This window comes from Salarias fasciatus, chromosome 3, assembly GCF_902148845.1.
Source record: "Salarias fasciatus chromosome 3, fSalaFa1.1, whole genome shotgun sequence".
Lineage (NCBI taxonomy): Eukaryota > Metazoa > Chordata > Actinopteri > Blenniiformes > Blenniidae > Salarias > Salarias fasciatus.
In genome coordinates, this window is record NC_043747.1 from 19,765,077 (window position 1) to 19,818,193 (window position 53,117).

Consider the following 53,117-nt stretch of genomic DNA (forward strand, 5'->3'; position numbering starts at 1 on the left):
ACTCTCTCCTCACATACATACCTCCAGTCGCCCACACATATACACCCACACATGCAGACATACATACATACTTACAGATACACACCCACACACACATACATACATGCTCACAGAAACATAAACACACATACATACACACTTACACATACACAGTCATACACATACACATACATATCCAGATACACACCCACACACTCACATACACATACATACATACATACTCACATATACACACCCACACACATATACACATGTACGTACACACACACACACCTTCCCCAACCCCCTAACCCCCACAGCCCACCACCACCACCCCCCTATCTACCCCCCATCCACCCCACCCCCCCGTCCGCCACCCCCCCACCCCCCTCTCCCCGACCACCACAACCACCCACCCTGATGCCCTGGATTCCGGGCACCCCGGCCACCCAGACATGAACAGGCACCCACCGACCCAGGCCCCTCGGAGCCCCTGCCCCACCGCCGCCAGACAGCCCCAACAACCGGCGCCCCCCTCCCCACCCCCCAATCCAAACCAAACATGAAGACAGCCCCCAGCGAAGTTGTGAGATAAGTCAGCCTCCCATTTTAAGGTCGGAAGGAAGATTTTATCTTCTACCTTTGATAATATTTTATATATCTTTGATAGCAACTTTGGGGAACTGAGGTTTAAGAATTCTTCGACCCCGAGAGGTAGCTGTCCCCGCAATTGATTAAAGGTATACTTTTTACCTATGATAGATTTAAGTTGATGATATTCTAAAAATGCTGTGCTGCTGATTCCATATTGTGAGGTGAGAGTATTGAATGATAGAAAGTTGCCGTTTTCAATGATATGTTCAAGCTGGCTGATTCCTTTATTTCTCCACTGAGTGAAGTTTATCATCTTTTTGTTTTGCAGGATGTCTGGGTTGTTCCAGATGGGTGTGAGTTTACACGGGATCAGAGAAGATTTGGTTAGCTTTAGAAAGTCTCACCAAGCCATTATAGAGGAACTGATGTTAATACTTTTAAAACACCGATGGGATTTGATGGTGGGACTGATGAATGGCAGGTCAGAGATGACTAGATCCTCACATAATGCTTGCTCTACATCCAGCCATGGCTCATCTCAATTGTTAGGTTTAAGCCATTTGGAGATATATTGCAGCTTGCTGGCTATGAAGTAATTACTGAAGTTGGAAGTGAATGTACGGATTATAACATGTCCACCAAAGTGTTTTGGGGTTGTTGGATTTTGTATTTCATGAGTTTGACGGGGGGAACCAAAAATACCATTCACTTCCATTGTGTCCGTCCCGAAAACCTTCCCCGACTCACCTCTGGATAAACAACAGCTCGCCCTCACAAAAAAAGTAAGTATGCTGTTCGAAATGACTAAGGAATTGCGCTAAATGGGCCAATTTGCCAAAATGTTGAAGTATCCCTGTAAACATGTCAAATCTCACATGCAGAGGCAAATATGATCAGTCTGCAGTCAGTTCCAACCAGCTCATGTCAATCTACAGGAAAGTTACACTTTAATACCAACTTTAGAACTCTTATAAAGCAAAGCTCAACATGTTCCAGACATCTCAAATAAAATGAAAATCAATTAAACTAAAACTAATCCTCAGAATCTGAGCAGCATCTGTTTGTTTGCTTTCCTTTATTATCTTGGATGGTCAAGAAGTGTTGATATGACTTTTTGTAAAACACCAAAACCCACACAAGACAATCTATGAAGACATCTCTGTTTAATACAATTATTCAAATATTTCTTGATACTTAATGGGTGAACTGGAAGCCCGACAATGTCTTATTGTCAGTTACAATATGTTATACTGTATTTTATAATCTCATTGTCTGAATATCAATCTAACAAACAAGAAAAACCAACAAACATCACTTACGTAAAACTGACACTGTGAAGGCTTCACTCCATGTGGTTGAAGAATAAAAGTCGTCTCTGTGTCTGGCCATACATTCATACTCTCCATTGAGGGACTCAGAAGCAGTGAATTGGAGCAACTGTTCATTCTCTGGAAGTGATCGTGAATTTCTCCTCCAGTAATACCACCAGTCAGTCTTCTCTCCTCCCTGGACCTCACATGTCAGAGTGATCTTCTCACCCTGGAATATCTGAAACCAGCTGGGTTGTCGTGTTATGACAGGCTTGTTGGTGACTGTTTCCACCAGATATGAGGAAACAAAGACAAACACACACATTAGTTTCATCAGGATTTCTGTGACGATCAAGGAAACACATTTGTTTGGAACAAAAATACTGAACTCACAAGTTGTCCTAATGATGACTTCATTACTCATGTCAGAGAGATAACCTGATGTTTCTCTCACTCCTCTGCACCGGTAAATTCCTCCTTTAGATACCTGGATGACTCCATTGTCCCCAATGTTCGTTTCAACTCGTGTCTCCGAGCTGGTTGATGATGTTCTTCTGTAAAACTCATATTTCCATCCATCAGAGTCTCTCACAGAGCAGGAAAGACTCACTGAGCCTCCGACTGAGATGGTTGTGTTGCCTGATGTCAGTGTAGCTCTGGGTTTCTCTGTGGATGGAAAAACAACACACGCCTTTAATGAACTCTCTGAAAACTTTGTGTTTATTAACCTGAGCAGCATCTATTTATTTTCTTTGCTTTAATATCTTGGATGGTGAAGAAGTTTTGATAAGACTTTTCTAAAACACCAAAACTAAACAAGACATTCTATTAAGACAGCTAAATCTCTGTATGATAGAAAAATTCAAATATTTATTTCATCTTCATGGGTGGACTGGCAGCCAAATAATGTCTTAATGCTTTCTTCCTCCTCCCTTCAGAACATGTAAAACAAGAACAGCTACAAACTTTGTCTTCATGTCTTTTTTTTTTTTAGCTTTTCCTTCTTTGATGTATTTTTTAATGTATTTTTACATACCGAAATACAGCACTAAACCAATCAAAAAACTGGTGTCAATTGATTAAAAAAACTAATTGATCACTAATCTGACAGTAATTAATCGCTATTAATCGAATACTTTGTGAACTTTTCATCAACACACGAATTCACTAATTTAATGCACAAATAATGTTTTATTCTGAATCTTTTAACTTAACTGTATTTTAATTTTGAACAATTTCACATTGGAAAACACTCACAGATGTGGGAATTGAACCATCCAACATTTATAAGTAGAGATGCTGAAGAGAAGTTCAGTCTGTCTATTATGATCAAAAACAGCTGTTAAATTGGTTGAAATAAACACATTAAACTGAAAGCAACAAAAGTGTCGCACCAATAAATTCATATTATGTAGAAAAATAATGTACTATATTTCACTGAAATGTTAATATTTGAAGTTTTAACAACATTCCAATATGCTGAGACATAAATAACTCCTCCTCCTTCACATTCATCCAGCTGCTGAGCTTCACCAGTCTCTCCACACTGTGGGAGCAGAGAGCTGCTGTCTTTTTCTGAATGTGTCCTCACTGTGAAAACTGTCTTTCACCGGGTTAATTGATGGAGATACTGACAGATATTTATGTGCAATAAATTAATGTTGTGGGTTTAACTTTTCTTTCTGATCACCACTGTAATGTTCATTCATCCAGATCAACTCTGGATTCTGATGTGAAGAGGTCCAGAGTGGATTCTCCATCATCCTCTGTGTCTGAGGAGACATGTTGTGTTTTCTCCAGCAGCCTCATTTTCACTGCTCTTTCGTTGTTGATCAGTCCAAAACAGACAGCCACGGTAGGATATTTGAAACATTTTCAAGCTTCAAATGAACAATCTAACAATCAAAATTCATCTGTGCTGCACAGGGGAGGAAAAAACAACGTCCCTCTGACAATAAAATGGAAAAAAAAAAAAAAAAGTACTTATTGGATCAAAGATTTAGAACAGTTTCAAGTTTTCTCTCCTGTTTTGTTTCATTGAGCAAATTGCTAACCCTAATCCTAGTTCTGCAATCGATCATGTGATGGCCCTAAATTAAAGCTGGGGTTGGCGATCTTGGAAAACTAGCATGTAGCACGAATGTAGCATCTCCCCAAGGCTCCGCCCAGCTCCCACCCCATTGGAGGAGCTCCCGTTGGGAGCGGAGACGCGGAGATGATCGCGGCGAGCACAGCGCTTCCGCGTCCAGTGCGTTCCTGGTGTAACCTGTCCTCAGCGCTTTGTTTCTTCGTTTGTCTTTATTTGCACTACGTCAAGTTATGTCGCACTCAACGGTAAGTAAAACCCCAAACATTCTTCTCCGCCATTCTGCAACGACGCTCCGTCCTTCTACACGCACTGAACCAGGGTCAGTGCATGCCACTGACATGTACGCGCAGGGGCAGGTCAAACGGCGAAGGGATTTGATTGGTTTAAAAAAAGGTGTCCCGTCAAGACGATTGGTTGCTGTTTTTCCTGTTTTACTCCTGCTGTAGATAGCGGATAATTTCCAAACTGCTTTAAGAACACGCTATGAATTGCTTCCCATCGGGTCATAAAGATCTTTTTAACCAGTATTTAAAAAAAATGTATCTCATTCAAATCGCCAACCCTAGCTTTAATTACGAAATCAAAATTAACTCCTTGGAAAATTACAGCCCCACCAGTTACATAAAGTTGTATTTTGTTCGCTCATTGTCTGAATATCAATATAACAAATGCAAGAAAAATTAACAAACATCACTTACGTAACACTGACACTGTGAAGGCTTCACTCCATGTGGTTGAAGAATATGATTCATCTCTGCGCGTGGCCATACAGTTATACTCATAGCGGTACATAAAAGCAGTGACTTGTAAAATCTTTTCACTCTTCTGTTGAAATAATCGTGAATTTCTCCTCCAGTAATACCACCAGTCAGTCTTCTCTCCTCCCTGGACCTCACATGTCAGATTGAACTTCTCACCCTGGAATATCTTAGACCAGCTGGGTTGTCGTGTTATGACAAGCTTGTTGGTTACTGTTTCCACCAGATATGAGGAAACAAAGACAAACACACACATTAGTTTCATCAGGATTTATATGATGATGAAGAAAACACATTTGTTTAGAACAAAAATACTGAACTCACAAGTTGTCCTAATGATGACTTCATTACTCATGTCAGAGAGATAACCTGATGTTTCTCTCTCTCCTCTGCACCGGTAAATTCCTCCTTTAGATACCTGGATGACTCCATTGTCTCCAACGTTCGTTTCAACTCGTGTCTCTGAGCCGGTTGATGTTCTTCTGTAAAACTCATATTTCCATCCATCAGAGTCTCTCACAGAGCAGGAAAGACTCACTTGAGCCTCCGACTGAGATGGTTTTGTTGCCTGATGTCAGTGTAGCCCTGGGTTTCTCTGTGGATGGAAAAACAACACACACCTTTAATTAACTCCGTAAACTTTGTGTTTCTTTGTTTTATGTTGATATAATTCTCAAAAAAAAAAAAAACTACGATTTATTGTGAGTTCAGTTAACAGAGGCATACAGGACACAGTGATGAGTTTTCTCTTCACTTCATGAAACCAAATTGTGATTTACTATTTTTACTAAGGTGTAATCTAATTACTTTTTCCAGTGTTTCAACGCCATTACTAACAATAACATGAGGCGCATTTCGCTTTCTATAATTCACCGCTTTCAGTTTGGTTGTTCCTCACCGGAGTCCAGCAGAGCTGGAGGAACATGAAGTTTGTGAACAGGAACAAGGAACCGTATTGTTGCAAAGTAGGGATGTTCCGATCAGGTTTTTTTGCCACCGAGTCCGAGCCCTATCATTTTGAGTATCTGCCGATTCCGAGTCCTGATCTGATTCTTTTCTAAGATAGTAAAATATGTACATTATCTAGAAAAAAAAAACTAAAAAACTTATGAAAAGTTCAACTTTATTATTTTCTTAACGTCAATTCAAAACAACACTTAGAACAGTGCATTTCTGTGACTAAAAATAACAATCAGAAAATAAATACATTGTCTCTGTAATTACATCTTTCTGTAGCACGGAAAACCTAAATACATCTCATTTAACCCATTAAAGCCGGGCACGCATTACCGCTGAAGCATGCTTCAGTGTGCAGCCGTGGCCAGAAACGTTCAATACAAAGTTAGGAGGCAGTGCAGCAACACGATCTGTATCCGGAAACAGGATCAGTTATGCATATGCGCAAATTTGATGCATTTCATTGTGCAAGAAACAGGTGATTAGCGCAAAGAACAAGAAAAAAGACCCGGCGTCAATGGTAGAACTGTGCAAAAGCTTTTCTGGGTTTAATGATAGAATCGGGCAACAACCCCATGACTGTAAATGCGCCCCGGCTTCAATTCTTTCAGACAGAGTCGCGTCATAAGTCATGTGACCGCCCATAGCAACCGTCCGCCATTTAGCTCAAGGGGGAAAACAACAGCCTCACGCAGTTCATTGTGCCTTGTGCCTTGTGGTTTTAGGTGTCATTGTAATGTAATTTTACATTTGTTCAGTGCGTGGAAGGTGTTGTCGGCTGTAGATGGCCTACACATACTACGACGAGCTTTTTGGGGATAGTTTGGCCCGATATAGGACAAAATTGGACATCGTGGGTGTAAAAGGTTCCCCTTCAGACTCCCTGCTGACGAGTATGACGGTATGTGGGAATTTTTTTAGTAATTCATCTGTGAAGCGGCACTGTCTGAACAGCCCTGTCTGTCTGCTCCGCTCCGTTTGTGTGTGTATAATTACCTTGTGCAACAAAGTAGTATCATAGTATTGCGTACAAAGCGCCGGTCAATTTACGTTCACGTGTAATTGTACTATAAAAAAACAGTGAACACCGGACATTTTCCTGAATTTATAAAACCCGCCGGACGCCCTGGACAGGACGTAAAAAGTGGACATGTCCGGGAAAAAGAGGATGCTTGGTCACCGTCTCTATACAGCCCAGGTTAGAGGAGGAGACAGTGCAGGAGGAAGAGGAGGACAGGGTGGAAAAGACAAAAAACACTGAAAAGATATCAGGAGTAATAAATACATACCTGAAATAAAATGAGCTGAGCGCACATATGTGTAATGAGATCTTGGGTGCCATAAGTTGTTGTGGAGAGGGGTCAGACCATTTTCTGAATTCGATGTCGACACAGTCGGCGCCTTTCTGGTTCTGCACACTCACTCGGTATCATATAAAATGATAGAGTAGGATTTTTCCCTGTTATTGTTGGTGCAGCCGACCACACAACGACTTTTAACCATCTTAGAACTTCCCTCGTATTGTACGTCTTTACTCTGTCTAAGCGAGCGGAGACAGTGGCTTTCCCCTTTGCACTGGTTGCTATGGGCGACGGACCCGGATGTTGGCCAAATGCCCGGATGTCCGTCTGTATGAATGGGGTAAAAAGGAAATTAAAGAAAAAATAAACATATGTATCCAACCGAGTCCAAATCGGGAGGAAACTTCCGATCCTGAGCGAGTCCGTAATCACGTGATCGCGGCCGATTTCCGATCACTTGATCGGATCGGGACATCCCTAGTGCAAAGTGTGTCACCTGACATCACAGAGATACAGCCAAAGAGAGCCCTGCTTATTCAAAGACAGCTTTAAATGGAAGTACAGACATCTGTTACCAATCATCAATGTCAATAGATATGGAAGCGTTATCTGCAGGTACAAGTGAAATTTGATTAGCGTCTTGTCTCATTTCATCACACAGCAACATTTGAATAATTTAAATTAATGTAGCATTTCCTATTTGGAATTTATTCTGTCAAGTGTCCATTTATTTCATAAATCAATATTTAGTTTTATGAGAAATAAATGGTTTTGCATCTTAAAGTTCCATTAAAAGTTATTATTTTACATATTTACACATTTTCTTTAAGCAACGCAATAGTTACTTGCCTAGTTATTAGTTAATCTCAGTTACGTTTTTGAGGAAGTTTTTACAACCAATTACTTTTGAAGAGTAACTTCTCCAACACTGGGTTTAACACAGACTCGGTGACAATATTTGCTCAAAACAATGAATTAAAATCAATCTCGGATCTTAAAAGAAATATACCATTGGCTAAATATATTTGGGAGTTGAAAAGGGAAAAAAAAAAAAACGTATGTGTTGCTGCTTATATTCAAGGTCCAGAACTAAAAATATGTAAACATGTGTAAAAGAGTTTTAACACCTAAAACAATCAGACACTCTTTCAGTCAAGAGTCTTGTTGGTTTATTCTTTAATTTTCGAGCCACTTGTCCTTTTCAGGGTCAGGGGGTCTGGAGCCAATCCCAGATTCATGTAGACAAGAGCAGGGTCCACCCTGGACAGTTCATCAGTCTGTCACAGGGCCAACACACACACACACACACACACACACACACACACACACACACACACACAGACAACCATGCACTCTCACATTCACACCAAGGGGTAGGTTAGGGTCACCAATTAATCTCACATGCATGTTTTTGACCACAGTACCCAGAGGGAACCAACACACATTCAGGGAGAACATGCAAATTCCACACAGAAAGACCCCAAGCCCCAGTTGACATTTGAACCCGGGGCCAATTTGCTGTGAGGTAAGAGCACTAATCACTGCCCCACCCACAGTCCAACATGCATGTCAGGTTAATTGGTCACCCTATTGCCCCTTGGTTTGAATGTGAGTGTAATGGTTGTATGTCCATCTGTGTGGTACGTCGCTTTGAACAAAAGCCTCTGCTAAATGAAATTGTAAATTGTAAAAGGATCACCTGCTGCAGTAAAAGAGACAGCTTGACTTTGCTCTGTTTCAGATGACCGCTCGTGACGACCAACACAATCATATTCACCACCATCATTTGAGGAAGTTATTTGGAATCTGTAGGAATTAGTTGTTTGGTAACCAGGAGAGTATTGTTGATGATCTTTGTAGAAACTGTATTCCCAGCCTGCATCTGCTCCTTCAATGTCACATGTCAGAGTAGCAAACTCTCCAATGAAAAGAGTCGACCAGCCAGGGTCAATCTTCAATACAGCACCTAGAAACAAACGGAAAACACAGCACACAGGCAGCGCTGGAGTCCTCATACAAAACCCACACATGCACAGGGACAACATGCAAACTCCACATGGAAAGGCTCCCTGGACTGGACAGTTTTCACTCTGAGGTGGAGCACCAGCCAACATGCATCCAGTCAAAACACACTGACTCCTGTAGAAGGAGCTGATACAACAATTACATTTTTAAACATTCTTCTTTTTCAGTCGTTCATGTAAGAACGACAATGAAATAAGTATCAATAGTAGCAAAAGTGCTAAAGAAGAGGAGAGTGTGAATGAATCACCTGCAGCACAGCCTCTGCAGAGCAGGACACAAAACACTGAAATAAAGATGAAACATGAAGACATTAGAGCTTCAGTGACTTTGACTGGTTGGTGTGTAACATTAACTTGAATCCAATAATGAGAAAATCCAACAAGTGAAATAAACTCAGCTCTTCTCACTAAAACCCGACTGCTGGTCTGTGTGAACTGAAGAGAAGAAGTGTGTGAAATACTCACAGAAAAACCACAGATCAGAGAATAACTTGCTTCCCATTCTGACATGCAGCCTTTATCACAGGAAGTCTTTGTGTGAAGAAGAAAAGATCAGCATTAGAGACAAAAGAAGAACGGTCTGTAAACAGAAGAGACACTTCATAGAAATGCTGCACTTTAACCTCCTTAAGTTCTTTTTGCTCTTTTTGCTTTGCAATCTGAAACCAAAGGGAGATAACAAAATGAAAATTAAAAATGTGCCACAGGATTAAGCATGATACATCATTGTAAAGGACGCCATTAGCGTGTATTGATGTCGGACACAAAGAAACAGTGCAAAGCGTGCTTGTGGACACGATTTAAAAGATTAATTTACGTGGCTCGTAGCACCGAGGTTCGACTGTCAGTCGAATCCTCCTCTCCAGTACCCTGGAATAGACTTTCCCAAGGAGGCTGAGGAGTGTGATCCCCCTATAGTTGGAGCACACCCTCCGGTCCCCCTTTTTAAACAGGGGAACCACCACCCTGGTCTGCCAATCCAGAAGCACCGTCCCCGACCGCCACACGATGTTGCAGAGATGTGTAACCAAGACAGTCCCTGCACATCCAGAGACTTAAGGTACTCAGGGCGAATCTCGTCCACCCCCTGTGCCTTGCCACCGAGGAGCTTACCAACCACCTCGGTGACTTCAGCTTGGGTGATGGACGAGTCCACCTCTGAGACCTCAGCCTCTGCTTCTTCCACAGAAGATGTGGCGACGGGATTGAGGAGGTCCTCGAAGTATTCCTTCCACCATCCAACAATATTCCCAGTTGAAGTCACCAGCTCTCCGCCTCCACTGTAAACAGTGTTAGTGGAGACCTGCTTTCCCCTCCTGAGGCGCCGGACGCTTTGCCAGAATTTCTTTGAGGCCGACCGATAGTACTCCTCCATGGTCTCCCCGAACTCCTCCCAGACGTGAGTTTTTGCCTCCACAACCACTCGGGCTGCAGTTCGCTTGGCCTGCCGGAACCTGTCAGCTGCTTCTGGGGTCCCACGAGCCAACAAGGCTCAACAGGACTCCTTCTTCAGCTTGACGGCAGCCCTTGCTTCCGGTGTCCACCACCGGGTTTGGGGGTTGCCGCCACGACAGGCACCGGAGACCTTACGACCACAGCTCCACCCAGCTGCTTCGACAATGGCAGTGGAGAACATGGTCCACTCGGACTCAATGTCCCCAGCCTCCCTTGGGACATGAGAGAAGCTCTCCCGGAGGTGGGAGTTGAAAACCATGCTGACAGAAGGTTCCACCAGACGTTCCCAGCAGACCCTCACCGCACGTTTGGGTCTGCCAAGTCTGTCCGGTTTCCTCCTCCGCCAGCAAATCCAAATCACTACCAGGTGGTGATCGGTCGACAGCTCTGCCCCTCTCTTCACCCGAGTGTCCAAGGCTACGTTCACACTGCAGGCTGAAGTGACCCAAATCCGATTTTTTTGCCCCTATGCGACCTGTATCGGATCTTTTCATGACAGTCTGAACGACACAGATCCGATTTTTTCAAATGCGACCCAGGTCACTTGGACATGTGGTCCTAAATCCGACACATATCAGATCTTTTGCCATGCGACTTCAGTCTGAACGGCCAGGTCGCATTTATCCGACCTGCACGTCACGATGTGGGGCGCCGAAGAGGTGTGTCTTACCGTGAGAGTGTTAAAAAAAGGCGCTCGCAGACGCACATTAAGGGAGTTCTTGTCATCCGAAAAATATTATTGAACTCCGTATCATTAAAGCCTCTCATCACTGTCCCCCCACTCCTGACTGCGTTTCTCTGTTGCTGCCACTGCCCCACAAAACGCCATAGCCAAAAACTTGGCTCTCTTCCTTCTCATTCGCTAAATTCTGCAGCGCCAGGACAATGGAGAGAACAATAATAATAATATCCACACGTGCGCTCTCCCTCTCTCACTCTCTCTCGCTCCCTCTCTCTCTCTCTCCCTCTCCCTGTCTCTCTCTCTCTCTCTCTCTCACACACACACACACACACACACACAGAAGGAGCTCGGCGCGGCTGATTAGAAGCGCAGCACTGAAGTGATTGCTCACTTTTCAATTGTAAGAATGCGTGTTTGATCAGTTCTTAAATAAATCATCGACGCTTGAAAAGCTACAGATTCTGTATGTTGTTTGTGAGTTCCGCAAACACTGAAGCACGCTGCTGCGTGACGTCGTTATGTCCTCTTCTGCGCATGCGGGACACTTTTGAGTGGTATTCCGTTCAGACGGGAGATCACATACAAGTCGCATTTTATTGTAAATGTGAACGAACTCTCAAAAAAATCGGATTTCACAAAAAAATCCGAATTGAGCATTAAGCCATGTAGTGTGAACGTAGCCCAAGACACACGGCCGGAGGTCAGATGACACGACAACAAAGTCGATCATAGACCTCCGACCTAGGGTGTCCTGGTGCCAAGTGCACTTATGGACACCCCTGTGCTCGAACATGGTGTTTGTTATGGACAAACTGTGACTAGCACAGAAGTCCAGTAACAAAACACCACTCGGGTTTAGATCAAGGAGGCCATGCGATCCAATCACCCCCCTCCAGGTCTCACTGTCGCTGCCGACGTAGGCGTTGAAGTCCCCAAGTACAACAATAGTGTCCCCAGTCAGAGCGCTGTCCAGCCTTGTCTCTACCGGCCTTCTGGGTACTCTTCTGGGTACCTGTCCCCAACCCAAAGGCGCAGGGATGCGACCCTCTCGTTCACTGGGGTGAACTCCAACACATGGTGGCTGAGCTGTGGGGCTATAAGCAAACCCACACCAGCCGGAAGCCTTGCACCGCGGGCAACGCCAGAGAAGTGGAGAGTCCAGCCCTTCTCGAGAGGTTGGGTTCCAGAGCCCAGGCTATGTGTGGAGGTGAGCCCGACTATATCTACATGGTACCTCTCAACCTTCCTCACGAGCTCGGGCTCCTTTCCCTCCAACGAGGTGACATTCCATGTCTCTGTGTCCAGGGATCGCCAGGCACCTTGCCGTCGGCTGCCACCCAATCCACATTGCACCCAGCCCCTGCGGTTTCAGGAGCCTTGGATTCAGAAGGAACAATGCGGTTTTCGTCCTGGTCGTGGAACACTGGACCAGCTCTATACCCTCCATAGGGTGCTTGAGGGCTTGTGGGAGTTTGCCCAACCAGTCCACGTGTGTTTTGTGGATTTGGAGCAGGCATTCAACCGCGTCCCTCATGGTGTCTTGTCGGGGGTGCTCTGGGAATACGGAGTCCGGGGTCCCTTGTTAAGGGCCGTCCGGTCTCTGTATGACCGGAGTAGGAGTCTGGTCCGCATTGCCAGCAGTAAGTTGGACCTGTTCCCGGTGCATGTTGGACTCCGGCAGGGCTGGCCTTTGTCACCACTTCTGTTTATCATTTATATGGACAGAATTTCTAGGTGCAGCCAGGGGCTGGAGGGGGTCTGGTTCGGGGACCACAGGATTTCATTTCTGCTTTTTGCAGATGATGTTGTCCTGTTGGCTTCATCGAACCCGGGCCTACAGCATGCACTGGGGCGGTTCACAGCCGAGTGTGAAGTGACGGGGGATGAGGATCAGCACCTCCAAATCCGAGGTCATGGTCCTCGACCGGAAGAAGGTGGCTTGCCCTCTCCAGGTCGGTGGAGAGACCCAGGCCCAAGTGGAGGAGTTTCAGTATCTTGGGGTCTTGTTCACGAATGAGGGAAAGATGGAGCATGAGATTGACATGCAGATCGGTGCAGCGGCTGCAGTGATGCAGTCGTTGTATTGGTCCGTTGTGGTGAAGAAGGAGCTGAGCCGAAAGGCGAAGCTCTCGATTTACCGGTCAATCTACGTTCCCACCCTCACCTATGGTCATGAGCTGTGGGTCATGACCGAAAGGGCAAGATCCTGGATACAAGCGGCTGAAATGAGTTTCCTTCGCAGGGTGGCTAGGCGCTCCCTTAGAGATAGGGTGAGGAGCTCAGTCACCAAGGAGGAGCTCAGAGTAGAACCGCTCCTCCTCCACATCGAGAGGAACCAGCTGAGGTGGCTCGGGCATCTGTTTAGGATGCCCCCTGGATGCCTCCCGAGGCAGGTGTTCGAGGCATGTCCCACTGGGAGGAGACCCGGGGAAGACCCAGGACATGCTGGAGAGACTATGTCTCGTGGCTGGCCTGGGAACGCCTTGGGATCCTCCCAGAAGAGCTGGAGGAAGTGTCTGGGGACCGGGAAGTCTGGATATCCCTGCTGAGACTAATGCCCCGCAACCCGGCCCCGGATAAGCTGTAGAAAATGGATGGATGGATGGACTCGTAGCACGAATTGCTGTGAGACTGGGTTGGTGTAGAGACCTGCATTGCAGCCTTGCTGCACATGAGACAGAACGTTGCTCACCCAGACTGGTTTATGAAACAGAGAAGTGTTCCTCTCTGCGATTAACCTGTGCAAAGAACTCTTCACACCTGCACATGGCGATATATCGGTGGTTGTGTAAACATCTCCATATGTTTGCACAGAGAAATATTTTTTGCATTCAGGAGCGCCTGGGACATTCCATTTTCATATGCGAACTGTAAGTTTAATGTGTTTTTTTTTCCATCTAAGTGCAAAGTTTAGTGTTGTTCATTGAGTTAAAACAAGGGTTAATAATTATTTGAAATGTGGATGAATTTTAAGTTAAATATTTAAAATCTACCTTTGTCATAAAATACTTGATTCTTTATGGCCAAATCGTTATCAGTTTTCTATTACTTTGAATGAACCTTTGTAAGAGACTTAAATTCTACTCGGAGGATTATTTGGGCTATCTTTTATGTTTTCTAAAGGTTTTTCTCCTAAGAAAGAAATCGGCTAAGGAAACCTGGTAAAATGTACTGCAAAACCAAAGGAAGCCTAAAGAATTCTAAAGTGGTCAGAGACATCCACAATACTAATTAATCCACCAAGAATTAATAAATGATCAATACTGATAATCAAAGTTCTCATCATACTCACTGATTTCAGTTCTGCACAGCAGATGTTGGAAATCCACTGAACTCTTTCTCCAATCTGGGGAAAATATCTGCCGAAAGATTTAATTTGAAAACTATGAGTCTCTATCATGGAGAGTCCCATTAATGTGACTCAGAGGCGTCTGACTCGTCTTCTGAACGTTGAGCTGAGCTTCTGGTTTCATCAATTCTCTCACAGGAAGCCAAAAGAGACGCGTTGAAAATGTCAGATGAAGTTCAGCCTCCTCTGCCTGCAGCTTTCAATGACAGGAATACAAGGAAGTGGACAGTTTGCAACAGTAATCAGATTACTGTTTTCACACATGTTTACTTTGCCTGCAGTCTTTCAGCTGCTGGAAATGTGGCAGGTTGTAATACTGAGACCTAACTGGCTAAAAACAGACACATTTTTAAACATTGTCTGGATGAGAATCAGTCAGTTTGCTCATCACGGATCAATCTGAACGTTTGTCATCAGATTTTTACTGTTTGTAAAGTTTCTCTGGGCAGAGGTTGAAATGAGCTGTATTGATCTCCTGTCCAGTCATGTCTTTTCTGCTGTGACTTCAGCCAGCAGAGGCAGGAACATCTGGGCTGCTTCCTTGGTGTGTTCTGAGTCTTTTTCATGTTGTGTGGCTGCAGATATCTCCTGCAGCGATGCTGTGTGGACGGGGAACTTTTCAGGAACAACAGGGAGAAAAGCAATGGTTCTGTCACGTGTGGACAGGATCGAGGAGGACAGCAGTGTCTGCTCATGAATTTGATTAACATCATAATATGAAGATCAGAATAGAAACATTTTTAGCTTCGATTCAGCAACGTTTCATGATTCAGCCACTCTGCCTCTTGTGTGCGTTTTCAATTTATATCTGCATTTGGTTCCAAAACAAATCTCCTTGGAGGAAATTTTTCTCTTCATGGTTTAACATGTGTGATTTTGGTCAGTTTATCAGATTTCAGCTGATTTTACTGTATAATTTGATGGAACGATGAATCTTGACACTGACTTAGAAAATGTATAAACTAGCAGCCTGAACTCCATCATCTGGTCCATCAAGACTTTATGACAAAGCTATAATTCAGTCTGTCAGTGAGACCAAATTACATTGAATGAGAAAGTTTGTGTTTCATGTCTGTTCTGTGGTTTTCCTGTCAGTTTCAGCTCTACTTCTCTTTTTGGCTGCTCGAGTCGGACGTCATCGCAAAAGTTCATGTGAGTGAAAACAAGAGTTTCCTTTATCGACATGGGGGGAGGTGTCTACTTGAAGTCCTGTGAACAGGAGCATTATGGGCTTGAACCAAATCAACTCCCTCAACGGGGGGTCGTTAGTATGTTTCTTTAAATGTGTTATATTTAGAATTGTTCTTATTTACTTGGTTAATTGTTTTGTTTGAATGATTACTAGTTAATAAAAACACTCATCTCTTAAATGAAGAGAGCAAAGAAACAAGCCTCAACAATTTTATTGAACATTTTTGTTGAGATTAAAATTATTGTCTGCTATATAATGTCACTTGAGTAACTAAAAGTTCAACTCATGAATCTTTTGGTTTCTTCATTCATCAGAAATTATCAGAAGACTTCTGAAAGTGGTCTCATTACTGAATCAAGTATTGTGATAAATATTGATAATAATATTGATATCGATCAATACGAGAAAAATAATGGAGATAATATTTTTTTGCCATATCGTGCAGCCCCAGGTTCAGGCTCATCTTTTTTTGTCACTCTGATTTCAAATGCGCTGCCTGTTGACCATTTCAGAGCAGAGAGAGAGTCGAGTGAGAGCAGAACAGGCGGTGACCACACATCCTCTGCTGCAGTGACCTATATCTCAATCTGGAGGTCCCCACTTCCTTCTGTTCACACGTGCACACCTTCCAGTACTTATTCGGTTCTGCTTGTGATGCATGTGAGTAGAGCCTCACCATGTAGCTGCACTGAGCTGCTCAGCAGAGGCAGAATGCTTTAGTGCAGCAGTCCTGTATTTTCACACACTTTTCACAGATGAAGAGCTGTTCACCAAATGTGCTTTGCAAATTTTTCTGGAGCTTTTTACTGTTACACATAATCCATACACTCTACACTTTAATCAGAGCTCATTCTACTGATGTTTACTGGACATTTTAATATGACAAGTCTTCAGATTCTGCCTTTGACATGAACATATAAAACATCTTCAGTCTAAGTTGTCATGTGACACTTTGAACACGTAAAACCTGTTTTCTCAGTATCAGTAAAGCTCTGCCTCTTTGTGAAGTATTAAGTTTTATTTCAGCCCCACTCACACCACCTCTTCCTCCTCTACTATGGTGATGGTTTGAAACCTCCCCCACACTCCACCAGATGGATTTTTTGTCCTGCTTGAGTTTGTCAGGATTGAGCCATGGAAGCCCATTTCTGCTACTTGAAAAAAAAAACACGCACACACACACATGGTATGTCATTATGAGATGTAAGTTCTAATTATGAGCTGGTAAATCAAAATAATGAGACAGTGAGTCATAATTATTTTATTGAGGATGTGTGTGGCCAGGTCGAGTGGTTTTCTTTACATAATAAATTATAATTACTTTAAATAACACTATAAAGTTGCTAAAACTGGAGACTTTTATATTTACAACGCCAGCTGGTAGAGACCAGCGTCCCCAAGGTTATCCTGCACAGATAAAAAGGCTGCAGATTCGTTGGACTGATGGACCGGAAACAGACATCAAAATAGACTTTGCTTTATTTAATTTTAACATTCATTTATGATACAAATATTTTCCCTTTAAAAGATGCATTTCCATTCATACACTCATCCATTCAATTCAAAATAAAGTTACAAAATGGAACCTGCATGCCTGGAAAATAAACCGCATTTTAAATGTGGCCTCCTAAAGCAGCAGCAGCAACATAAAGAAGGAAACCCAGATGGCAGCAGCGGAAACCAGTCACGTGGAAGGAAAAGGCCCGTCTCTGCGACCCCAGAACCTCTTGGGCAAATCTCGCCAGATCCACAGTGGCGGATGAATTGCCACACGACGTGGGGATAGAACAGGTGCGCTGATGCTCGTGAGAGAACAGGAAGGGAGCACTCAATATTAACTGCAGCGGCGCCCCGCCAGAGACAGCGTTCGGATCACCAACCGCGTGAACACAAGAACGGTGGAGAAGCAAGTTTAACTTGTCTTTAGCTGAACCGAGGGTTTCTTGGCAGCTTCTGTGCTCGCTGCAGCACTCCTTGAACTGACAAACGCCAGAGAGAGAGACGCGCAGGTGAGTTGAGTCTGCAATTAAAACTCCTGTGTGGCGCGAGGTGCCACCCAGCGTGCGCATGTGCATGCAGTGCACGTGCATGTGATAGTGCACACCCATGCACCACTACATGTGCAAGTACCGATACCAGGGATCGGTATCGGGCCGATACTGGCCTTAGTTCAAAATATCGAGTACTTTTGAAGGCTACCAATACCAGCCGCCGATACTCAAGGCAAGTAAATTCCACGTGTCGCAAGCCCTCCTCCCCGAGAGCTGGTGCTACACTGCCTCTGGTTGACTTCTCCATGTGCGTCACATCCTAAACAGGGACAACGTGAATGAATCCGCGAGAACGGCTGCTCATCTCACCAAAACTTAGCCAGTGTGGAAATTATTTAATGTCAGCGAAAACGAGCCAAGATTAACAGAATGTAAACTGCAATGCAAAAATTGCTACAGGAGGTGTGTGATCTTGTTCATCTGACACGAGTAATTTGTTGAAACACCTCAGGGCGAAGCAGGTGGACGAGGCTGACACTGTTGTGCTGGAAAAAAGAAAACTCCTGCAGCCAACTCTACGGCAAACTCCACAGAAGACCGAGAAACTGAAGAGCACCAATCCGAGAGCAGTAAAAATAACACGAGCAACTCTTAAAACTCAGGGGTTGTTTTATCTTTGACTTTAGTTCATAAAAAAAGCATTACAAAGAGTACATTTAAAAACTTTAGTTCATGTAAAATGTAAAACTCAGAAAAAGCAGAGAAAGCTGTTTGATATTGCACTTTAGTTCATAAAAAAAACATTAAAATGAGTTTATTTAAAATAAAGTGTATAACTCAGAGTTGTCTTTTTACATCTTTGTACTTCAGTTCATTCAAAGAAAACCTTAAAACTCAGAAATTGTTTTATATTGCATTTAATTTTATTTTAAAAAGTATCAAACTCAAAGAGTTGTATGTTTTATTTTTCACTTTTGTTACATATCTTAAACTTGGACTGTTATTATTTTGAACTTACGCATAGTGGCTGTGCTGCCTTTTTATAGAAATAAAAGTCATTTTTCAAAAATGATCTGTCATTGCATTATTTGAAATGTATCAAAAGTATCGGTATGAGCACTCAGTATCGGTGAGTACTGAAGATGGAGTACTCGTACTCGGTATCGGTCTGAAAAAAAGTAGTGTTGAACATCCCTAATAATTTCGAAATAGTAAGTCATAATTTGGCAACAGTCATGATGGACCAGGGGTCTATTTCACCAACCAGGTTTTAAGAAAACTCTGTGTTGAATAACCCGGAAATGAGGGAAACTCTGAGATTTCCATTACACAAAGGAAGATAACTCAAACCAGAGACAGAGGAGTAACTCCAGCCTGTTCCACGAGGAGAGGGAACTTAAACTGTCGGTCAGTTACCGCAGTAACACACTCCGTGACTCTAACCTGGTCGGAAGCAGGTTTTTCTCATACCCCTTTCACACTGCAACTAGCAGGTCGACCCGTGTTTTCAACCCGCTAGTCGCCTTTTGTGTCCTTTCACACTGCATGCAGACCCGCGTCTAACCGCCTGCTGGCGAGCCGCGTCGCTGCGTCTTCCCGCGCTGATAGTGTCCCGCGTTGATGACATCATCAGCGTGACGGAGCAAAGCGAAAGTAAACAATGCAGCGAAACACAGTCCCCACTACCTGTAGACGAATCTCCTCTTCCCCACGGATCCAGAGGAGCTCTCTGGTCTCACTATCTTGCCAATACTGGGTCATCTTGACGAAGGAAATCTCACGCTGTGTCCAGAAACAACAACTAGCGCGCTAACGTAGCCACGCTGCGTCGACGTCATCACGTAAGTTACCGCGTCGGCTCGCATCTGCCTTTCACACTCCCTTTCGCCCCTCCCACTAAAAGGCGATAGTAGCGACCTGCTAAAAACCCGGGTCGATTGCAGGGTTGAAAAACCCGGGTCTAATGCCGAGTGAACACTTTCACACTGCCACGAGGACCCGGGTAATTAGCGGGTTTGAACGGGTTTTTTGGCCAGTGTGAAAGGGGTATTTGTCAACCCTGAAGTTTCTCTCTGGCTCCGCCCCCTTTCAGCCACACGCACTGTTCCAGTTCGTCATTCATTCAGTCAGCTGGCGAGTTTTTGTGTAGCTGTCAAAATTTCATGTCCTTTTATCAGCGATCCTGTAGATGAACGAGCATTACTGCAACGTGATTTGAATATTCGTCAGGAGATTATTTACAGAAAGCACAGAGATGTTTTGGCGTTTCCCGACAGTTATCTTTTGGAACAGTACCGCTTCACGTCTCAATCCGCTACATTCACTATCTTTTCCGTTCATATTTTGCAACATAACCAAACATAGTCGCGCACTCACATCCCAGCAGATATTGTGTGTTGCGCTGCGGTTCTTCGCAAATGGGAGTTTTTTTATATAACACTGGAAATGCAGAGCACTTATGAGTTTAAGTCACCACCATCATTACCACCACAGCAAATAAAAGACATGTCGCACATTTCATTTTGTCTTCTTTATTTCCTACAAAAAAATTATAATACTGTAGCGCTGAAGAGAGGGAGACTGAGGCGGAGTGTCAAAAACTGGAGCAAATCTCTTTACTGACATGAATGAATGAAAACCTTACAGCACACGTGAAAAGGTAGTGCAACAACAATAACCGTCCGTGCGGAACCAACCTACGAAACAACGTTCCGTGGGTGAATTATGCCTACCCACTACACAAGCCCCCCCAGAATTCACCCATAGTCAAAGTCCAGGCTCCGGGGAGGGACAACAGCCCGACCCAGTCGGGTGCGGACAGCGGGGGTGGGAAAGGAGGAGGCGGGCACCCCCGGACAGTCCACCAGGCCACGAGGTAAAGGCCCCGCAGGAGAAACACGGTCCGGGGGGGAACGGGGCAAGGGGGGGCGGCCCCTGCGCGGAGCGCGGGCCAATTCCAACGGACCAGAAACATCGACGTGGGCCGGTTTAACCCTGTCGATGGACACAGTCTCCTGCCGACCACCAAGGTCCACGATCAGGCTCTTGCTCCCGTGCTGCAGGACCCGAAACGGCCCGTCATAGGGAGGGCGCAGGGGTCCGCAGTGGGCATCATGGCGAACAAACACAAAACCCGCCGAGCGTAGGCTGGAAGGCACGTGGGAAACGGGGGGGCCGTGCCGTGACGTGGGAACAGGAACGAAAGCCTCTGCGGCCTCCAGCAGGGAGGAACGCTGCTTGGCAGCAGACCACGGAGCTGTGGCCTCCGGAATGAAGTCCCCCGGAACGCGCAGCACCTGGCCGTAGACCAACTCTGCAGATGAGGCCTGTAGGTCTTCTTTGGGGGCGGTCCTGAGGCCGAGCATGATCCAGGGCAGCTTGTCCACCCAGTTTCCGTCAGTCAAACTGGCACGCAGGGCGGCCTTCATCGAGCGATGGAACCGCTCGCACAACCCGTTAGCTTGGGGATGGTAGGCGGTCGTGCGGTGCAACCTGACCCCCAGACCATCAGCGACCGCGTTCCAGATCTGCGACGTAAACTGCGTGCCACGGTCAGATGAGAGGTCAGAAGGGGTCCCGAAGCGGGCGACCCACGCCCCGATGAAAGCCCGGGCCACGTCAGCAGAAGATGTCGAGTCGAGGGGCACGGCTTCCGGCCAGCGGGTCGTTCCGTCCACCATGGTGAGGAGGTAGGTGAAGCCGTGGGACGGGGTCAGGGGTCCCACCAGGTCGATGTTAACGTGGTCGAACCTCCTCTCGGGGACAGTGAACGGCTCCAACGGGGCTTTGGTGTGGCGGTGCACCTTTGCGCGTTGACAGGCCACGCATGAGTCGACCCAAGACCGCACGTCCTTCTTCAGCCCTCTCCAGACGAACTTCAGAGCCACCAGCCTCACCGACGCCTTCCTGCCAGGGTGGGAGAGGCCATGCACCGCCTCGAAAACAGTCCTCCGCCAGCCAATAGGAACCAGCGGTCGCGGCTGGCCAGTAGAGAGGTCGCACCACAACTTAACGCTCGAGTCACCCACCGCGACCTCCTCCAGGCGCAGTCCGGTGTCTGAAACCATGAGGCTCTGAACCTCCCGGTCCGAAGCCTGCTCCGCCCCCATCCGCGCGTAGTCCAGCCCCAAATGCACGGCGCCGACGGCTGCCCTGGAGAGGCAGTCAGCGACCACATTGGACTTGCCAGAGATGTGACGGATGTCCGTGGTGTACTCCGAGATGAACGACAGCTGGCGCTGTTGGCGAGCGGACCACGGCTCGGCTAGCTTCGACATGGAGAACGTGAGGGGCTTGTGGTCGACGAAAACTGTAAACTCGCGGCCCTCCAGGAAGAAACGAAAGTGGCGGACCGCCAGCCAGACGCCGAGCAGCTCCCTGTCGAACGTGCTGTACTTACGTTCCCGCTGAACCAGCTGACGACTGAAAAAGGCGAGCGGCTCCCAGGCACCATCGACCCACTGCTCCAACACAGCGCCAACAGCGAAGTCAGACGCGTCGGTCGTGAGGGCGATCGGGGCGCCAGGAGACGGGTGGACCAACATGGCGGCCTGGCACAGCGCTGTCTTAGTGTCTTCAAATGCCCTGTCCCTCTCAGCAGTCCAGTCAATGTCCTGGTTGGGGCTTTTGTTCTTCAGGGCCTCGTAAAGCGGGCGCATGACGTGCGCCGCTCGGCGGATGAATCGGTGGTAAAACGTGACCATCCCGAGAAACTCTCGGAGTCCCCGGGCCGAACGTGGGCGGGGAAAGTCTGAAACTGCCTCCACCTTCGACGGGAGGGGGGGCGGCTCCGTCCTTCGTGATGAAATGTCCGAGGAACTGGATGGACGGCGCCCCGAAAACACATTTGGCTGGGTTAATGATGAGGCCATGTTGGTCAAGCCTCGTGAACAGGGCCCGGAGGTGCGTCCTGTGCTCCTCCTCCGAGGAGCTGGCGACCAGGATGTCGTCCAGGTATACGAAGACGAAAGGCATGTCCCTCAATACCGAGTCCATCAGCCGCTGGAACGACTGGGCAGCGTTCTTAAGCCCAAACGGCATCCTCAAGAACTCGAACAGTCCAAAAGGCGTCACCACCGCCGTCTTTGGAATGTCCGCGGGGCAAACGGGAACCTGGTGGTACCCCCGCACAAGGTCCACCTTGGAAAACAGCAACTTCCCCGCCAGGTGACCGGAGAAGTCCTGAATGTGGGGGACGGGGTAGCGGTCGGGCGTGGTGGCGTCGTTGAGGCGGCAGTAATCCCCACACGGCCGCCAGCCCCCGTCTGATTTTGGGACCATGTGGAGAGGTGAGGCCCAGGGGCTGTCTGAACGACGAATGATGCCGAGTCGCTCCATGTTGGCAAACTCCAGTTTAGCCGCCACCAACCTCTCCGGATTGAGCCGTCGGGCCCTAGCATGGATAGGGGGGCCCTGCGTCACAATGTGATGTTCCACACCGTGTTTGGTCGCAGCAGAGGAAAAGGTGGGATGAGTCAGGCCGGGGAATTCACCCAGCAGCCGCTGGTAAGCGTCGCCGTCGGAGAGTGAGCCGGAGAGACCGTCATACGTCCCCTCGTCGCGGACACACGCCAGGGAGGAGAAGGTCAGCGCATCCACCAGCCGCCCGTTCTTGACGTCCACGAGCAGCCCGTGGGTGCATAGGAAATCTGCGCCAAGGAGGGGAAATGAGACGTCGGCTGTAACAAAGTCCCATGAAAAACGCTGGCCGCCGAAGCATAAGTTCACTGACCTCACGCCGTAGGTCCGGATGGGGGCGCCATTGGCTGAAGTTAAGGGAGGGCCGTGCGCCCCGCCTGCAGTGTCGTCTGCTGAAGCAGGCAGCACGCTCCTCTGGGCGCCGGTGTCACAGAGGAATCTCAGCCCGGAGAGAGTGTCCCTGATGAAAAGCAGCCGGTTCGTCGGGCCCGCGCTCACGGCCACTACTGAGCGCAGGCCTTGTCGTTTCCCCCCGCACTGAAGCTGCAAGGAGAGCGGCACCTCTTGGCTTTGGCGCCGAAACGTGCGTGAAAATAGCACCAACCAGCGCCGGCGCGGCTGTCGGCGGCTGTGTGTTTCTGACCGGGGGAACCGCTGGCGCCGGGGGGCGTGTAGCTGCGCGTCAGGGCCAGTATGTCAGGGGCGAAACGCTGGGTCGCCAGGAAAAACCGGTCTGCCTCCTCTGCCAGGGCGCGGGGCTCGGTGATGGTCGTATTAGCGAGCGCCGTCTGGACGTGCGGCGGCATGTGTCGCAGAAACAGTTCCATAAAGAGGAAGTTCGGCTCCTCTGCGCCCAGCAGGTTAAGCATGGTCTCCATGAGCTCGGACGGCTTACTGTCCCCCAACCCTGGATAGCGAGGAGGCGGCGGACTCGTTCCGAGCGTGACAGTTCAAAAGTCTTAAGGAGATAAGCTTTGAGACCTGCGTATTTATCCCGGGCGGGGGGAGCCGTGATGAAGGCCACTGCTCTGGCCGCGGTGGAGCTCCCGAGCGCCGACACAACGTGGTAATAACGCGTGGTGTCGTCCGTAATGTCCCGGAGGGCGAACTGAGCCTCCGCCTGCGCGAACCATGTAGCCGCGGATGTCTCCCAAAACTCCGGTAGCTTCAGAACGGTGGCATGTGCCATGCTGCTCTGTTCAAAGTTCGGATCAGTCGCTGAAACTTCAACGGGACTGACGTCGGGGTCACCAGTGTAGCGCTGAAGAGAGGGAGACTGAGGCGGAGTGTCAAAAACTGGAGCAAATCTCTTTACTGACATGAATGAATGAAAACCTTACAGCACACGTGAAAAGGTAGTGCAACAACAATAACCGTCCGTGCGGAACCAACCTACGAAACAACGTTCCGTGGGTGAATTATGCCTACCCACTACAATACCATAAATAAAGGGTGTTCCAATAGTTCTCATGTTCCAACAGTGAACATAATTCACCTGTGACCATGAACCCACCTGCAACTTGTGCTCCAGTATCTCAATTTCCAATTTCGTCTTTTTCATCTGGAGGTCCAGATCCTGCTGTTCTTTAAGGGATTTCTCTATCTTGTTAAGTAAGTGGATTTTGTAATTTCTTTGACTCGTAACTGGGAATACATAGAGGATATTAAATTACACGGTGGTGCAGTGGTTAGCGCTTGTGCCTCACAGCAAGATGGTCCGGGGTTCAAATACCGGCCAGGGCTCAGGGCCTTTCTGTGTAGAGTTTCCATGTTCTCCCCGTGTGTGTGTGGGTTCCCTCCGGGTACTCCGGCTTCCTCCCACGGTCCAAAAACATGCACGTCAGGTTAATTGGTCACTCTAAAAATTGCCCCTAGGTATGAATGTGTGAGTGAATGGCTGTATGTCTGTGTATGTATATATATGTCAGCCCTGTGACAGACTGGCGACCTGTCCAGGGCATACCCCGCCTTCGCCTATAGCAGCTGGGATCGGCTCCAGCCACCCGCGACCCTGAAAGAGACCAGCTGCAGAAAATGAATGAATGAACAATAAATTATCCAGCTGCACATGAATTGAATGAAATGAACCTCTGGTGTTTACTGAACATCCATCTCACAGTGTTGATCTGTGATGTGGAAGTTGAGGGACCATCCTGCTGCTTAACATGATCTGTTAAAAAGGATGACAATTTGAATATTTCAGTGTCGGCTAAATGTCAAGCTCTATGTTCCACAGGAGTATTCAGAATTTTAATGGGAAGAGAACAATCAGTAACATACCTCTATGACTTTCTGGATCCTTTGTGAAGGCAGCAGACATGGTTTCATCCTTCTCATCCTGGATAAATAACATCTTTCAGTATATTTGCGAATATTTTTCCAAAATAACATTTGGCAAAAATATTCTAAGTATTTCCTCCTCACAGTTTCAGGTTGGTTGTAGCATGAAGGGGCTCCAGCAGGCAGATAGAACCTTCACAATCTGGGCCAAAAGAAGAAATGTACCTTTACAAGGAAAGACAAAATAAACATTTGTATCAATAACATTTTTAAAATATTATCCTCAAATAATAGATAATAATATTAGATTAAAGCAAGGGTAGACGATGTTGTCCAAAAGGACTTTTTGTCATACTGAGTGAAATGCTCCTTGCCCCCTGGGAGAAGTCAATACATTATGTGGACGGAAAAAGGTGCAGAAAAAATCTGACCACTGTAGCGGCCACAGGAGTGTAAAAACTCCGACCAATCGTATCGCGTGGACCGCTCTTAAGAAACCAATCAAATCCCTTTGCCGTTCTACCAGCCCCCTGCGCGTACATTTCAATGGCGTGCACTGGCCCTGGTTCAGTGCGCGCGCGCGTTGCCAGGGCGCTCTCGGCTCGCATGAAAAATAGAACGAAGCGGAGCGGGCGCGCTGCGCTGCTATGCGCGTTGTGTGCGGGCAGTCAGAAAGGTTAATAACATTGGAGGCGATCACAAACTCCCTGCGAGTGGTGCTCCCGCACGCGCGGCACTTCCACGTCCAGTGCATTCGCTCCCAACGGAGCTCCTCCAATGGGGTGGGAGCTAGGCGGAGCCTTGGGGAGATGCTACATTCCTGCTTCATGCTAGTTTTCCAAGATCGTCGACCCTAGCTTTAAATAGGATTAATTAGATGTATGACATAAAACAACTGCATAGTCCATCAGGCACTTAATATTTATGCAACTTTACAATGTTAAACATGCTTTAAAAGATGAACCTCAATGAGATAATGCCGAGGTCTTTAGAACAATGTTTTTACATTTCATCTTCAACTGCTGCCATGTGCGCTTCTTCCCCGCAGAATTTCAACTAAATGAAATGCCTTAATTGGTGACCATTCAAACAGTTTCCCTGTAATAATATTTAATATTCAATAATATTCTGATATAAAGGACTACATTTAAACTTACTCATTGACACGGGCAGCAATTTTCTGCCACGGCATCTCCCTCTCCTTCGCTGCTGCAGCGGTGTTGCATTTTTTTCAAAAAATGTGTTCCAGCTTCCATATGTCGCTCTCCGCTTCTCTGTTGCCATGGTGACTCGTCGAATCGGCGCTCCATTGATGCTGGCTGTTTATAGTTGTCGTGCACGTGCTAAACTCCAGGTGAAACTACTTGAAGTTGAGTAATCCAACTCAAATCAGCTGTTGTGTAACCGAAACCCCAGCGTTTTCCCTTTCAGAGGAGATCAACACAGAGTTCAGGATTTCATTCAGATTTTTTTCAACCTGCTTGGTGAAATAGACCCCAGATAATGGAGTTCGGGCAGCTAGTTTCAGTCTACCTCTATAAATTTCCCAAGTCAGTGTCAAGATTCATCGTTCCATCAAATTTTACAGTAAAATCAGCTGAAATCTGTTGAACTGACCAAAATCACACATGTTGAAACATGAATAGAAAAAGTTATTCCAAGGACATTTGTTTTGGAGGCAAATGTAGATATATATATTTTGAAAATGCACACAAGAGGCAGAGAGGCCTAATCATGAAATGCTGCTGAATCGAAGCTAAAAATGTTTCTAATCTGATTTTCATGTCATGAAGAAAGGTTAATTACTTCTATGAGAGAAAAGACGGACCTCCATGGGCCTGGGAACTCTCACAGACTATATTTATTGACGTAAATGCTCAGAACAGTGTCTCAGTGCACACAGGCACATGTGATGACGTCACTTCGTAAGCTATGCTGCCTATATTTACAAAATAAACTTAACAGAATCAACAACTAATTAAAACTAGTCAACAAACTGAGTAACTGTGGAAAATAACAATTATAAGAGAACTTAATCTTAATGTTGGCCTCTTAACCTGATGAAAGCCACTGGAAGGATCTGTGAATCATTCCAGAGCAGACCTGTCCATCAAGTAGCCACGCCCCCTCATTATGAAAACTTTAATGCTCTATATAAAATTCAGTATGAACATATTTTCAGATAGACCACCTGATCTCTCTTCCAGACGATGAAATTCAATTTAAAAAGAAAAAAAAACAACAACTCTGAGCTGTAGAAACTAGAAACTCAGCCGATCCAGTTTTATTTAAGTTTAATTTTGAATTGGAATCTATGGAATCACAGCCTTTTCAGAGTCAGCCCCTACTGTGATATTGCAAGTTTTTGATACTTCCGGGAAGGCCTCATTTTTTGGAGTCACATGATTTTTCCACTTTTATACAGTCGATGCTCAGAACACACCAAGGAAGCAGCCCAGATGTTCCTGCCTCTGCTGGCTGAAGTCACAGCAGTAAAGACACGACTGGACAGGAGATCAGTACGGCTGATCTTCAACCTTTGTCCAGAGAAACATTACAAACTGTAAACATCTGATGACAGTTGTTGAGACTGATCCGTGATGAGCGAATTAACTGATCTCATTAAGCCAGTTAGATCTCAGTATTACAACCTGCCACATTTCCAGCAGCTGAAAGACTGCAGGCAAAGTGAACTTGTGTGGAAAAGTAATCTGATTACAGCTGATTACAACTGTCCGGTTCCTTCTTTCCTGTCATTGAAAGCTGCAGGCAGAGGAGGCTGAACTTCATCTGTCATTTTCAACGTGTCTCTTTTGGCTTCCTGTGAGAGAACTGATGAAACCAGAAGTGCAGCTCAACATTCAGAAGACGAGTCAGACGCCTCTGAGTCACATTAATGGGACTCTCCATGATAGAGACTCTGTTTTCACATTAAATCTTTGAGAAGTACATATTTTCCACAGACTGGTGAAAGAGTTCAGTGGATTTTCAACATCTGCTGAGCAGAACTGAGATCAGTGAGTATGATGAGAACTTTATCAGTATTGCTGATGTATTAAATCTTGGTGAATTAATTAGCCTTGTGGATCTCTGGCCTCTTGTTTTTACCAGTGATGTGAATATTGAACTTTTTAAAAAGAAATATTCTGAAGCCATTTTAGGAAATGTTAATGACTTTTACAGGTTCAATTCTGAACATTTCATAAAGCTCCATTTTGCCCAGGATTTAAGAGATAATGGTCAAATATAACCTATTTTTCAAATGTTAAGATGGGAGTTTCTATTTTAAATTAGGAAAGTCTGTTTGACTTAAAAAAAAAAATGAAGATATTGACAAAGATGCAATAATACAGTTTCTGACAGAAGGTACTGTCATGGTCGATGTGCAGTCAGACCCAATTGCAGAGAGACAAAAGCGGGATCGATGATTGAACAAGTTTATTCAGTTCAGATAACCATGGGGGCTGCAGCATCACAGGTTGGCTCGTGGCAAGGCTATGGCAAGATCATGGCAAGGTCCTTGCGTCACGAGGTCGTGGCGAGACCGTGGCAAGGTCGTGGTGCGACAAGGTCCTTGCGAGACCAGGCGAGAAAAGGCAAAACAAGACAAGACGAAACAAAATCCTCCTCGCTGCTTGGCAGAGCGACCAAATCCCTCTGCAGCAGCAAGGGAGTCTGGTAAGGGTAACGATCCGGCAAGGAGCAGATGGCAGGGAGAGGCTTGTATAGGCAGGCAGAGTGGCAGTCCCCAGGTGAATGCAATCAGCAATCAGCAGGACTCAGGGAGACTGGGGCTGTGTTCGAAACCGCATACTGTCTACTACATCCTTACATACTCATACTATCCATCCTGCATCCTGCTTACTCAGTCCATCAAACAGTATGCGAAGCGTTTACACGACAGCATACTACATAATAACCCACAATGCATTGCACTTCTTCCATGAACAGAAATCGATCTGCTAAAGCTGATTTCACTTTAGCTCTAAACTCGTCAAATGTATAACTTCATCGAGATTTTTTTTTTAATTAGGCGACAAAGTGGTGGTTTAGAGCCCGAGTGTGTCGTTTATTTGTCTGAATATCAGCCGTTTATGATTTTGTTCGGACGAATTCGGCGAAATTCAAGCCAGCCGCAGTGAGCAACGCACTTCCGGTTATTTTCACCAAAATAAATCACCCCTTTCCCTTTCTCATGCAAAAAAACCTCAGTGATAAATCTGTGCTTTTACTTTGAAAACAAGAAGGCAACCTTTCAGCAATATATCTCGCTTAACATCGCCGTTTGGACCGGTGTCCCGTTAACGGACCACTTAACGGAGAGTTTTTTCGGCTCTTCAACAAAGATCGGCTCGCCGTCTTCGGTACATCATGGTCGCTTTCAGCATGGACTTGTTCTCAGATGTAAGGGTTTTTTTTGTTTGTTTTGTTTTTTATTTTTACTATTTTTAATCATTGTCAATCCAATCAGAAATCTCGTAACATAACATACCTACGAGCACAAACAATGGAGGGAAGATTAAATCTAGAACCATACTCAGCTTGCTAAATGTACATCATGAAGAAACAGTCATTGTGAACTGAATAAAGTTTATTCAAATGTCCGTCGCGTTGCATCTTGGGCAATTTCAGTATGAGTAGTGAACACACGATGTATACTCAACATTTCTGGCGAATGCAGTATGCATCCGGGAACTTCTCGCATACTCAAAATCGCATACTGCCAGTGTAAACACACCGCATACTCAATAAGTTAGTATGAGTAGTACGTAAGTATGCGGTTTCGAACACAGCCTGGGACTGCATACAGCCTGTCAGACCACCGTCCTGACAGTACACGCCCACCCCACAAGGGACGCCAGGATCCTGGCGGACCACCAGGCTTTTCAGGATGGGCCCGGTGGAACCGAGCCACCATTTCCCCATCCAGGATGCATGAACAGGGAACCCACTGCTGTTCCGCTGGGCTGCAGCCCCCCCAATCCATGAGGTGGACGCCGGACATCCAAGATACAGCGCACGGTGCAGATGAGCCCCTTATCAACCTACCGAGGTTGATGAGGGTCAGCAGGAGAGGAACCCAAGTTACTGGATTGGCGGGACTTCACCTGTGACCTGCAAACCGCCGGATGAATCCGCTGTGACGGGGGTGATGACAGTCTGACCTGCTGTCCCACCCGACAACCCGGGGCTGGAGCACGCCGCTGAACTGCCCATCTGGTATTCTCCTCAGAAGAACGGTGAAGGGGCTGCAACAGACCAGAGGGAGGGACAGGCGAAGACTTCCCTGCAGAAAACTTGGGACAGGCACGCGCACGTGCCGGGCGGGGGGCCCCCATGGCGGGTCCGGGGTTCCTGTGTGCTCTGCTTCTCTCCTGCTTCTCTGCTTCTCTGACACCTTGCTGGTCTTACTCCGTGCTGGAGCCGCTCACTGCGGCTGGCTTACATTTCGCCGAATTCGTCCGAACAAAATCATAAACGGTTGGTATTTGGACAAATAAACAACATAGTCGGGCTCTAAACGACCACTTTGTCACCTAATTTTTAAAAAAAAAATCTCAATGAAGTTGTACATTTGAAGAGTTTGGAGCTAAAGTGAAATCAGCTTCAGCAGGTCGATTTCGGCTCGGGGAGGAGTGCAATGCATTGTGGGTTATGTAGTATGCTGTAGTGTAAACGCTTTGCATACTGTCTCATGGACTGAGTAAGCAGGATGCAGGATAGATAGTATGAGTATGGAAGGATGTAGGAGGCAGTATGCGATTTCGAACACAGCCTGGGACTGCATGCAGCCTGCCTGACCACCATCCTGACAGGTACAAAAGCAAAAAAAAAAACTTGACTGCACCTCATTGACTGTATCAAATTTTTTAATCGTTTTGTTTTTTGTTGGTGGTGAAGAAAGAGGAGATATCATGCACACATTAGCAGCACGTCTATTTTTACTCCACGTCGGTTTTTGTTTGCAAACTCTAGTCTAATTCTGAGAAGTGAGACGCTGAGAGGATCTGTCGCGGTTTGCACAGGTTCTTTATTACCTCTCTCCTGCTCTTCATACCTAAACAAGTCTAATGTTTCATGTCGATTGTTTGATGTTGTCCGTCTTAAGGTATTTTCAGCATTGTTTCGTTGTAACATTGCAACCCAGTCTTACTCCAAATTGTGTAACAGCTATGTTGGTCCGGAGCACTAGGTAGACGTGTCACGATAAACACCTAGAGTATGTTACAGTGCTACGTATTTGGAGTGAGACTGGGTTGAACATTGTGTTGCTGCTACCAACAGGTCCCGCTTGAAAAAGAGATCCTGAGTCTCAACAGAGCCCACCTTTATAAATAAAGGTTACAAAACATGGCTTTCAACTTTTTCCAACTTACTTTGAGCATATTGTTTTTCATGAAGTCAGATTAAAATCTTTTCACACCTTTTCAAGTCTGCGTCCAACCTGTTAGGATGAAAAGCAGAAAGAACTGAAGGAGGGTAAAATGAAGCATTTCTATGAAGTGTCTCTTCTGTTTCCTGACAGTTCTTCTTTTGTCTCGAATGCTGATCTTTTCTTCTTCACACAAAGACTTCCTGTGATAAAGGCTGCATGTCAGAATGGGAGGCAGGTTATTCTCTCATCTGTGGTTTTTCTGTGAGTATTTCACACACTTCTTCTCTTCACTTCACACAGACCAGCAGTCGGGTTTCAGTGAGAAGAGCTGAGTTTCTTTCACTTGTTGGATTTTCTCATTATTGGATTCAAGTTAATGTTACACACCAACCAGTCAAAGTCACTGAAGCTCTAATGTCTTCATGTTTCATCTTTATTTCAGTGTTTTGTGTCCTGCTCTGCAGAGGCTGTGCTGCAGGTGATTCATTTACACTTTTCTCTTTTTTAGCACTTTTGCTACTATTGATATTTATTTCATCGTTGCACTTTTATATGAATAACCGAAAAAGAAGAATGTTTAGAAATGTAATTGTTGTATCAGCTACTTCTACAGGAGTCAGTGAGTTTTGACTGGATGCATGTTGGCTGGTGCTCCACCTCAGAGTGAAAACTGTCCAGTCCAGGGAGCCTTTCCATGTGGAGTTTGCATGTTGTCCCTGTGCATGTGTGGGTTTTGTATGAGGACTCCAGCGCTGCCTGTGTGCTTTGTTTTCTATTTGTTTCCAGGTGCTGTGCTGAAGATTGACCCTGGCTGGTCGACTCTTTTCATTGGAGAGTTTGTTACTCTGACATGTGACATTGAAGGAGCAGAGGCAGGCTGGGAATACAGTTTCTACAAAGACCAACAACAATATTCTCCTGGTTACCAAACAACTAATTACTACAGATTCAGAATAACTTCCTCAAACATTGGTAGTGAATATAGTTGTGTTGGTCGTCACAAGTGGCCATTTAAAACAGAGAAAAGTCAAACTGTCTCTTTTACTGCAGCAGGTGAGTCCTGAACATTTTATCAACATGACCAACAGCAGTAAAACAGAACTTCTTCATTTTATCATCATTCTGACACACAATATAAGCTGTATTGATCCTGTGGTGTCAGTACTGTCAAAATTGAAATACTGACAAATATTTTTCTGTTACTTCATGGTAGTGCAGTGATTAGTGCTCTTGCCTCACACCAACAAGGTCCTGGGTTCAAAGACCAACTGGGATTTGGGGTCTTTCTGTGAGGAATTTGCATGTTCTCCCTGAGTGTGTGTTGGTTCCCTCTGGGTGCTCTGGTCAAAAACATGCATGTGAGGTTAATTGGTGACCCGAAACTGCCCCTTGGTGTGTGTGTGTGTGTGTGTGTGTGTGTGTGTGTGTGTGTGTGTGTGTGTGTGTGTGTGTGTGTGTGTGTTGGCCCTGTGACAGACTGATGAACTGTCCAGGGTGGACCCTGCCCTCTCCACATGAATGTGGGATTGGCTCCAGACCCCCTGACCCTGAAAAGGACAGGCGCCTCGGAAAATTCAAGAATGATGAATTGATTAATTGTGAATGAAGCAACAAGACACTTTACTGAAAGAGAAGGGGTTTTTTTTTCAACTTCAAAATGTATTTTACTAATTATATATTTCTTTCATATTTATATCACTGGTTCTCGATGTGTCTGGTTTTAAGTCATTCTTATGAACAAATATTCTCACTGAGTCTGTGTTTAACCCAGTGTTGGACAAGTTACTCTTCAAAAGTAATTGGTTTTAAATACTTCTTCGAAAAAAGTTAATTGAACTACAATACTTTAGAAGTAAAGAATTACAAGGCAAAGTAACTATTGTGTTGCTTTAAAAAATGTGTCTGATTATGTCAAATAATTTGGATCGTCTCTTAATGGAACTTCAAGATGTATGTTAATTTATTATGAAACTGAATAAATTATCAATGAAATAACTAGATGCTTGACAGAATAAATGAGGAAATAGACATAGATGTATGTTAATAGATGTCTGTACTCCACGATAAACTCACCACACATTGAAAAGTTGTTTTAGAATGATAAAATAATCATGAAAATGAAAAACACAAAGTTTTCAGAGTTCATTAAAGCTGTGTGTTGTTTTTCCATCCACAGAGAAACCCAGAGCTACACTGACATCAGGCACCACAACCATCTCAGTCGGAGGCTCAGTGAGTCTTTCCTGCTCTGTGAGAGACTCTGATGGATGGAAATATGAGTTTTACAGAAGAACATCATCAACCAGCTCGGAGACACGAGTTGAAACGAACGTTGAGGACAATGGAGTCATCCAGGTACCTAAAGGAGGAATTTACCGGTGCAGAGGAGAGAGAGAAACATCAGGTTATGTCTCTGACATGAGTCATGAAGCCTACATCAGGATGACATGTGAGTTCAGTATTTTTGTGAAAATGTTTTCATTTTCTTTGTCGTCATAGAAATCCTGATGACACTAATGTGTGTGTTTGTCTTTGTTTCCTCATATCTGGTGGAAACAGTCACCAACAAGCCTGTCATAACACGACAACCCAGCTGGTCTCAGATATTCCAGGGTGAGAAGATCACTCTGACATGTTAGGTCCAGGGAGGAGAGAAGACTGACTGGAGGTATTACTGGAGGAGAAATTCACGATCACTTCCAGAGGATGAAAAGATGTTCCAATTCACTGCTTCTGAGTCCCTCAGTGGAGAGTATGAATGTAAGACCAGACGCAGAGATGACTTCTATTCTTCAACCACATGGAGTGAAGCCTTCACAGTGTCAGTGTTACGTAAGTGATGTTTGTTGGTTTTTCTTCTTTTTGTTAGATTGATATTCAGACAATGAGATGATAAAATACAACATAATGTCAGTAATATTATTACACATGGCTGCCAATTCAGTCCTTAAACTGCACATGAGTCGTTTTTTTTTTTTTTTTTTGTTGGCAGAACTAATTGAAAACCAATTGTCTTTAAAGGGATAATACTTTTTAAAATGTTCCTGTTACATAATATTTACATGTGAATGTGAGGTTTGACATGTTTGGAGTCAAGTCTAAATAACATTGTAAAACATGCACAGTCAAGGTATAAATGAATCATTTAATAAAGGCCCACATGTATTACATTTTGATTTCATGAAATAACCTCTCTCCTACAGGACTAAAGCTCGTCCTCTCTGTGTCTCCATCATGGTTGATTCCTGGAGCTTCAGTCACTCTGATCTGTCACACTGAACCTCCGTCAGCAGGGTGGAGCTTCTACTGGTTCAAAGCTGTTCCAAACTCTCAGGATTCCTACACCTATGAGCCTCTACCTGGTACCAGCAGTGGGACAGCAAACAATTCCTTCACAGTTCATGGACAGACACACACAGCAGGATATGCATGTTCAGCTGGACGAGGGGATCCGCTGATTTACACACAATACAGTCGTCCCACATTTGTCTGGTCTTCAGGTCAGTTTGTCTTTCTGGAACACTTGAACTGTTGTCTTCCAGCAGCCACAATAGAAATGCCATCCTTCACTGAGTCTTGATGTTTTGTCCAGGTGTTCATCCATCAGCGTCTCTCACAGTGAATCCTGACAGAGTCCAACACTTCACCTCTGAATCTCTCTCACTGACATGTGAAGGAAACTCTTCCCAGTGGAGGCTGATCCAGTTTCTGACTGACGACTCGCTGTTGAGCTTTCTTCCTCCAGCTACAATCAATGGATCAACATATATTAAGAATGAGGCTCCAAGAAAAGCTGTGTACTGGTGTGAGTCTGGAACAGAGTTCAGCAATGCAGTCAATATCTCCACACACTGTGAGTTGTCTTTTTCTCTGCTCGTTGGGAGTTTTGAGGCTGTTTTCTGTTTTAATTTTTAATTATTTATTGCATTCGGAATCTAAAACAGAACCAGTTTTTTTTTTTCATATAGTTGATAGTGTGTTTGTGAAGGACTTCCTGAAACTGCAGCTCAAAGTCTCATTTCAAAAAGAAAGAAAAGGTGAATGAAAATCAAAGCTGGTGTGATGTGAATGTGTCTGATTTTCTGTCCTGTGATGAAGTGTTGAACTGTCCAGCGTGTCCTCTGCCCTCACCCAGAGTCTGCTGAGATTTAACTCCAGCAGCCTGGAACATTCAGTATGATGGAGCGCTACAGAAGATGGACAGATGGATGAAAAACACCAACTTATTAGTGTGTATTTTCCATCCTCATCATCTCACCTTCTAATGAATGAACTGAACGTTGTTTTCCAGCTGATGGCGTTATCCTGGTGAGCCCTGTGTATCCTGTACCTGTGGGAGAGTCTGTAACTCTCCTCTGTGTCATGAAGACTGGAAATATTTCCTCTGATGTGTTTTTCTACAAAAATAACAAACTCATTGGAAATGCGACACGAGGAGAGATGAAGATCTCTGCAGTGTCAGAATCAGATGAAGGTTTCTACAAGTGTCAGTACAATGGAAGAGAATCAGCACAAAGCTGGATGGCTGTTCAATGTAAGTCGTCTGTTCATTATTATTATTGTATCATAATTCATGTCAATTTATTTGTTTTATTTGTTTCCAAATCTCATTGACCCCTGCAGTCACATCCAGGCCTGGAAGCTCTTCATCTGGCTCTTTGTTGATCATTTGGTGGATTTGTGGAGTTTTACTGCTGATTGTTCTGCTGCTGCTGCTGTGTTTCTACAGTGGATCGAAAGGTAAAACCTCTCTCAGTTTCATTCTCCAGGGTCCAAAATGAAAAAGAAATATTTTGGTTAAGTATCATGTTTCAAAGTAGAGATCAAATATTTTGGATTAATAGAGTAATAATCTCACATCTTTTTCACAGATTCATGCTTCAACAGGTTGGTATGATCCTTTACAACAAACTAAAATTGCAGTTGAACGAGCTGTTATTAAAATATTTTGAGGGTTAACAGGTTTCAAAGTTCACAGCAGAGCCAAACTACAGACCACAGCAGCAACCAGCTGGAAGATCAATGCAACACATATGCTTCTCTGATCGAAGGTCAGCTTTAATACAAACTATTTCCTGAAAGTGTTCAGTAACATCCATCTCTTTAGAAGATCATGGTTCACAAACAATGAGGGAAACTCATGACTCTGTCTCTTTTGGTGGTTAAACTCTGTCCACTCTCCATTAGCTGATGATAATTCCGATGAGACAATCCAAGAGACTGATTCTACTGACAGAGGTAGAGGACGAAAACACTGTTTTTCTCACATTTTCACATGAAGCAGTGAGTAAAGTCAGGGATTCAATGATCGTCTTGAAACTTTAACAGTAAAATTGTTTTGTAGATGAGTCCAGGAATGTGACAAATTCTTCAATGGAGCTTCAAGAGGTCAAGAAGGGTGAGTTTTGGATGTAATATAGAAACAGCTCAGATCCAAAAACAGAAGATCACAGTTTCAGCAAGGAGTCCAAAGGTCAGAAGGTTCTCTGACTGTAATTTCATTCTTTCGCACAGTGAAGAAGCAGAAACCAGAAGAGGGCAGCATTTATCCTGAAGTGAAGACCACATCATGGACAGGTAGGACCCAGAAGAGAAACATTCATCCTTTATTTATCAGAAGCACAGTGGCATTTGTTCTCTGTGACCAGCGCTGACACAGCTCTGTGTTTGTAAAAGGAAATAACACACTCATACCTTTCTGCCACTGGTTTGACTCCAGCCAGCTGCTCTGGTGTTCCAGTTCTGCCTGCTTTACCCACAATGCCTCATCCTCACTGACATTCATGCAGCATTTTAATGAATTTAAAGGACTTGTTCACAGCAGCGTTCAGCAGCTGTAGCTGACTTTAAACAATAGAAAACAAAGTAGGAAATTGAGGCATGGAACTCCAGATGCCATCAATCTATATGTATTTACATGTTTATTTCTATTAAAATAATGAAGTTGATGTTTCAGATTCCAGTGTGACCTCTGCACAAGTACACTCCAATGAAAGTCAACAGGAGTCAAAGGTCAGTAACATCTTCATCCACTTGCAGCTGGAATCAATATTTTGAACAGGATTGTTGTGAAAAGAGACTCATGTGTTTACCACAATATTTATTTTAGCAACAATAAAATGTCATGTTTACCAAGATGTTAACGTTGACATGAAATGAGCTGAGTTAGGAACCACATCTACACAAACCTCTGCTTCTTCTTTCCTTCTAGTTGAATGAGGAGACTTCATCTCCACCACCAACAGAGAACTGCATCCAGGTTTATGGAGAGTCTCCACAATGTCTTTACTGAGGAAGATGGAAAAGAGGGACACACTCTGATCTATACTTCTCTGATCTGATCAATTACCTTTTGAACAGACGATGAAATGTCAAATAAATGTATTTTAAAAGTGAAGCAGAGCCGTAAAGTCTCAAGCTCTGAGAATGAAGCTCAAACATTAACTTAGAACTAACTGTGTTTAGAGACCATTTTAGATAAATGATGAATATGTTCGTGTATTATTTCCAAGTGGTTGACAGATAAAGTGTAAATTAAATTTGTGGAGAAGTAATTCCAAGAAGAGTTTCTGCAAATGACGCAGCTTTAAAAAGGTTGTACATTTTATTTTGCAAAAAACATTGATCTGCTTTTTTCAGCTAAAACTATCATTTTTTGTTTTTTAATCAAGCATGTTTTTTGAATAACTTCGATCATATCCATTTTATTTCTAACGTGCAGAGCAGTAAATCAATATATGTAATGGAAAGCTTGTCTTGATGTTATGATCAACAGTTTTGAAACCTTTTCGTAGAATGACAAAGTATGTGATAACTGTGTTGCTTTACACACAAAAGATGAAAGTGATGAAGGTATCTTGAACTTTTCCTGTTCAAAGCTCCTTGATGGCGTGACTAAATCTATTTTTTTTCCTGTTTATTGGATTTTAGCAGTTATAAAGAAATGAAACAACAACCTTTAAATCAACATTATGAAATATATTAAAACATAACAGTGCTTTGTCCTTTGCCGTCACTTCAAAAAGAGCAATGAAAGGTGGAGGAATCATGTTTAAGCAGTCAATATCTTTTTTCCCAAAATGATGCAGCTGTGAGCATGTCCAAAATGTGTGCAGCCAGCAGGCAGGAGTTCATTTACACCGGTCACATCAAGGATCAGTGTTTCGATATTTTCTTGCTAATATCTCTTCTGTGAGGTGAAGACGATGGAGTCTCGTAAACTGAATTACATTATGCCCGACACAGGAGATGAGGCGTGCACCCGCTCCAGGATTAAAGCCCCCTGATCATCTGTAAACGAAGGTCTGAATCATTTTTAAATTGATCAGAGATTGTGGACGGATGGAATCAATGACCCCATAAATCCAAGAGATGGCGCACTTGAGCTCAGTATCACGTGTTCGACAAGCATCAGTTGTTTCGTGCAGTGGTTCTCAACCTTTTTGATTCGCCACCCCAAATTTAACATGCACTGGTCTCAGCAGGTTGGCTGTAAATGAAAAGTTTGAAGACATGGAGTCAGAGGCAAATGAACACATTTACAGTGTAATATTTTCTTTTTGTCTGTCATTTTGATGGAAGGTTGTCCCTTTTCCCTCAGGCCATATTTGTATCTATATTTCTGAGTTTTCCTTTTCTGATTAAAATGAAACATAATCTGAGATAACATAGTTTCACAGCTTGGTCACCAAACATATCTCCTGTGAAGAGAGGTCTTGCAGTTATGGACTGACGCCGCTGTCATGGTGGATTCTGCTGCAGTCAGCTCTGTGACAAACGTGACAAACGGACTGATCATCTACTTTGTGTGTCTGTTTTTTTAAAGATTACCTGTACACTGTGTCTGACGAGCGCAAAATAGAGAATGTTTACTGCAGGGTCTGAATGAGTATAAAGGCGAAGCGGAGCGTCCCTCATTTTCTACTCTTTCATAATGACAGACAGCCTCCAGATCTCTCCATCATCCATCTAAAAGTTCAGTCAATTATGAAAAATACTGCGTTCATGCGACCCGTGTTTCTCGACACAAAGACCACAGCCCTCTGTGTGTCATGCTGAGCCTGTTGTACGTAACCTTGTAAATATAGAAGTAGAAACTCTGCGCAACTTTTGCAGGTTTGATGAATCACATTTCGGGTGCAAAATGATAACATCTGCATTTCCTCGTCTTTGCTCTGCTGCATATTCACAAAGGCAAAGGCGCTAAATGAGTTGCACGTGCTATTTTGCTCCTTTTACATATACACAATCCGAAGTGAACCCCGTTAGTCGATCAGCTTTGTGGGTGTATCAAGTCTGGATGTGTTTTTATAGATGCAAATTCTTACCATGGACAGGGGTCAGGCCCGACGTGCTGCTGGTGTGCTGTGAGTGGATGATGGACAAAGAACTGTCCGTGGTGCTGAAACAAAGTCGACCCCATGCAGACTCGGGCAGGGGCGCTCGCTCGGGGAGTTGGTCGGGGCGACTTGACTGTAAGCTGCTTACCAACTCGGCCCAAAGCCTCTTTTGTCACACACTCACGCCACATTGCATTCCTTACACTGAAAAAAAAAACATACAGGAGGGTTTAAACATGTCTGCAAGTCTTACTTACTTGTCAATCAAGAAGGGAAAAGGGGCGGGCTAAAATAGGCAACAACCAATGACAAAAAGCATTGTTATCATGTGAGTCGGGGGGGGGGGGCGGCTCCCTCCGCATGAGGACTGTGGGAGCGCGCATATCAGCCGCATGTCAGTTTGTTTACATCCGCGCAGCTGGAGCATTGACTTTCTGCATTGGATTAAAACACATTTGTAATAATGTCGCACTTTTCTTCCAATCATACATAAGAATACAATCCGTAAAGTACTTTCTTATATGTTTGTGCAACAGAAACACATTTGAATGGGATAATAAGCATGTTACCTGTTAAGCAGAAACTTCCCCACGTCGTGATCAGTCCTAAATCCTTTTTGTGTTTTGAATGTCAGCCACCTCATAAAGGAATCTCCGAGTAAAACACGCGTTTTGCCCTTCTTTTCTATGGCCTTTCTTCTATCTTCTGCCATCTCAAACAACGTAATTTTTTTGTGGCTTCGGAGGTGTTCGCGGGAAGAGCAAGCCGCTTCTCAAAGAGGTGCGATAGTCGCTCCTACTGCATGTCACTTCCTAAACAATGCTCTGCGCATGCGCCGCTCGAAACCAGAGCATGCACAGAGGCGGCGACTCGACATGATATGTCATCACGCAAACACATTCCCACATTGATTGGCATTATGACTGCCCAGTTACGATTTGGAACCATACAACGCTGACTGGTTCTAAGGATCCTCCAGTATGCCTTTAACTTTTAGCATTTTTCTTTTCTCCCACTTTATTATTATTATTTTTTTTTTTCAATTTATTTCATGTATTTGTTTTGGGGTAGGCCTAAACACATTTCTGGGGTCACTTCTCATGGTAATGCTTGTTCAACATCTATATGTGAATAAGATCTTTGCTTCCTTTGAGCAACTGTCAGAGAAACATTCACTGCTCCACTTCCACTTTTTTCAATCTCTGCAGATTGGACACTTTATACAGAGAAGTTGTCTTTATTTTCCTGCTGAGCACAAGGGCGCCATCTCTTGGGTTTATGGGGTCATTGATTCCAGTCCACAATCTCTGATCAATTTTTAAAATTTATTCTTCGTTTACAGATAATCAGGGGGCTTTAATCCTGGGGCGAGTGCACGCCTCATCTCCTTGTGCCGGGCATAATCTAACTCAGTTTAAGAGACTCCAAGCAGTAACATACACTGATAATCCCCCCAGAAATGTCTGATTTGATCAATTATCCTTTTGAACAAAAGATGAAATGTGAAATAAATATATTATTTAAATGTATAAATGCATTTTATGCTTTGTGCTTTAAACATTTATTATATACTTTTATTGTTTTCTTTTCTTAAAACCAGACATTTTGAAACATGGTGTTTGCTTGAAATTGATCACATCTATTTACTTTTTAATGTCCATTAATTCACTATATGTAATCCAAAGCTTGTCTTGATGTTATGATCAACAGTTTAACTTTTCATATGTGGAAATAAAGCAATTTCAACAACCTTTTAAATAAAAACAGGATGTGATCATTATGTTGTTTTCCGCACAATAGATGAAACTGATTTTAAACTTTTCCTTGTAAAGCTCCTTGATGACATGACTAAACCTTCAAGCTGAAATTGTTTTTACCGACATGTGTGCAATCTTGTTTTTTCTATTTCATACCAGAGACAAAAGTGAACTTCGTAAGATAAATTTGTACTAATTTTTGGAGAACTTCATATGAAAACCGATATTATGAATTGTCGCTGTAAAATCAAAACATTTTTTATTTACCCATCTTCTTTATCTTCTTCTTTTGTGTTGACTTGACAGAGTTCAGAGGTCATGCCATAGCTGAAAGGAGATTAACAGAATAATCTGAATATAATATATAAATATGGGTAAAGTCATCTTCATTATTTTAAAAGATTTAAAAACTGCAAAATGTGTTGTGCAGTGAACAGTGTGGAAATTGGCTTTCATGTATTTTATTTTTGTTTTATTGTGAAGAGTAAAGGGAAGTGTGTCTGTTTACAGTCGCTCGAGTGAACCCGGAAGAGGAGGGGAGGCACGCGACAGCTGGACCGCGGAAGAGACGTGTGTTGGACTTATGGAGTGTTTTTCTCTGTTTCTCTTTTGATGGACATCACTCGGTTCTATTTCATCCCGACTGACCACCAGAGGCGGTGCTTAAAGCACTGGAATGTTCCCTTCGCGCATGCGCAGTTCGAGTATGTATACAAACAAACGTCACTCGTGACTACCCAGGTAACCCCAGAACCATATAAATACCGGTTCCCTGACCCGGAATCGGCTCCTTTTTTCTTCTCGCGTTCAGTTCGTGTACACCTGACGGGACGAGCCTGTACGGCGTTGTGATGCACCGTCGCTGGGAGCCTTGTGACCTTCGAGGTCGGAGCTGCTTTATGCCCTCCAAAGGCTGTGACGTGTTGCGGTCCCGTTCATCTGATTCTGCGGCGCTGTGCGTCGCCTGTGGTGAGAGATTCATTCATACCTCCGGCAGACGGTAAGGCTGATGAATCTACTATTCTTCATGGTGAGTGATGGGGGGAGCGGCTGCTCCCCCCGGGCTTGTTTACATGACGACCGCGGCCGTGCGGCGTGGTCGTTAGTAGCTTGGCGCGCAGGGACGCTGCTCGCGTTCCTGGCCCGGCTTCAGGAAGCGATTTGGCTGGTGTGATGCTGTACTTCTGACTGTTGTTGAGCCACTTTGAGCCCCCGCCGTGCGGGGCTCGCCGAGGCCGCTGGCTCGGCTTCTGAGTGCGCCGATGAGCATCGCTACAGCGTGCGGGGTGCCCCCGCCCCGCCGCGCTAGCTCGGCGCTAGCTCGGCTAGGCGGCTAGTCAGTGAGGTGTGTTGTGTGTCAGGGGATCAGCCTCCTCTTCCACCGGCCGCTGCGTTCTTTCTGATTGTTAAATATCAGCTGCTCAGGTGGCACAGCTGCTAGCAGGCGGGTGGGGCCCACCGTTCCCGCTGCCACTGCGGTGGCCTCGTGATGCGAGCCGCTAGCATGCGGCCGCTAGTGCGTGTCTTGGCTGAGCGGCCAGTCAGTGATGTGTGTTGCGGGCAGAAGGCACAGCCCCCGCATACCCCAGCTACTACATGCTCTAGGTTCTACGCGCTCCTTCTCCGCTCATAGCCTTCTCTGGCGTCTTCATTGTAGTGTGCAGGCCAGGGATGTATCTCTGTTATTTGAGGCCCGCATGCCCCCCCCCCCCCCCCCCCCCCCCCCCCCCCCCCCCCGCCTCCCTCCGGACCATGGGCATACGTACTACTGGGGTGGGGCCGTTCCCAGTGGGTGGCACCACGGGGCAGGCAGACGGTGCAGGCAGCTGCTAAGAACTCCTGGGTTGGTTCTCTTAGCTGCTAGCCCGGTGATTTGCGCTGTGCCCCCGCTCTGGTGGGTGGCGCTACTGTGGGGGCTGATGGAGGAGGGGGCTGCTAAGCAGCTGGTCCCCCTCCTGGACGGAGCTCTGTTCGTGCGCGCCTTGCTTGGCTTGTCGGCATGATCTTTGCTGATTGCAGTAGGGCTAGCATTGGCTGGCTCTTGGTTATGGGCCGCATGTGCTGCTTCCCCTGCTGTAGGACCCCGCGGTGGCAGTCGCCACGCGATGAGTGTTGGTTGGGCGCTGCCAGTGGAAGCACTATGGTGATCTTCCAGCTTATTGGTGCCTGCTTTGGAGCAGGGCACCTCTGGCGAGGGGGCAGGAGGGAGAGGGCACTGCCGTGCCACCGTTCCCTCCCCTGAGCGTAGTACAGCTACCCCTTGTTGGCCTTGCTGTCGTGTGCCAGCTGTGTAGGCGGCGTATGCCCCCTTCTTCAGCATATTGCACTGACCTTGTCTGCTGATCCTCTGACCGACACTGTGGGGGTCGGTTCAGCTGTATCCGCCCCCTGCCTCATTCCCAGCAGGTGCCGTCTTGTGAGACGAAGGGGAATGGGGGCCGCCATGCGGCCGCTCCCTCTCCCAGATGTGGCTCCGCTGCTTGCTGTCGTGGTGATGTTGCATCGGCTGTGCGGGTGGCGTGCGCCCCCTTCCCGCAGCTTATCGCCCTGGCCCCATCTTGTCCTGCCAAGTCGCACTCCTGGTGTCGGCCTGGAGCCTCTAGCAGGTGATGGCCGTGCATCACCTTTTCCTAGGCGTGTACGGACCCTGCTTGTGGTGTTACGTGGCCAGCTTAGGGCGGTGGCCGCAGTGCCCACCGGGGGGTCCATTACCCTACTGGGCGTAGCATCAGCCGGGCTTCGTGGGCAGGCCCGTCTGGTGATGGCAGGCCTCCCGGTGGCGTTGTGTATGGTTTGCGTCATGTCTGGCCGGCCTGCAGGTCGTGTGCCTGCAGGGGCCTCAGCGCACTGACGGACTCCCTCTCCTGTTGGAATCCTCCACCAGGGGGGTGGTGCCTCCATAGGGAGATATGTGCACTGGGGGGTGCTTAGGAGGTGGCCACTTTCCTCTTAACCCCCTGAGAGCCGCTGGCCTCTGGGCCACGAGGCACTCGTGCACTCTTGGCCGCAAGCCCTTCGGTGGACGTTCCCGCCGGCCCCTCTTCTTGGTCGACGCCCATCAGGGTGCTTCAGAGGGGCACACACACACAGTGCTGCGGGTGGCCCCCTACTGGCCGGCGTGGACTTGGTTTCCTCTGCTCCGCCAGTTGTTCTGCGGCAGCCCATGGCACCTTCTCAGTAGGAGGGTTCTGCTGTCTCAGCGCGGTGGCCGGGTGGGGCACCCCCGTCCTCACCGTCTCTGTCTTGCGCCTGGCAACTGAGGGGCCCGACTCGCTGCTGAGCAGCTGTTCAGAGCCTGTTGGGCGAGCCGCCTCGGATGCTAGGGTGCCCTCTACCAGCAGCTGTCTGATAGTGGTGGAGGTTGGCTGCACAGTGGTGCAACAGCCATGGGGAGGACCCAGTGCCCTGCCCAGTCCCCGTGGTCCTGGACTTTGGCAGTCTTTGGACGTAGCCCGGTCCCCGTTCACCCTGGGGGTGTATGTGGCGGCGGGCCAGCCCACCATGCATGGTTGCAGGCGGTGCGATTGGGGACCACGCTCTGGTGTGGGCTTTCCTCAGGGGGCCTCTGAGGCTTACCCCCCCTGGAGGCCGCAGGCACCCACCTTGGATCTACATCTGGTGCTGGAGAGCTTGCCTTTGCACCTCTGGCAGCAGCAGAGCTGCAGTATGTGTTGCGTAAGACAGCGTTTATGCTGGCCGTTACCACGGCGTAGCATGTGGCTGCGTGCTCTGTCTATTCGCCCAGCATGCCTCCGGTGGTGCCCGGATGGGGCGGGTGGCGCACCGGCCAGGGCTCTTGTGTCCAGTCGGAGCCCTGAGAGGCTATATGGATGCTGTGGCAGATGTGCGGACATCTGACCAGTTTGTTGCCCACTACGGTGGCCCGAGTCGGGGCTCTGCTCTTTCCAGGCAGTGCCTGTCCCGCTGGGTTGTGGACGCCATTTGCCGTTCTATCGGGCCGCAGGGCGGCCTCTGTCCAAGGGTGTGCATTGCCACTCCCCCAGGGCGGTGTCCACGCCAGAGGTCGCCCTGATGGGGGTGCTCCTGGGCGGGCTATGGACTGTCTTTTGACTGACTATGGACTGACTTTTCCAGGTCCTACAGGTTGGCCATTGTGCCTCCGCATCCACTGCGGTTGATACTGGGCCCTGCAGAGGCTTTTCAGTCTCTGGGATTCCTCGTGACCAAGTTGGCATACGTCATTCCAGTGCTTTAAGCACCGCCTCTGGCGGTCAGTAGGGATGAAATAGAACGAAAGTTATGAATGTAAGTATGGTTCTATGAATCCCGGATGACCGCCAGAGCACTCTGTCACTCGGAATCCTCGTGGTTATGCGAGAAGATTCCGTAGGAGCCGATTCCGAGTCAGGGAACCGGTATTTATACGGTTCCGGGGTTACCCGGGTAGTCACGAGTGACTATTGTTGGTATACATACTCGAACTGCGCATGCGCGAAGGGAACATTCCAGTGCTTTAAGCACCGCCTCTGGCGGTCATCCGGGATTCATAGAACCGTAGTTCCATTCGTAACTTTTGTTTCTGCAGTTTGGATGGTCGGTGTTGTGTCGACCGGAAACAAGCTGTTGGTGGGACTCTGAGGCTGCTTTGCTCAGTGAGCAAGTTTGTGTACAATTCAACCACCACCCTGTTTGTTTAGTCAGGTCTTTAATGTAAGAGTTGAGAACAGAAATTTCTACTTTCTAATTTCTTTAAAATGCCTCATTCATTGTTTCATTCTTGGGACTTTATTGATCTACTCATCACAGCAGTTAGAAATGTGGAAAAAAATTAAGAATTACAGAAAAGAATGTATCTGTTTTGTTTTGTTCCAAACTCTCATTCACCAGATTGTAATTGTAAACGATGCATTCAGCTCTCATTTGTCCAAGTGGATGAGGTGAGGAAGCTCTGATTCCCAAGTGCGCCATCTGTCCAGTAGAGCTTGAGGTCGTATTGGATCATCCCATCCGATCTCCTCCTTCCACAGGTCTTGTATGAGGACTTTCGCCATGGTGGTGAATGGAATAATGTACCCCAGAGGGTCGTACTGACAGGCAAGGATTCGATAGAGGTTCCTCAGCGTGGGCACTGATGTCTCGAAAGGACGATGTTTGTAACCCAGGGAATCACTGAGGCAGTTCCAACGTAGACCCAGGGCAGGTTCCTGAAGGTCACAACTGCTCTTGTGAAAGCCACAGCTCGCTGCTTTCAGAACGTGCCTCAGGTGGGAGGTGCTTGATGACCGCTGACTCATTGCTCGCCCACTGGCGAACCTCAAAACCTCCAGTCTGAAGGTGCTGGCATAGGTCATCAACCAAACTCTTGGCCTCTTCAGTGGAGGATGTGCTGTGCAGAAAGTTGTCCACGTAAAAGGACCTCTCAATTGTCTCTGCTAGGCCTGGCCTGAATCCTGCACCATCTTGGATAAGCCGCTGGAGGGCGTAAATGGCACAGCAGGGACTACAAGTAGTCCCAAATGGGAGAACCTGCCATTCATAAATCCGAGGCTCCTGCTCTCTCTCCATATCCCTCCAGATAAAGCGTAGCACTGGCTTGTCAGTGGGCAGCAGGCGAATCTGGTGGAACATGCCTTTTATATCCCCATTGACTGCCACGGCATGCTGACGGAACCTGATGAGGACACCAAGCAGTGTAGGACCAAGCGCAGGACCGGGAAGGAGAAGTTCATTCAACGACAGACCTTGGTGCTGAAACGAGCAGTTAAACACGATCCTATCCTTACCATTATGGTTCACCATATGGTGAGGAATGTACCATGACTCAGCAGTCTGGTTGGCTTCTTCAGGAGGTACCTGTGCCACATAACCAGCCTTCTCCAATTTGCCTATCTCCTTGCAGTAGACTTCTGCTCTCCTCGGGTCCTTGGCAAGCTTCCACTCTATGCTACGAAGGCAGGGCAGCACAGCTTCCTTTGTTGCATGGAGCTGAGCAGTGTTGGCTTGTCTAAGCAAAGGGGTAGCGTACCGCAGGACTCCATCAACCTCCACCCTGGTCGTGGATGTCTGAAGCATGGTGATAGCTTGCTGGTCTTGCTTAGAGAGGGTGGCTGCCCTCTGGTTAACATAAGGGAGCGTGTCCAGTTGCCAAAGACGCTCAACATTCCTGACGAGCTCAGCAGCAGGGGTGACAGTGGAGATACGAAGACACTGTAAGGTTGATTTAGGCTGGTTTAGTGTGGTAGGGCCTTGGAGTGACCAACCAAGTTGTGTACAGACACCGATTGGACCACCTGGTGGACCTGCACGGACTGGCTTTATGGGGACCAAGAGATGTGGCATATCTGAGCCTATCAGGAGCATTGGATGAACATGATCGATTGGCTGTAGAGGCAGGCCTCTGAGGTGCTCGTACCTTTGCTGGAGTGCAGCCACTGGATAGGAGTGTTCGGCGAGGTTCAGACCTTCTGCAGTGAAAGCCTGGTTGATCCGGAACTTCTGGGAAGGCCTGCACATAGGAGAAAGGTCAAAGGAGACAGAACTGCCTTGGAGCTGTTCAACATGCTGCTGGATCGTCTGTAGATGCAGAGTCTCTGGTCGTCCACAAATGTTCAGTTGCTGCACTGCGTGAGGAAGAATGACGGTTCTTTCTGAGCCATCATCTAGGACAGCATAGGTCTCCAATGCTCGGTCACCATTCCGGAGGATGACCTTGACAACCTTTAACATCACTTGCTGTGAACGGTTGGGCCGGTCGAGGTAGACCCTTGCAGTGGGTGTGGTCACTATGTTGACGCTGGTCTGGGTCTGCTGGATGGAGTCATGCAGAATGGTGAGGTGCAACTCCTTACACATCTTGCAGGGCCGCTTCAAATTACAGTCCTCTGCTGCATGGTTTCGACCACACTTGAAGCACCGCTTCCCATCCCTGATCCATTTCACTACTTCCCCTGTGGACAGCTTCTTGAAGTTATCACAGTTGTTCAAGAAGTGGTCCTTGGAGTCACAGTGGGGACAATATGGCTTGGACTTGAAGCTAGCCTTTGAGCGAGGAGTCGGTGATACATCAGGGGGCTCTCCAGCATTGAGAAGGATGGTCGTGGTCTTCTCCTTGTAATGGGAGACAGGGACCTTCTTCACTGGCTTGGGCGTTTCATGCTGGTAGAGAGCGGCTGCTCGACTGGAAAGGCGCTTTGCTTGTGACTTCATCTGAAGCCAGGTTGCCAGGTCAATCAGGGTGTAAGTCATGTCTGACCCTGTTCGGAGGACCCCACGGTTCAGACAGTGTTCAATGAAACTGTCCCTGAAGGAGGAAGGCATTTTACTCAAAAGGCAATCTACATGAGATCCACACCTCAGCTCAAAACCATTCGGCCCTTCAAGTGTCCCGAGCATGCCTACAAGAGACTGGATGGAGAGGGCAAATGAGTCAAAGGCTTCGGCGTCGCCAAACTTGATGGCAGGTGAGTTGAGGATGGCACCTAGCTCTGACTGGACAAGCTGCCGGGGCTGGCCGTATTTATCTTGTAAAGCCTGTAAAGCCATTGTGTAAGGCTGTGGGTCATACATATAGGCTTTAGCGAGATGCAAAGCGCTAGGCAGTTTCAAGTGGCCAAGAAGCACCTGATACTTATACTGCTCAGTCAAGTGTCCGTGACCACCCATCATGTTATCCAGAGCCATTTTGAGGAGGGCAAAGTCACTCTCACGGTCACGTTCGAATACAGGCAGTATTGCCTGGGGAACACCATATGGAGTGTGGTGTATCAATGTCTCTGGGCTTGGATATGCTACGGTGCGTGAAGGCGGAGCAGGGGGTGCTGGATGAATGACTGAGCTCATATGCTGGTATGGGAGAGCAGAACTGGCCGTGAACTGTGGTCCTACCTTGAGTCCTGCAGCAGGCGGCTGTGGACCATGGATACCAGTGGGAACTGTAGAGGCTTTATGTGGCATCATAGCGGGCCCAGGATGAGCAGGCATGCTGAGAGCTGGCTACAATGAAGCAGGGGCTGCAGCATGATGAGCCAGCGGTGGTAGCGGGTGCAGTGCATGAGGATTGACAGCAGGTTGGACCATTGGGTGCTGCTGTACTGGCTGAGCTGATGGAGGCTGTATGCTCTGTGGTGCCGGAGGAGGAGGCGCGAAGGAAGGCAGCTGGAATGAGTGTCCCACGTGTGAAGACTTAGGCATGAGAGCGATGTTCTCAGATCTCCCAGTGTGACAGGGTTGTGAGCTGGGTGAATGATGAAGCAACGTGCTTCTAGCATGATGAATCGGTGGAAAAGAGTGTGGCGGAGGAGCAGAATGACAGCGGGGTGCACCTGCATCGTCATCAGGAGGTGGAGCGATCACACCTGGTAAAGAGTGGTAACTCTGGGGTGATGCTTCACTGCTGCATGTCGCTTCCTGCTCTGGCTGCTGCAATAATGAGGTAACCAGCTTAGCTACCTGTAGCTCTTCCTCTTTTTTCTTAAGTCGCCTCTGTCTGTCGAGACGTTTAGCGATAGCTTCACGTGCCTCTTGTGCCTCCTGCTGCAGGCGTTGTGCTTCCCTGGCTTGAGTGTTGAGACGTTGACACTCCAAATCAGCGAGGTCGGTGTCGCTCTCTCTGGGGACGGACATGTCTCTCGGTGGCATCCTGGTTTGCAGGAGTGACGTCATGCTCTGTTGGATCCATAGCATCATGAAGAGGCTCTATCCGGCTCGAAGGACCAATGCAAGAGGGGGTTGGGTGCTCTCCAGATTGCGCTGAATAGAGCCGGCGACACTATGGTGGAGTGACTCCGGTTAGAGAGTCACGGAGGCAGTTTCAGGAGACATAGACGTTTTACTGATGAAGAACGTGGTTCTGTAAATACAACAGTATACAGTATGTGACTGAACTGAGACACATATCAATCCACATGAATAACAATATAAACAAACCGTCATAAAGATGTACAACATACAACTACTACTTAGAGTATGAATATACAGGAATGATCATCATAGGAAATAATGTGCTGATCCAATAAGCTGAAAGAAATACACAACACACTATACAGAACAGAAGTCTCCATAGTGCTCAATAACAGCATGCATAGCAGATCACAGCAGATCACATAGCTAGCTTAACCAGGATGGAAAAGTAAACGATCAATTAAGCTACCAGACGATTACAACACAGTATTATTTACATGTGGACGGAGCAATTAGACTCTAAGGACATGTTAACACCATATATAACAAGTATCAGCCACTACTTACATGTTTCATGTACACACATCTTCAGGTAAAAGGAGAGAGGAAGAGAGAGATGCATCTGCAGCTGTTCAGAGGCAACACAAGCAGCTCCAGCATGCAGCAGAAAAAAACTTCGGTAAAACTCTCCTCTTAAAGGGCCAGTAGCACAGGAAAACATGAGATAATAAAACAACACTGGAATATCAATGGGGCTTTCCTACAGTGTGCTTAAAAAACAACAGCAAACTCCACTGGCTTGGTCAAATCAATATGAAGTGTTGTGCTATTCAAAATTCAAAAAAAGAGAAGACTCCAGCTCTACTATTATCCATCAGCGAAACATGGCATGGGCCAAAGCCAGAAGAAGTGATTTTGCCACTGATTGGTCTGTTTTCCGGCAGCTAAGAAATAAATGCACTTCCCTCATCAAAAAAGCTAAATCAGAGTACTACTTGTCTGTTACAACTTAGAATCTTAATAATCCACAGAAATTTTGGAAAGTGATTAAGTCTCTATCTCTAAACAAAAGTTCTCAGGTTTTTCCGCGATTTGTTCTAAAGGATTCAGTCCCAGTTTATGATAGAGCTGAGGTTTTAAACTGCTTTAATAAGCATTTTGTATCCTCTGGTTCCTTGTTTGATTCTTCAGGAGCTGCCTCTTTGTCTCCCAGCACAGACCATCCAATGTTTTCTGGAGACCTTTTTAGTTTTGCACCTTTTACTGTGCAACAAGTGCATAAAGCCCTCAAAGAACTAGATCACAAGAAAACCCCTGGACCAGACCTGATAGAGCCCTATTTCTTGAAATTGGCAGATGATTTTGTAGCACAGCCACTTACAATGCTTTATAATCTTTCAATTGAAAACAAATAAATTCCATCAGTTTGGAAGTCAGCTTTTGTTATTCCCTTGTTGAAAGGGGGTGACCCTGCAGTTTTAACCAATTATAGGCCAATATCTAACTTGTGTACCCTGTCGAAAGGTCTTGAATCTCTTGTGTGTGATCAACTCAAATATTTTTTAGATTCTAATGAACTTATCTCAAAGTTGCAGTCAGGCTTTAGGAAAAAGCACAGTACTATCACTGCTGCCACTAAAGTGATTAATGATATAATCGTTGCTCTTGACAACAAGCAGTGCTGCACTTCACTTTTTATTGATTTGTCAAAAGCTTTTGACACGGTGGATCATACTGTTTTAAAGCAAAGGTTTCATCATTTTGGTTTGTCTGATCATGCAGTGTCCTGGTTTGCAAATTATTTGAGTGACAGGACTCAGTGCATTAAATATGAAGGGTTTTGTTCTGACTTTATGAGTGTCCACAAAGGGGTGCCACAGGGCTCAATACTGGGACCCCTCTTGTTCATAATGTACATTAATGATTTGGGTCTCAATGTGTCAGATGCTAATATGCACTTTTATGCCGATGACACAATTATTTACTGTTATGGACCAACCCCGACGAAAGCTGTTGAATCCTTGCAGAAAGCTTTTAATGTGGTCCAGAACACACTTCTGCAGCTAAAGTTAGTCCTCAACACTGACAAGACTAAACTGATGTTGCTCTCAAACAATAAGAAGGTGCTTCAAACTGTCCCGCCAGTGCTTACGCTTGAGGGACATGTCATAGAAGTGGTTCATGTGAACAAATATCTTGGTGTCTTGCTTGATGAGGGCCTCTCCTTCAAGCCACACATTGAAAATCTTGTGAAGAAACTGAAACTCAAATTGGGTTTTTTCTTCAGAAATAAATTTTGTTTTTCTTTCAATGTGAAAAAGCGGCTTGTCACTGCAACATTTTTATCAGTTTTAGATTATGGAGACCGGTTTACAGTCAGGTCGGCACCACTCCAAGTCGGCCCCGGCCAACTCGGCACCGCCCCGGGATACAGTCAACTCGGCATCAAGCCAAGTCGGCATCTCGCCAAGTCGGCATCTCGCCAAGTCGGCCTCGCGGGCGGGGGGGCTCTCGAGTGGCCGAGTTGGTCGGTGCGGACTTGACTGTAAGCTGCTTACCAACTCGGCCAAAAGCGTCTTTCTTTCTTTTTTAATCACGATGGTGGATAATGTACCTGGGAGCTTCA

General features: G+C 46.1%; 1 long non-coding RNA gene across 1 annotated transcript; it reads left to right on the forward strand.

The window, feature by feature from the left end:
• Positions 1-34,502: 34,502 nt before the first annotated feature.
• On the forward strand, positions 34,503-36,283 carry LOC115386061 (uncharacterized). Its single transcript, XR_003931260.1, has 4 exons — positions 34,503-34,587; positions 34,959-35,255; positions 35,348-35,608; positions 36,047-36,283. It is a non-coding gene; the product is annotated as an uncharacterized LOC115386061 (long non-coding RNA).
• Positions 36,284-53,117: the final 16,834 nt, after the last annotated feature.